Source organism: Centropristis striata, chromosome 3, assembly GCF_030273125.1.
Source record: "Centropristis striata isolate RG_2023a ecotype Rhode Island chromosome 3, C.striata_1.0, whole genome shotgun sequence".
Lineage (NCBI taxonomy): Eukaryota > Metazoa > Chordata > Actinopteri > Perciformes > Serranidae > Centropristis > Centropristis striata.
This window is the reverse complement of record NC_081519.1, coordinates 19,805,251-19,877,339: the sequence shown is the minus strand read 5'-3', so window position 1 is coordinate 19,877,339 and position 72,089 is coordinate 19,805,251. Positions and strand designations below refer to the sequence as shown.

General features: G+C 39.9%; 2 protein-coding genes across 2 annotated transcripts in view; one reads left to right on the top strand and one right to left on the bottom strand.

Annotated features, from left to right (window-relative positions):
* Positions 1 to 31,370: 31,370 nt before the first annotated feature.
* frmd4ba (FERM domain containing 4Ba) lies at positions 31,371 to 65,088 on the top strand. Its single transcript, XM_059329031.1, has 25 exons — positions 31,371 to 31,605; positions 37,337 to 37,402; positions 38,038 to 38,132; positions 38,353 to 38,445; positions 38,770 to 38,854; positions 40,464 to 40,520; positions 41,422 to 41,444; positions 45,938 to 46,021; positions 47,382 to 47,447; positions 47,964 to 48,021; positions 48,658 to 48,744; positions 54,723 to 54,799; positions 55,331 to 55,469; positions 57,668 to 57,809; positions 57,918 to 58,051; positions 58,131 to 58,247; positions 58,608 to 58,836; positions 59,016 to 59,072; positions 59,174 to 59,309; positions 59,904 to 60,068; positions 60,573 to 61,333; positions 61,441 to 61,579; positions 61,931 to 62,163; positions 63,370 to 63,517; positions 63,994 to 65,088. The coding sequence occupies exons 1-24, from the start codon at positions 31,444 to 31,446 to the stop codon at positions 63,429 to 63,431; spliced, it is 3,267 nt and encodes a 1,088-aa protein (XP_059185014.1). The 5' UTR covers positions 31,371 to 31,443; the 3' UTR covers positions 63,432 to 63,517; positions 63,994 to 65,088.
* A 6,655-nt stretch (positions 65,089 to 71,743) lies between these two features.
* The window catches only part of arl6ip5a (ADP-ribosylation factor-like 6 interacting protein 5a), a 7,722-nt gene continuing 7,376 nt past the window's right edge, over positions 71,744 to 72,089 (bottom strand). The window contains exon 3 of the mRNA XM_059327547.1: positions 71,744 to 72,089. This exon is cut by the window's right edge and continues 2,456 nt beyond it. The gene's annotated coding sequence lies outside the window, so the exon portion shown is untranslated.

Genomic DNA, 72,089 nt, shown 5'->3' with positions numbered 1-72,089 from the left:
CAGAAGGTTGTGGTGTGGAACACATTGGGGGCCAATATTGGGGTATGGGTATGAATTTGGGCTCTAACTTCTTCAAATGAAAAAGTTCAAGAGAACAAGAACTAACAAGTAATTTGTTCCAAATAATTCAAACAAACCCACAAGGCCTTTTTGTATATATAACTAAGAGAACAATAATAGCCTTGTGTACTGATGAGCCTTGTAATAGGTTAGAATGCATTTTTCAGAACATCCCCTGCTGGAGTATGAAGCACATTACTCAAGTCTGTTGCACTTACAGATGAATTTGAAAATAATTACAGAAAATATAAATACACAGGGTTTTTCCCCCTCTAAAATTACACAGCTGTTTAAATTATGTCATATATCAGTAATAGAGGCCAACAGCAAGTTTCAAAATTTGAAATAATAATATTTTAACCATCCAATGTAGACTGACCATGAGCTATGTACAATTGTATATGCTCCTTTGGAAGTCTGCATGAAATAAACATGTTTTAAAGAAAAAGTTTGAATTGGTTATGTATGTTATATGGTAGGAGCTCACTTATAGATGAAGAGTTTTACAATGAAGTGTATGAAAAAATATTTAGATAAAAGCTATGTACAAACAGTGCAAGGTAGAAATACTATACAACAATAATGAAAGAGAATACTACACAGAGTTAAGTGACAGTGCTGTAATGTATCGTGAGTACAAAGTGAGCAATGTTGATAGTATGTAATGAGTAAGTTAGAACATGAAAAAAACATTGTTGCACATGAAGATGAGTAGTGTGGAAAACTATTGCACACATGGATAAATATAGTCTGGGATAACATGTTAGTGTGGCCCCACAGTGCAAGTCACACTAACATGGAGAGTGAATGTGGCTGGGGGCTGTGTGGGGGGGTGGTGAGGGTAGGGATCGCTGCTGCATGTTCAGCAATGTTACAGCATTGGGGTAGAAGCTGTTCTTTAGTCTGAACGTGTGCATACAAAGTTTTGTACCGCTTGCCAGACAGTAGAGGGGTGAAGAAGTTGTGGCCAGGGTGGGTCAGGTCCATAGACTGTATAAATAATGGACATAGTCACCGTGACGTCACCCATTGGTTTGTGGACTGCCCGTTGGAAGCATCGAGTTCAGCGTTACACTCGTCACCATCTTGTTTCCGATACGGGGAGCAGACCATATTTGGGCTGTGGAGGAGCGAGAGGGATCTGACGACACTGACTACAGCCTCTCTACACCTCAACCTGACTGAGCAAAGCTGCTGCTAATTCATATTAACCTTAACTGGAGCATTAACTGGGATGTTCATTTTGGCTAGCAAAAAAACAAAAACAAAATGTACAGTACTTACCTCAGAAAACTGAACAGCGACTCCTTGGAGTGTCTGTTAGTCCAACCAAACTCTGAACAAGACATATTTAATGAACAAAACGTTCAAATAAACTGTCATTAAGTGAAAATACAATGTGAAAGGGTCAAAGTTATGAGACCAAATGTCCTTTTTTTATATCTATATGATGTTATATATAACTTTATTGACACGTTGCCGTAGATACGCATTGCTCTGCTTCTCTCCTGATGATGGCTCGCCTTGTCAGTGACCTGTCAATCAAAGGTAGCCATGCACCAAGTCATACGATTCTTTATCTTCTATTTTCTTTTAGATGGGGCCATTATTTGAACTACTAACATGAAATTCTCTTGAATATTTTTTTTACTAGCGATTGAGACCATAGTGTTGTCTTAAAAAAAAATTCAGAGGTAATAAATCAAGTGAGAAGTTTCCTCATTTTGCATTGAAATTAATGGACAGAAATGTTTTTGCTGCCAAACTTAGCACCCCCTACTGGAATTTTTCAGTAGAATGCATCTTAAGGCACTTCCTGGTTTGCCTCCCTGCTCAGACCTGGAGGTTGCCGCCTGGTCGGGTCTTTGGAACAGTTACAATACCCATAATCCTAAAGTGTAAAAGCAGCATCCCTGATTGGCCAAATTTAGAAATGTTTACAGCACCCGCAAAACCTAACAAGGTCTAGTGATTTAACCAACTTCACTGTAACTGTTGCCAAATTGGTGACCTTGCCGCCAGATTTAGCAACTTTTCCTCTTGGCAACTTTATTTACCAAGAGCGACTAGTGACAAATTTAGTGACTTTTTCAGGCCTTTTGGGGAAAAAGCAAGAATGTAATATATACCCATGTGTGAGGCTGACCCCTCTGAGTAATTGCAGTCCACGACTCTTTGGGCTTCGGCAGGCAGGACGATGCTGCTTGCAATCGGAAGCTCCACTGCTAACTCAGAGTGCTGCTAGTGAGCCTGCTACTACTTATTCTATCGAGTTGTCACAGATATAGTGGCCGAATAGTCTCCATCAACGAGAGCTGAGTGAGCTGGGTAGCACGGACTCTAGTAAAGAAATTAGTAAAGAAGTCATGCATGCGCCATGACTTATTGGCAACACTGTTCACTTCTACCATTGAGCTCTATTGTTATCGTTAATGTTACACAGAACAACTACACTTCATTTTCTGATATGCAAAACTATCATTAGCTTTGCATCAACATTTATTGGCTTTGCGATCATGGACAGTAGTAGATGACCAAGGCAGCAACAAAATCCTAGTGTGTCAGAAATGCAGGAATTAACTAACTAACTAACTAACTAACTCAACTGTCCATTTAATACAAAGACTGTGGTTCTTTCTACTTCATTCTTGGTTATCCAATACTTTATATGCCTCCATCTTTATCACTGCAACTCAGTCCAAGTCCATCGAAGCCTTCCACTGCATGTTTCCTATTGGCTATAAAATTGAACTGAAAATCCAGCTGTTCATCTACAACGAATAATGATCATGCCCTTGTTTACAATGGTGTTGTTTTGTTCTGTCCTGAGATCATGCCTTACTTCTTTCCTTTCCATGAATGTCTATGTGCCTTGGGTTAAGGTTTTAAAAGCTACACAAATCAAGTTAATAATGTAATTTAGCGTCAGGTTTATAGTTCACATGTATGACCTCAATGGCACAGTTGTGTTGTGCTGTTTCATCCTTGTTTCATTGGAAAAAAAAGTTATTTTCCTGTCATTGTTTACGGGTTAGTCACATGTTTCCAAATCCATAAATGTCTGCTGTATATGACGGAGCAGAGTTCAATTCATAGTCAAGCATGACTTCAGGGCCTGTGTATAGCTAGACATCAACTGTTGTAACCATGACGGAGGACAAAGATAGCAAGGGAACGTAAATCATAAACAACAAAAGATATTTTAAAAAGTATATGTTCTCTCTCATTCATTGCCCCAGGGACAGTTTTCCCTTTTATATCTGGATGTTTGGGGTTCAGAGTCAGACAGGCTGCATGTCCTTGGAGTTTATAGAGGGTAGACAACCATGCAGCTGGAAGCCATGCCAGTGATCAACTCAAAGGCTGTGTGTGGCTGCTTGGCAGTTCCAGGAATCCCAGAGAAAATGTGGTTCATTGTGGTGAATATCTGCTGCTAAAAAGCACATAAATAGGGTTAAAAATTCAGCCCATATGTGTTTTTCCTGGTGGCTTTTTCCACTATTGCTATAGCTAAAAATGTTCACTAGAGGGTGCCAAATACAAATTATATGCCAACCAATTTCAGTGTCAACTTCACTTTGAACGCTTTTTATTCCAATAAAATATGAAGGAAAATAAAACCTGTTTTTCAAAGCAGGATTCGTCTCCTTTCAGATTATGAAATTAAGCTTTGTTGTGTTGATGTAAAATTATAAGGGAGTTTTTTTTCCTTGGGACCTCTCATAAAAAGTTCTCACTAAAAGTGTAAAATTACAGTTTCATACAAGAAAGAAGGGATAAAATAAAATAATTTAGAAAATAAAAGGGCATTGAGCGTAGACCTCCACCGAGACATGCCATATCTGCCCCATGATTTCAATCCACATTAAAATTGAATGGGTTCTTTCTTGGGCCATGCTACACCCGTAAACCAAGTGTCATGAAAATCAGCCCTGCAATTTTTCAAACAAACGAACATAACAGAGAAGGTAACCTGCCTGGTGGAAGTAAAACAGAGAAGCTGTCTGAACCTCTTCATTCTGCACTCAAAGCTTGCACAACACATTTCCTCCACAAGGTGGTACTCTAACAGCCAGTAAAGGCAGTTTCACACACTGCTGACAAGTGGCCTCAGTACCCTGGTGAGTGAAATAGAGGTAAGGGCATTTATGTGGAGCATTGAAATAGAGTGTCACATGGTATATAAGATATGTTTGTTAAATGTACCTTGTGAAATGCTATTTAAAGAATATCTGAAAAGACTGCAGCTTTTAACGGGGGTGTGCATTTAGAACACTAATTCAGCAGCAATCAGCTATTTATTATGTGAAGATATTGGGGAGCAATAGGGTCCTGACCATAGAATAAAGTCAAACTCCCCACTACATGAGTGTTTCTCATACGGTACTGCTCTAAAATGCTTTAATCCCTGATCCACATCGTTGATGTGGAAGTTGCCCCTTAGTGTTAGTTTTGTCCCCACTGTTGGCATTTTAAGAACTTTGTATTAGCACCGTTAGTTACTAGCCGCAGTCATGTTGAGAGCTGTGTGCAGGTAATCGACATTAATTAATTTCTTAACCAATTATTCGAATGTAGGTCGTGGGGTGCTGGAGCCAATCCCTGCTGACATTGGGCAAGAAGCGGGGTACACCCTCAATAGGTAGCCAGACTATCATAGGGCCGACACAAAGAGACAAACAACCATTCACACTCTCATTTACTCTTACAGGCAATTTAGTGTCACCAATTAAAATTAAGCTGCATGATTTTGGACTGTGAGAGGAAGCCGGAGGACCCAGAGAGAACCCACACTGACACAAGGAGAACATGCCATCTCCCTTGAACATTATGAAATACTTAGAAATAAAAACATAAAAAAGCCAAAAAAATAATAATAATTATTGTACAATTACAAAAAAAAGGAAATGTGTAAACAAGGCTAAGAAAGGTTTAACCACAGAATGTTACTTTGTCAGATCTGTAATGTTTCCTTGTTCTGACTGCCCTCACCCTCAAAAAATAATTGTTTTGTAGCCCAAAAAAACACTTTAAACCTCTAGCAGCCATAGTAATGACAGCAGCAAAGTAGGAAGTCAGGTGACTGGCAAAGTCCACATAGGGAGGACTGTGTAAAACATTACAATCAAAACTATGTCAAGTACTTATTTTAACCCAAACTATTGTCTTTTCCTAAACCTAACCAAGTAGTTTTGGGGCCAAATCTAACAAAGAACGTTAAAAGCATGGTGATTTGATTTTACAGCCGTGTGATGTTTAACACTACCACATGCAACCATTTCAAGACATTAAATAGAATAGTCAATAGAAAACTATGTCGCTGTGAGGATGTGTTGTCTGGTTGGTTTCACTTTTTACAAGTGATGAATCCTTACTCAGCTTCCTGATGATGTTCAGGGTCATTCCAGCTGTGTCCTGATAATTCCGAAACCTAGAAAAGGTTTCAATTCTCTCACAATGTGATCACATTCAATTTGAGATAAGCAGCCAAAGGAAAAGTCAAAGTCACGAGACTTGACTGCCTGGAAACCACACGTCTCAGTACAGTACTCCTACACACCCTGTGCAGTCTGCCCTTTAGTTCTCACTGCATGATGATAACCTAATTACACCAAGACAACGTGAGGAGGAAGGACACTTCAGGACACCAGCTCAAGGTCCTCTCAGCAGCTACCAGGCAAAGTCACTCGGGACAACACACATCACCTTCCACGCATGACCAGTCCTGAAAACACCTTGTTATTCAGAATCTTTTGAATCTGTAGATGAAGGGAAAGGTATCAGGGACTGACACATGCTTACTTGATAAAACAGAATATTATAAGAACGCTGCTTGAATGTCTATTAAAAGAGGATTTTTTTTGAGCTGGTATCCTTGATTTCACATACAGTGTGCCTCAGATTGAGCTGAATATTGGAACAAAGCGCATTGTTTACAGGATAAGCCCCCAGGAAAGTCCTCCAGACAAGACATTAAACCCTTTAATGGTTTTCTCTTGAGCACATTTTGGTATCTCCATATCTAGCTGAGCTGAAGTATACACCCTGCAGTTTTCACAACCAGATGCTTTCAAATGGCTTCAGTCCAAGAAGTCTTGGCATGTGTGTTAATGCTCTTTAGTTTCAAAGGGTTTGCTCATTATAAATGTTAGTTCCTGTGATGAATTGAATGTTACTATGTTTGATATTTTTAAATATTCAACATCATAAAATTGAGGAAAAATAACATGTGGAAACTTTATGTTGATCACTAGAGATGGGGCGACTTCTGCCTTGGAGGTTTATTTTAAAGGGTGGAGAAAACATTATTTTCTTGTGTTTTAATATAAGTCAGTGATGGGCGGTTTGTAGAAAACCACACAAAGAGGATCAAAGATGTGGCTGTAAGAAATGTTGCACCAACACACAGATGAGCCAGTCGGACAGTTCAACAGAAGTTGCACGGGATATTATATGACTTATACTTACGTCTATGGTAGGTCATAAGTAATGTTTCAATGTGTAAAATGTTTTATTAATTTGGTTTTAGATAAGGAAACATTGCAATAGTTAGAATAGCCACAAACATACTGATGACCCATAACTACTAGCTAGCTTGTAGCTCCTGTGGTCCAGGGAGTAAACCTGGAAGCTAGAACACTTTTTTGGCATATACACCAGAAGAGCATTTCTCATTGAACCGATCTTTGGGTCCAGAATCCAGTTCTTATAATACATCCATCTGGACAATCCATTTTAGCATTAACCACTAAGAACACCTACAAAATGGCTTTTTGTCATTGTTAGGCCAGATACTTGCATAATGGTGACAATCATAGCAAGACATTAAAATACAACAATTAGTGTCCCCAGCCCCTCAACACTTACTAAGTGTTGTTAAAGAAAAGCTGATGTAACACAGACATGCCCCTGTCTCAACTTTTTCGGAACATGTTGCAGGCATCAAATTCAGAATGAGTGCATATTTACAATAAACGAAGACGTTTATCTGTTTTAACATTAAATATGTTGTCTTTGATTGCAGTTTTCAATTGAAAATTAGCATTCGGTTTTATTTGCTTTTTACACAACGTCCCAGCTTTTTGGGAATTGCAGTTGTGCATGAATGTATTCTGATTTCATGGGAATTTAACATGTCACTGCACATGGATTTTGGGTTGTATCAAGAATATTTAACATATTATATATTTCTTCACCCAGTTTTCAAGAAAATGATCATGATTTTTTACATTAAGATGCGGGGGAGGGGTAACACATGATGAAGAAGTGCTTCATTCACTCACCATGACCTGGAAAATACTAAAGACACTGAAATGGCCAAGCTATCAAGAAGAATGAAGACTGGTGGTAGAGGGACAACAGCACAACAGCTGACCTGCTTAGAGGTCTGATGAGAGGATGAGATGTGATGGATGGGTCAGTGCTCACTTATTGTTGATGGCACTTATTGTCATCCATCTTTTGTTTATGTCAAGCTATTCATGAAGGCATAAAGTTTGCTTTAAATGGAAGCATGAAAGTTGGTAAGAGTTAATGTCTGTCAAAACACAAAAGGAAGATGACATTACCAGTCCATCAAGGTCAAGGCTGATGGGAGAGGGTGCAGAGTTAATCTGTCCTGGAGGGGGTGGGGGCAAACTGCAACTAAAGACTCACAAGACAGGATGCACATTGACAATGGGCCAATGACTGTGAGACAGTGTGTCAGTCAGGGGCCGCTCTCAGGAGGGTAGACCTCTCCATGTTAACATCTGTTCCAAAGCACAACATAATCCCCTTGTACTTAAAATTCATCGTTTCCTCCATCTGCACAAACAAAGACCCCCACTTAGACTGTTTGCATTCTATGTTAGTTTGAGTTGTTTAACTAGAGCAAAAAAATTGTGATTGGTATTTTTTTTTTCCATTAAATAAACAACAAACATTTCTTATAATTTTCTTAGATATAAAAAATCTCAACTAAGGCACATTTGGATAAAACTGGATTATTTTCTGTGCATATCTTTCTGTACTTAAAATGTTTGTTTACACTGTGTAAGACAATTCCCAGAGAATACTATACTATATTTTATTCTTATGCTGTCTTTGCATTATCATAATGAGAGTATATCTTTTATGAAGTGTCATCAGAACAATAGCTAGTGGGCTAATCTCAGTGGGAGCTGAGGCCAGGCAGAGATTTGGTGTGCATGAGGGGGAGTGGGGGTACTTGGTGCACACATGGCACCGGGGTGAGCCTAATCACAGGCTCGCAGAAATCCTCACAAATGGGGAGGGGGATGGGGGCCGTCCCTGGGGTGACTCATTTAGACTTCGAAGAAAGCATTTTGTTCCAGTAACACAACTGGCGCTTGCCTAGACATGAAGATTCATTTACTTTTTTTGTTGCACAGCTGAGATAGCCGAGGAGACGTCACCTTGTAGCCACCCTGACGCTTTGTTCAACTGGTTTATAATAAACTGGACAGTTTCATTCCTCCCATTTCCTTGCTGCTGCAGTTTCTGTGGATTACTGAGCTTTTCCATTGTTCAGCCTGTCATGAACCCACAACAGTGTGGCACTCCTTTCCTTCCCCTCACAGTGTAGTCACTGGAAAATCTACAATGTGTCTAAATGTTACATATAGTGTTTCAACAAACCTGTGAAGCCATTCTTGTATCTCACAATCAACTTCAAAGTTGACACTTTTCTTGGTACCTTTTATATATATATATATATATATATATATATATATATATATATAGATAGATAGATAGATAGATAGATAGATAGATAGATAGATAGATAGATAGATAGATAGATAGATAGATAGATAGTTTATTATGATTATGTTTGTTAGTTATGTTAGTTAACGTATTAACTTTCTCTTCAAATAAGCCAGTATTGACTTGGTTTCACACAGGGACACAAGCAGCAGTCATCTTCAAGATTCAAGAGATTTATTGTCACATGCAAGTAAAAACACATGGTTTATACAGGAATAAAATACTTACTTTGCCCAACTCCCTTTGCAACAGTACAACAATAAGAAAAACTAATATAAATGTCAAGTTCAGTTGAAAACTTGAAATTACAACAAAACAGAAACTTGAGTTGAGTAATAAGCTGCTCTGTGCCTCACAGTTACCGTTAAAGTGACTGTACAGTGGTAGCTACTGATTGAGTGTGGGGGAGAGTGGTGAAAGTTGTATTGTTCAAGAGCCTAATGGTTATCTGCCTAATAGTTTATTTGACTCATCCATCCATCCTGACCTCCTCCCTACATCACCTGGCTTCCTTCTTTGCCCTCGTCACAATTACCACGGCTAGTAGAGTTTGCGGCTAACAATCAATGTAAATATGAGTCCTAATAAGCTTCATGTACAAACAACCTCTGGGGTTTGTTTGGGGGGAAGACAGTCTCCTCTGTAGAGCTGTAGTCTGGTTATTAATTCTCTGTGGGTTTGTCATTAAGAGAGACCCTTTTACATTACACATAGTCATTTGAGCCATTGCTAACACACAAATATTGATTGATAGAATACTTTAAGCTATGCAAATCAGAGGTTGTAAGGCCTTTCCACTACCCTAAACTCCTTCTCAAACTGATTTTAAATAAATTTGCCCTTAACTGAACGATAAATGAATAAAGTAATTACGTTGAGAAAGTGTATCCCACAGCCTCTGCTTCCATTGTGTATATTTCCTCCAAAGAACACAAATCAGAAAAAAACATAATTACATTTTTAATTAATTTATATTGTCAGTGTTGACGCAGCAGAGAGCGCTCCTCTGCTGGCCAGCAGCCGCGCACTGAAGCAGCATCAGAGGGAAATGCATGTGTCCCATCCTGACTGTGTGGACGGCAGCGGAGCGCAGGAGGCGGGGAGAGAGTGGATGGATGGGACTGTCTGTGTGGAGTGAGTGCGGGAGACAAGGTTATTATGCCGAACAGGCAGCCGCTTCCCTCCTGGACTTTTCAGCCGATTAACTCTGCAGAACCAACTCTTCATCCAACGTTATATTCTTATAATTTCATTACAAAGTCGATTTCTTTTTCCTTTTTTTTTTTTTAAAGAGAGAGGTGGATTTATTTGACTGACCGGTGCCGGCTCTGACGCTCCGCGCACAGACAATAAGTGAGCGATCTGATCACAACAAAAGGTGAGACACATTTCATTTCCATACAAACAGAACCATGTGGAGTTTATTTTTCATTTTTTTATTTTTTGTTTGAAAACAATTTCCGGTTTGGTGGTCACCTGTACTATCTGGCAGCCACACGGTTGATTTTTTATCTTGCATTTTTAATAACTTGCACACTTATTGCGCTTATTTTGCACTTTAAAATGCATATTTGCGTCATTTGTAGCCTTTAAATGCCCTTTCTATGCAGTATTTATATGTAGAAACATATTTTGTGGTTATTTCTCACTCCATCCATCCAAAACACCCTCATTTGCTTTTAGTTTGATGGATCCACACCTCCTCCTGTAAGGTGACATACAGCTTAAATATCTTTAACATGACTTCTGCTGTCTGAATATCAGCTGTGGTGAACTGTTGACATGTCAACATGAGTGCTTTGCTGGTCAGAAACTTGACTTCACCTGAGTTGCTCGTGGTTATTTGGACAGATGAAGCACATCAAAGGGTGATTCTGGGCCACATTATGGCACTTATAACTGAAAGGATTTTAGAAAAAATTGTATTTCTGCACTGTTTTTATGGTAAAATCTTTGTGTTTTGGCTCTGTGGTCAGCTGGCCTGCTCTCCTCTGTGTGAATATCCTGTTTCCTGGACTAAACAAACAATGGGGAGGCAGGCATGGCAGGGATATGATATCCTGTGTGTGTGTGTGTGTAGTGCTGGGGTTGGCAAAACAGGGTGAATACTTTCATATATAGCTCTTAAAATATATTTCATACATAAAAAGTAATGTGGACTGACAAATGAGGAAACCCAGTGACACGAGTCGTGTGCAGCACAAAAGCACAGGTCTAGTTTGTATAGGTGACATATTGAATTTGTGCCTCATGAGAGCAACATGTGCTCTTTCTCTCTTTCTGACACACACACACACACACACACAGACAAACTGCACAGGCAGCGCTGCTTTGTGTTGACTTTAGTCTGGGATGTTCAGCTGCTTTAAATGGGGTCAGCGCTTCCGATTCAATAAAGCTATTAACCCTCACAGAATATTCCAACGCCTCAGCTTGGCACGGATACGAGTTATTTGCCAATCAGGGTCCATTAACGAATTTATCTGTACAAGGCGGTCTTTGAAAGAGTAAACAAGACTAAACACCACATCCATTCAACCTGAGCAGTGTGACCTGAGCCAGAGATGTGTTCCCACCTCTACTTAACGCCCCTGTTTTGTGTAAAAAGTTGTTCATCAGCATTTTTCTTGTCCTTTCCCACACATCTTCATTATTACACTCTTCACAGAGCTTTGAATGAGAGCACTTGCCAGTTAGGCTATGTGATACTGTTGTCATACAGGTTTGTACAATTCAACACTTCTGCTAGAAAACAAGTTCCTGTCCGACTGGTTCTGACAGCAGATCACCTCAGCTCAGAAAGATCAAACTCTTGATCAAAGTCTGGTATGTGACAGGTGTACATAGGAGTCCTAGAGAGTTTAATCAACCCACTTTACACATGCTTTATTTACATTCAGGTAACAGTATGAGTCGTATCAAAATCATGAAAGCTTTTTCAACGGGAGTTTGACAGGAATTTAATGGGACAAAGTCCTCTGCATGCAGTTTGTTCGGAATAAAACAAAAGAGACACAGACACTAAAAAACATTACATAAAAACATAAAAGGGTATTTCATTGATTATTATTGCACTTACATAAAGTCACAAGGGACAGATTAAAAAGAATTAATAAAAAGTGAAACAGCAAAGGGCAGGAAATCCTGACTTTAAGCCTTGCTACGAGTTAAGCTGCAAAACCCAGTCTCCTAAATATTATGCTGCCATACAAAGAAACTGTATTGTCAATTACATTTCTAGGAAAACACATTTTCTCCACGATTACAGTCCCATTTCTATGGTAACGCTGTGATTTGAAACAAAATTACTTGGTTAGGTTTAGGTAAAGACCGTGGTTTGGGTTAAAATAAGTATGTTTGTTACATAACTTCAGTCTGACATAAGCATGGATGAATTATTGAATGCACCTGAATGGACCAAAGTGTCAGGGGCCCCACCTGCAAAAAGTCACTCAAAGGGCACCTAACAACCACATACTGATGCAAAATGAAAACAAAGAAACACAAAACAACTACAAAAAGATGCAAAACAGCTGTGAAGAGACACATGTAGACCACAAAGAGACTCACAATGACTATGAAAAGGGGGAAAACAACTACAAATACTCAAATATACTACAAAAAGAGGCAAAAACAACTACAGACAAAAAATTCAAAAAGGATACAAAACCACAGAGAGACACATAATGACTACAAAAGACATTAAACAACAAAAAAAGGGCTAAACAAATATAAAGTCTGTGTGTCTTTTTCCTATGTGGGACAGATGGTGGGGCCTTTTGCACGTCTGTACCATGCCTGGGGTACAGACATGCATTACGTAAGCAAGTAAAAATAAGTCAACGTTAACTTTTGGTTTAACACATGAACAGTGGTCTCCTGAATAACAGTCCTGTGTTTGTTTGACCCATCTGTCCATCCCGACCACATCCCTACACAGACCTAAGCAGGCTTTGATTAGAAACGTATTTGTCATATGTCAAAAACAAATGGAATATGTGAGAAATGTAGTTGAATGAAATTTTGTGGTGTGGGAACAGAATTTTTAGGAGACCAGACAAAAAAAAGCTGTTATGACATCATCAGGGTAAGATTTTGCCCCCGTCCAGAGCCCCAAAGGACAACTCTCTGTAAAATTGGTGGAGCGCCCCTTTAAAGCAGGACTGCATAACTTTTGCTGAAGAGCAGCCACTGCTAATGCTAAAGTCCCATTAGCCAAACAGTAGTTCAGTACTAAGCTATTGCAAGAGTAGGCCAAGTGGAAAATAAAAGTTAGACAATTGCTTTCACTGACAGAAAATCCAAGCAAAAACACATCACATTACTTGTGCAAGGCAAAAAACAATAGATCAACGAGTTCATAGCTGTTGTCAGAAGTGTGAAACATGGAGGTTGTGGATTGGCCCTTTAATGTATGTAAACAGGTTCGCTGCTTGAGGACTAATACGGTGTGAGGCACTGGAGTGTTTTCTGGATAACGTGTTTGTGGGTCAACAGTGATCAATAGGTTTAGCAGTGGAAATCGATGATCCAGTCCAGAGGGGACATCTAAATGAAGAGGCTGGGGCCTCGCTTGTTGAATATGTTTAGCGAAATGATTTAGTCTGAGAAGTTTCATCAGAAATGTCTCAGTGTTTGCTGTAAATGTCCCCAATGTTTCCACTTCACTTCTGTAACATAATCACTGCAAACATGGTTCACACTGAAAGTTGTGTCAACAGGAATCTGTTCCTCATTGGCTGTGAACCAACTCAGCAGAGTACAGGCACTACATCTCTTTTCCTTGTTTCATGTCTGCTTTGTCCCCTCAGACAGGACATCCTGAGTCAAACAAAGAGTCTAGCCCTTAGTTTCACGTGTTAAACACAGACATTGTGAAACATCCCGCGTTCATTGTGTGTTGCAGAATTTTACGATTCTTGTTTACAAGAAATACCGCGTGCAGAGAGTTTTATGAGACTGTTGACTTTTGTTTGATTTTGAGGGATTTGGCTCTTTAATGTGGCGCTGTAGTGGATAATATTGTTAAGGGTTGGTTTGTGTGTTTATTCCCCTTCAGAATACAGCAGAAAACACAAGCATCAGCCCTGGAGAGTGGCTCTCAGCTGGTTTCTAATTCCTCTGGGAGCTGGTTTCCATATCATTTAGATGAAAGAGCATTAAAACAAGCTCCATTCTGTTTAACGACAGACACTTGCCAGTTTGTGGACAAATTCAACTCAAAATGCAGCACTCAAACCCACCTCCTTATGAATTATTTAAAGAAAGGACATAAGGATGGATTTATAGGTTAGCCATGTGTGTCAGTGGCTATTGACCCGAGCACTTCAGAGTAAAAGCCATCCCCGGGGATGTTGGTGGGAAATTAATCACAATTCCAACAGTGTGTGCTTTATGCCAGTACAACAACCATTACCAATTAGGTTGGTTATAAATCATCATTTACACATCATGGGGACAACTGTTTTATTGAAAATTATGGACAGAAAGCAAATAATAACTTAACCATTCGCTCAACAGTATGTCATGTAGTTTGCTTAATTTGTCTTGACAGGAATGGTACATTTATAAAAAAGAAATGACAACAATGTAATGTTACAAGACAACACTAGAAACTTATAACAGATATAAGCATGTCCTTGAGGTTAAAAAATATACAACAAACTTTCAACAACAAATACGTTTTAAAAGAAATATATAACGACTACGAGATCTGTATCTTCTAACTAAATAAGGAGTAAATGTTAAATAACATGTATGGCAAGCTGCAAAATTTCATTAGTTTTCCGCCAAAATATCGGATCTTGCAACACAATATTTTCTTTAATGCTTTAAAGCTTTATTATACTTTTCATGATTGTGTTTAGGCATTTGCAGCACTTGATTAAGGTTAGGGAAAGGAAAATGTCTAACTTCAGGCACAAGACATTGCCTGTCAGTTACCATTTAACCAAAAGCACAATCTTTCCCACACCAATAAAAGAGCTTTCATTCCACCTCCTGATCCGTTCTGAACATGCACGGGTTGCATGAAACAAATATGGCGACGGACATAAAATAAGATGGTGAGTTAGTTGTCCATTAGACCATTAGATGTCATGCTGGTGGTGACGGAATATTGGGTTGAGGGCACAAAGTGCTGAGGAAACAAAGTGCTTAGGAAACATATGGCCAAAGGAATATTGGGCTGAGGGAATATAGGACTGAAGGAATATAGGACTGAGGGAATACTGGGTTTAGGGAATATAGGGCTGAAGGAATAAAGGGCTGAGGGAATATAGGGCTGAAGGAATATTTGGCTGAGGGAATATAGGGCTGAAGGAATATAGGGCTGGAGGAATAAAGGGCTGAGGGAACATTGGGCTGAGGGAATATAGGACTGAGGTAATACTGGGTTTAGGGAATATAGGGTTGAGGGAATATAGGGCTGAAGGAATATTTGGCTGAGGGAATATAGGGCTGAAGGAATGTAGGATTGAGGGAATATAGGGCAGAGGGAATGAAGGGATGATGAGACATTGGTCTGAGGGAATATAGGATTGAGGGAATATAGGATTGAGGGAATATAGGGTTGAGGGATTAATTGGGCTGAAGGAATATAGGGCAGAGGGAACAAAGGGCTGACACCATCCTAAGTGTGCCTTAAAGTGCTTGTTGTATCAACCCCCTCACTTCTCTGACATCAGTAACTCTCATTTGTACGTCGCTTTGGATAAAAGCGTCTGCTAAATGACATTGTGGAATTGTAGTAACTGGTCTGCATACATGTGTCCAGAAATTAAAAAATAATAATAACAAGAATTGAACTTCTCTCTCAAGATTTTATTTTTTAAATCTTCACACAACTATGATTCCAACACCATGTTTATCTTTGAGAAGAGACTTTCTGAAAGAACGTATCATTTTATCTATACATTTATTTGATTAGTCGTGTCCCAGCATCTGCTGTGATTGCAGGCTTTTTGTCTCAAGATGCAGGTTGCACAACCAAGTACTGAATCTTTAAATATGTATTTTCACTTGCAAAGTTCACCTGCTTTTTTTTGTCAAAAAAATTAAACATTCCAATTCGGTATTATTGTTGTGTCCCTCCTGATGATCATAATATTTCTAGTTAACCCGACTATTCAGTATTTAAAATCTAAATATGGTGTGTGTGCTGCTTCACAGGTAAGCAGGTGGGATATAGATCCTAGCAAGGGGAGCACAGTCTGCTACCTTGTGGATTCATCCACAACCTGAGGCAGTGAAGGCCGCCTTGAACCCGGCAGATCTGTGCAGCGTTACATTCTGGAGCAGAATATACCTCTTTTTGTTTGTGTTTCCTCCTCCTTCTTCTCATGTGTCTCTCAGGCTGCGATGTAATTGCTGTGAGGCTGAGAAAATGAAAATCACAACAAAGCAGAGCCCTCTACCACCTTTTTCTCTGTCTGTGCTGCTATTGGCTTGCCTGCGAGCTTTTGGAAAGAGGAAGAGAGGGTGGAGGGAGGGGTCTTCCCTGTAATTATGCTGCTTGTGTGCCTCTCCCAATCTATCCATCCATCCCTCTCTGGTGATCACTCTCCATTCTTCCTATTTTTTCCTCTTAAACACACACTACACAGATAGCACACACACGTACACACACTAGATTAGCTGTGTGGTGGTGATGTAGAGGGGGTGTTAGAAAACCTGAATTGTAATGACCAGAATGAGACTCCCTGCACCGTGAGTGTGTGTACGGTAAAGGAGTAGGGGGTGGACGGAAAGGGCCTGAGCTGCTATTATTACCCTCTGAGGCACAAACAGAGAGGTACATGGTGTCGAGTGTGGAAAAAATCAAGCAGACGTACCCCACAGCCTCGGATCCACTGTGATCGATAGGGCTCAACGATGTTTCACATGTTTAGTGCCAGAAGGGATAGCAGGGAGAAACACGTCTGTGGATGTGTGATGCTCGGAGTCTCACAAACCTCCACAAAGTCATTTCCTGTTGAGTTGTTGTGCTTGTTTTTCTTTTTTCAAACCTTGCCTCACGAGTTAACATAGACCCATGGTATTTCAGCCATCATGGTATTCCAGACACCAGATCTTTTAAAATATCTTTAAAAGTACATTTAGGTCACAAATCTACAGAAGATGACAACAGAATGTATTTTTATTACTACTGTTAATGAAAATAATAATGAAAATGAGATAACATTTCTTAACAAAAATAAATATTTACAAAAATACATATATGGAGATAAAAAATAAATGGATTATATTCATAATAAATTTAAAACATGCTACCTGTGTCCTTTTTTATCTCGAGATAACGAGTTAATTAACTCGTTATCTCGAGATGGCATTAAAACAATAATTGCATGGCAATTCCCAGCTTCCGTTCCAATCAAATATATCTCATATGTTATAATTTTCCACTCCTTTTCATTTTCTGACCACCCACCTACTGCATTCATTCATGACAACCAGAGTGTGTTTCCGACATGCAGTGTGGACGATTTTGAGGCAGGACACTCCGAGGTCGGGAATAGCATGTTTAAACAAAAAACGTTTTTCTGGATGTTTTTAATTATGATTAAAGTCAATAAATACCAAAACAACAAAAAAAAGTAGATGTCAATTTCATAAAGTAATAAAACATGCAGTTTTAGAAGTAATGTTAATGTCTGGACTACAGTAAGTGCTCAGCGTAGTCACAGTCTAGTGTGTTCTAATATCCATACTACCATGCTATTTAGTAGGCTAGAAAAAGATTTAGTATGTCCCAAAACATTATGTCAAATGCAGTATGCTAAAAGCACCAGGATGTCCGCAAGCCAACATGCTTTTCTGGCTATTCTTACCCACAAACCCCTGCACAGCATATGTATAGGCCAGAGGGTCAAAGTCCAATTGTATGCATACTGCATGCAACAGCACATACTTTCAGGTCAGTTGGAGTACATGCTAAAGGTAAAAGAAAAACTATGCGATTAGGAATGCAGCTACAGTATCTCTTGGTATTTTCTTTCTGATTTCTCACAGATGATTGGTTCAAAAGGTGTCAATCAAACATGTTTTGACTCATTAAACCCTCCCCCAAAGACTAGATGAGCAATCAGGCTTGTGCGTGCCCTATATTAAGGCAACAAAGCAAATTTACTGCAGCAAGTGTCAGAAATACAGTGAGCCCACCTTTTTTTCTTTAGATTGTATTGTCAGTATAGTTTAACGGTGTTGGTGTCATTAGGGTGTGGTGTGGTCAACAGGAGAAATGGAGGCCGTTGTGTGTTCACCCGCCAGCATTCATCATTAATTGAGTGTCATGTGAGCCTCCTCTTTTACAGGGTTAAAGCTGAAAACTAACCCCACGTAGGCAGACACTCACACACACATACAGACTGGACCCCAGACACCCTCCAACTCAAATCCCCTGCAGTTAAGAAAGAAAGAAATCATCCAGCTGCAGTCACCTTCACCACTGCAGCTCAGGATGAGGAGGAGAAGCAGGGAGGGGAGGGAAGTCATTATCACCTGCCCTGTGGACCGAAACCGAGCGCCCAGCTGGTCCACTCAGACAGGCCGCTCTGAGCTCTGTGACAGGGACAGAGGGCTGTGGGGAAAGACTGCATGTTAGCAGTAACACAGAAGACAGATGGAGGTGTGTGGTGACACAATGATGAGGAAACATGTCAGAGGAAAGCCTGTAATTCAATAGAAAATGCTGGGTTTGATCTTGAGGTCTTTTCAATGTTGCATTGTGTTCCTAAGAGGCTTGGCTACTTCCCTTTGGTCACCTATATGAGTGTGCGTATACCCTTTCACCTACTGTACTGTACTCTATTGTAACATCAGCACAGCGGTCTCATAGAGCCGTCTTGGTTACGTTTACAAAAGTGTGCTCTCTCAACACAACAGCTTCACATATCCATCAGCAACAGTATCCTCTCTAGTTAAAGTCAATGTGCAGAAATGTGGAGAGTGTTAGCTGATACTGTGGACTGGACTGATAGAAAGCTGATATGGAGATGGTGTGTAGGGAGCAGTTTTAACAGGTGTCAAGCACACTGGAAGGAAAGATAATACTGTGTCCCCAGGGGAATGTAGTGGTTAGTCAGGCTGTGGGGAAATTAATGGTGGTGTTAGCATGTGCAGATACATTAATGTCTTCCTGACCAAACTGGGCTTGGAAATGTCAGTAGAGCTGAAACAAGTCAGGCTCTTCTTGCTTACTGTTTGTAGTTATACCTATGAAAGGATATGCACTGTTATTTGTAGATATCCTTGTAACTGCAAGCAAGCTTATAGAGTCTATAGACATTTGTTGATATACAGCAACCGTTAATGCCTGTATAAATTCTGCAGACCCCAAATTAAGACACCATTTAGGGTGGGTGGGAGTGGTGCTGATAGGTCAAACAAACACAGGACTTCACCCAGGTGACCCCTGTGAAACCAAAAGTCAAGGTCAGGTTAATAAATATGGAGAAATATCTATTAGTTGCGATCAGGCCAGCCATTATGAATTATGAACAGGGACAACATTTTCCACAACCGCTTTAGTACTGTAACCCTTATTTCTTGTGTTCTCCAGTCTTTCGGAATGATGAGTGATGAGCGGGCTAAAATATAATTTGTTACTATTTCTTTAACCTTCTTTAATCAAAACCAACATCGGCAAGACAGCGTACAACAACTAATTTAACTCTTCACAGCTAAAAAAGAACCCGATTAGCCCTCACATACAACTGTTCCCAAAACAAGGACAGGTAGGAACTAAATAATTTTTGGCCAAGGGGACACATAATATCAACTTTAATATTACACATGAAAATAAATAAATAAATAATAATGAAAGTGCCATAAATAATGATGAAATCATTATTGTATATAATAGTAACTTAAATCATTTAAACAACCCAAAGCATATTATATACATTAAGAAAGGTTACAGTACCATTAGCTCTGATATCAACACCACCCAATTTTTGTGATTCAAAGACATAAAATAAAACATACAGTTTGAATGACATGGTGGGTGGTACCTTATGGATGCCTTGGGCTGTGTATTTGTTTTATAGTATCTTCACTGTAGCTTTTGAGCTGAATCCACAGTGGGTTTTATTTGCTACTTTACCTGTCATATCACCGTTGCCACATTCAGAAGAAGTTTGTCAATTGTCTCTAAGCTCCTGACTGCTCTCTGTACTATGGCTTTTTTTTTTTTTGAGTCCCTGATTTTGGTGAGGCATTTTGACTCAGTCAGTCAAGCTTCAGTATGATTTACATGTTTACATTAGTGACACAAGTGCTCAGAATCATTGATAGAATAAAAGAGTCAAGTCAAGTCTAGTTTATTTATAAAGCACATTTCATACGACAGGTGTAGACTCAATGTGCTTCAATAAATGAAAAACAAAAGAAAATAGATAAATATCAATGGCAAAAGAAGCAAAAATACAAATATAAAAGCATACAGTATAAGGTTAGATAACAAGTAAGTAGGTTATTACAGATATAAAACATTAAAATGAACAAACATGTGTGATGCAAACGTATTACAATTAAAAGGATATGCAATTTATATAAAAGGGAAATTAAAAACCTAATTAAAAGCTAATGAAAACAGATATGTTTTTAGTCTGCTTTTAAAAGAAGACACAAATGTAGCAGACCTTATTTCATCTGGTAGCAAGTTCCAGAGTTTACTAAACACCTGTTTTTCAATCCAGCAAAAAGAGCATTAGAGTAATCTAATCTACTGGATATGAATACATAAATGTTTTTCAGAATCTGATTGTGATTAAAAAAAAACACACATCTGATTTTAGATATATTCCTAAGGTGATAAAATGTAGTCTTGGATATATTAGATGCATGTTTCTGGGAACCAAGGTCAGCATCCAAAATGGCACCCAAGTTTGCTGCATGCTCACAAGGTTTCACAGACAGGGGAGCTAATAAAGGGCAAATCTGTTGCCTCAGCGTGCCTCAGATGACAACTTGAATTGTCTTTAATGAAAAAAATACATGTATTTATCATGTAAATACATTTAGCGTGTCTTGTCAATGATATCAGTCAGTATCATACATGCAAAATGGTAGTGATGTAGAAGTCATGAGACCATCATGTAGTTCACTATAGCATAACGTTGGCTTTTTATTTCTGTCTACTGCATTAATGCTCCAAACATAATAAAGGGGTGTTCATTTATGAAGATTATCTTACTGAACAAAATATGTAAACATCAGAAAAACGTGTGTTTGCCACAGAGCTTATTTTCTGCAATGATCCACACTCCAATGCAAAGATTTTAATTCTCAGTAGACGCCATGACGATGCTTCTTCCAGGTTGGCCACAAAAATACATAATTTCGTTTGCTCTCTATAGACGGGGGCATCGGCACCATCTGACCCCCCTTGACAACTTGGTTGCAATGCAAACATCTAGTTTAATAAAAGTCCGATATGAAGCTAGCTGAAGTGATGAGGCTTCTTTTGTGCTTACATTATGAGGCTCATCCCTTGATTAGCATGGAGCTCCTGTAATTTGTTTAACTGTCCAGGTGACTGATGATCTGTGAGAATGGTTAAAATCATATTACTGGCATCCCCTGGTAATACTTATTCAGCTCAGATTCTTTCACAGTGCATGTGAGTAACAATGATAGCTGCCACTTTTATCAAAGAACATCAGTAATTAGACAACACAAAATACAGTATTCAATACATTTTTCATATTGAGTAGATAATAAAAGGTTCTTTTCTGACTCCCTTATACTATCTTGAAAATGTGCTTCTGTATGTAGTGATTAAAGCCTACAGAGGCAAGTTAGAAATGGCAGACATTTTAACATTTTAATATTCACTATGTTCTATATGCAGCCAGATTTGGTAATATTTTTCCAGCTGCTGCCAGATCTTGCCTCCTCTATTGGATCTTTGTCTCCTTAAACTGTTTAAGTTTTTTTGTTTTGGGATTTGTGGTCAGCCAGTAAGTTTTTTTTCTGCCTTTACAGCAACTCTTCCTCTGAGAATATTTGTGCAGTTAAAAACTTAATTTGTTCACATGTGGTGTCTTTTCTATCTAATAAAATATTGAAAAGCAATGAGACATGTTTTCCATCTGCAGTGTAGCAGCTGTTTCAGAATATGTGATGGTAAAAGTACTGAATTAGACGTTCTCGCAACAGTAAAGCAGGAACAGATGCTTCTACAGGCTTTATAAATCCCCATTTGACTCCCAGTGAACCCACCCTCCTTTCGAAATCATGGCACCTCTTGAAATCACTTTGACAGAGCTGGAGTCTTTGAGAGCTTTCAGCCCACCGAGAGCTTTTGTGTTCATACAGCAGGACAAAAATAGAGGTTTCCTGCCATATTGGTAGCTCAATACTGACATGACATCAGCAAGGGACAAGGGGCTTTTACACTTTTTGTTTCAAAGTGATGTGATACACAAGTTCTACAGTGTGTCTATGCAGCACATTGGCTAGCTGAGTTTTGAGTTTTCAACATTAAGTATCTGCTTCAGTTATGATTTCCCACATGTGTTGTCTGACCAGTAACTGATCTGATTATCAAGTTAGCAAATTGGATTTAGATTGATAAGCCAGAGGGTGTCATTATTGTACATCATCAAAATGCAGATAGCTACCAGAACTTGCTAATTGCAGATTGCATGCAAAACAGATTTGGATACTTCATTGTGTCTACACAGTACGTAAATTGGTTTAACTTGCAGAGGGATTTAGTGTTCAACATGATACTTAACATGTGTTTAGGGCAGTTTTCTAAAATCAGATTAAACTGTTTCCTCTGTTCTAAAACCAGATTAAAAAGACCCAATGTGCATGCAAGATATCAGAAATCAAAATGGATATCACTAAAAGGATTTTTATACCTTTATGCTAAAGCAATGGCTCCTGGGAAGGCAATGTCATTTTGTTAGTTAATCGGTCCAACACATTGGTTTAGGCTAAAATATCCTAACACCTATTAGACAGAACCTGGTCTCACAGGAATCCGTGAAATAGCCACGGATTCGCTTAACTCAAAATCCGTGGAATAGCCACGGAATCACTCAAATTTCTGTGAAACTGACACGGATTTCGCTACAATGCAAGTTAATGACAGTCATATCCCGTGGCTATTCCATGGCTATTTTTTCCTATTGGTTTGTTCCAAGTCACGTGACTGTCAAGGTCCCGGCGGTCAGAACAAAAAACATAGCGGACAGTTCTCTCATTTTTAGTGAAAAAATCAATATTTTGACTTAGTTTCTGCATAAAAATGGATTTTGATCACATTTCTAGCAAGAAATATGTGTTTTGTTTTCTAAATATTCACTCAGGGAATGTACATAATCACTTTGTATGTTGGAATAGCCACGGGATATGACTGTCATTAACTTGCATTGTAGCGAAATCCGTGTCAGTTTCACGGAAATTTGAGTGATTCCGTGGCTATTCCACAGATTTTGAGTTAAGCAAATCCGTGACTATTTCACAGATTCCTGTGAGACCATGTTGATTAGACAGATTACCATGAAATCTGTTTAGACAACCTTGTCCCCAGTTAGGTTGAATTGTAAGTCAGTGTATTCTCATGAAGGGTTTCTTACGAGATCTTATGAAAACTTTCTTGACACGTGATGACCACTGTTGTAGACTCGACACAATCACTTTTTTAAACTACACAACAGGTTTAGCCACCAAAATCACTGTGTCCTGGCTAAAAGATCCCTCCGACCCACTCAAGAAGTCATCTACATTTGCATCTGGTTTTGTGGGGTACCTACAAATTCCAGCCTGAACATGATTTGTCAACCTATCCTCATAAAATGGTTAAAATGCACCAATCTTTGTGCGTTATCCTACAAATTCCAACAACACTCAGGAGCAATCACTGCTTGTGTACACAACTGCAAAGACGGCAGTTTTGGTTAATATGTGTATGTTTGAAATAGTTGGTTACGTTAAGGCAACAAAGGTACTTGGTTAGGTTTTGGAACAGGTGGTTTAGGTTAAGATAATTTGTTACACAACTTAGGTCAGTTAAGTTCGTAAGTAACGTATCACAGGACACAAACAGTGGAGTCCTGTCTGTGTTTTTCTGTCACTCAGGATAACATGTCTGTGCAAATTATAGTACATTACTTTTCAGTAATGTCCGATCAGTGAATGAAAACAGCCTGGTTTGTTGATGCCTTGGCTTTCACCTTGTTCCACCATCAGGTTGTTGAGCCTTGGGTTCATGGACAAATATCGATAAACCTATCAGCATATTCTCATCAGCAAATGTTAGCATGCTGACACACTAAATTAAAATGATGAATTTCCTATACAATATACCTGCTAAACATTAGTTAAATTGTTACTGTGAGCAAGTCTGCATGCTGATGTTAGCATGGCTTTTGTTTTGACTTTATGGCTTTTGAAGAAGCAAATTAAAAAGCCTATTGTGAACTCTAAGGAACACTCTCCCTTATGCATCATTTAATATTGTGGATGAACTTAAACAAATTGTGGTTTTAATTCACTTTACATTTTTCTAAGGGTTGTAACTCATGTGCTTTTACTAATTCCCAGCAAAGCTCTGAATGAAAACAGCTTTGTTTTGTTATTCACATTGAACTATAAGTCTATAAGTGAACTAATATGGTTTGTCACAAGACAAATCATTAGTAAAAGTCATAAAACATAAACATAATGTTTGTTATTTTTTAATCTTCTCCATTTAAGACCTTTAACCCTCTTCATATTTATTCTTTCTTCCACACAAAATATCCCTTGTATACTCTTCTGAAGCCAAACAATTTAAGATAATTCTCCTTTTTTTTTTCTTGTTGCAATAATTTCCCCCATCCGTTGCCTCCAGGCTCATTATAGCCCCCTCACTGGTGGTGTCTCCTCCCCTCCCCTCCCCCCTCTTCATCTTGCCTTCTCTTTGTTTCATTTGAACGCCTGTGGAGATGTCCACAGTGGCCATTCATATTTTCCATCACTTGGCTATGATATTGAAAACTAATGACACAGGCTCTTTATGCTCCTTCTAAGAAATGTCTGGGCAAATCTATGCACCCGCAGTCACTCGGGGCAAAATTTTCTCGCAGCAGACAGTGCGGGGCTGCCGGCTGACACCGTGGCCTCTGCCCCTAACACGCTTCCCCCGCTTTGACCTCCTCCTCCTCATAGCATCTGGTTTATCCACACACACATGGTTTGTCATGGCCTGTGGCCTCCAGCGAGCCCCTCAGCGTCATCCCGTACAGAAAGAGGAGCTGGCTACAAATCCCCAGACGCAACCGACAAGCCAATAGGTGCATGGGTGCAGCCTGAAGCTTATTTCCCTGCCTTCTTTTCTTTTTCTACCCCCTGCCTAGCCACACAAAGCTGAGCTTGACTGTGCCGCCTAAACACACAAAAAGCTTTTCTGTCTCTCCATTCATTTGCCAAATGGAGCTTTATCACATGGTGTTAATTGGCTGTAATTAGGATGTCTTGTGTTTTTTTTTTTTTTTAAACAGATGCAGTGACAATTTATGTCAAGATGTATAATGGCAACCTCTCACTTACTGGCACGGTTGTCAGAAAAGATCTAAAGACCTTAGGGTAGACATATTTATAATATGTAATTCCTTTTGTGTAGATTTAATACTGTCAAACCATGTATTTGGAAGAGAATGAGCAGTCGAGGAAACAGACAGAAGCCATGATATTTTATTTTCCGGATACTCATACATGAGGTTTGCAGCAGCAAAGCCCATTAAAAGGTGGGACATGCTGTATATGCGTGACCAGAGATAGCCCTCTTTCATGTTTTATGAACTTAATGTATTCATCTATGATGTATGACTACAAATCATCTTCCTATTGAGTTTCATGATTTCTGACAGCTGTGTCCACCTGCTCCATTTCTACCCACAACGAGTGACAGTCAGGAAGCTCAACAAGCGAGCAGGCAGGGTCCTGTGAGGCAACACATTATAATCCTGGGTGTGCGTGTGTTAAGGAGTGTGTCAGGCATACTGCACAAAAAGACTTCCATTCAGCGTGTCAGCTGCAGTCTCAGTATGTGGCATAGCTCGTCAGCTGTAGGCCCGTGTGGGTGACAGCTGTTTCCCTGCCCCGCTCAGGCTCTGTTACGATCACTCGGAGGCTTTCCCCTTTTAGACAATTAATCTACCACTAACAGTACATGGTAATTGCCATCCCATGTTGAAATGAGCCCAGGGACAGGGAAGTGTGATGATCTTGGCAGTGAGGCTGCCCCTGTCATGCCCTGCCTTGTATTCTCAACAGATTCAGGCCTATTAATGCTGAAGTTCTGGGACTGAACAAAGCTAAATTATAACAGCCTGCCTGTCTGTATTCCTATTAAACTTTCAATCCAGGCGTCACAAGTAAAACGAGGCACTTATATGAGGAGAAAAGGGCATGACATTGGCATAAAGATAATAGGAAAACCCTCCAGATAGCTTATTTCACCCAACAATCTCCAGCACTAAATGTATAGTCCCTGAGGGTTGTGTGAGACACTCGATTTCCCCATCTGCTGGCTTTAAAGGGGCATTGCAGCGTGACAACTAAGTATGTCAGCCACCGCTGCACTTTCACAACAATTGATTGTACTCCGCCTGAGGGGGGACGTATAACAACAGCTTTCAGAAGAATGAGCCTTTAAGTGAGCACAGTCTTGTGTGCAGCACATGACTTGTGTAGAGAAATGGAGTGACACTATAGTGACATCAGAGGGGGTGATGGACCGTGGTGTGAGGTCATGGTGTTTACAGCCGTGGTGCCAGGCTGGAGACAGGGAAAGGTCAGGGGACAACAGTCATTTATACACACACGGACATGTACTTATATAAGCAAAGGATGCTGTCTGTTAAAATTATATTATTTATAAGAGCCCCCAAAATAGCTGACATAAACTACTGAGAGGACAACTCTATATTTTTGGTCCATGCTTTCAGGTTGTAGAAAGTCTTCTTTAAAAATAGATGTTATTGTATGAAGGTTGTGTTTTTCATATGAAGAACAAAACGCTGTACAATGGATCAACTAGGCCGACAATTGAAAAGGGTAGAAGAAGACAATGATCCGTCTGAGAAAACTGCTCAATAAGAATAGAAGAGATCAGCAGTCATTGGAAGAAGAAACTGGAAGCTTAACATCAAAATGTGTGCAGCTGTATTGAGAATGGGTTCCTGTTTCAGTGTCACAATAATGATATAACAAGCTATATTAACAGGTGTGTCACTTTAGCAAAGCAAATCTCAGAACTTCACAATAAAAAATAGAAGGTTAGCCCAAAAAAGTATAAAGGCCTGATTGCACCATTGCTCCTATTATGTTCAAGGTTCACATACACCTTTTTGGACTGGAAAATAAAAACTAGAACTGGAGAATATTTTGTGGGTTCCAGCAGTATTCCCCCCTTTTATGCAACACTGTGTGGACATCGACGAAATGGATTATTGTTTTGGGCTAAAACGATTTAAAAACAAAATAAAACCTTTGGTATTTGAGATGTACTGCTTTCATCTCTGTTGAAATAGCTATTATTGAAAGGAAAAAGAGAAAAACAACAATAAAACAGCAGATTCCCAACCATTCACATACTCCAAAATGTTAGGCTATAATACAGCTTCTTTTGGCTTCAGTATATTTCATTGGGAAAATGTCAATGTGAAATCAAAGAACCGTATGTGATCATTTTGAGGATATACTGATTATTTTTATCAACAAAGTTTAAAGCTGTTATGTTTTAAAAATAACAATGACTCAAATGACAATGTCTAAGACAAAAGAGGTTGTTCATAGTTTACCACCTGACTGTTCAGTTCTTCAATAAACTGTATAAAAGACTTAGCCATGGTGATGTCACCCATTTGTTTGTGGTATTCAATTAGGATGCCTTGAATTTGGCATTTTGGCTGTAACCATCTTGGTTTTTGTGGAGCCAGAAGTGACCATAATTGGACTAGAGGGTGGAGCTGAAATATCAACTAGTGCTATCACTAGTAAGCTAGCTTGGTTAACAAGATGCTAAAACGTAACAGCTAGGGGGTCATTTAATAAAGCTGAATGCTGAACAAGACAACTATCCAGAATGTAAAGCCTATCAACATGGGTGGGATACACAAACCGCAGAGGGCTAGGAGGCTAGTATGCAATGTTCTTCCCGCTTGTGTTTTCCTTTCCGATCGCTAGTTATGTGATTGGCCACAGCAGTGCGGTTTCTCCAACAGTTAATTGTCTTTCAACTAGCCGCTGCAGGGTCCCTGTTTTTTTTTTTTTTTAATTTAAAGGATACCCACGTTCAACTGAATTTGCCTTAGTGCCTGATTTGGTGTGAATGCAGCCTTAGGGTGAATATAATGTATCAGATGTTCCATTGCCCCCAAGTGGCAAAAAATTATTAATGAGGCTTTAATGAAAAGATCTGAAATAATGATACAAACATACATTATTAATAAAAGATGCAAAAAAGAATTCTGAAACAAGCAACTTTAGACATCAAATAGACTGCTCATTGTACTCCAACAGACAGTTAATTCCCACTTTCCCCTGGGATGCCCTCTCTAAGCGTAGACTCCCACAGATTGATTGTAGCTCAGGTCGTTGCCTCTTCCTACATCTTCACCTCAGTGAAACCCCAGTATAGAGCGTGGAAATCATCTGGGATTATCAGCAGCCTGCAGGCATTTGGCATACGTGTATATGTGTATGTGTTCACAAGTAGTCTGCGTGGCCCTAGAAACAAATCCTGCATGCCCTTACATTTAAATGTAACCTCTTTATATCTTTTTGTTTCACTACACTGCACAGACTATATATTTCTTCAAATCATACTTTTAATGAAATGTTATGCATATTTCTAAAAGTCTTGATTCTATCAGAATTATCATCGTGGAACCTCTGCAGATATTGGAATCATTTTTCAATGATCACATCTGAGCTCAACTCAGAAGTATTGTACTGCCAGATGCATCAGAAACTCTGTGTTTATTAACATTATGTGGACCAGAAAACGTGGCGTTCATGTGTATGATCCACAGCAGCTTGTGTCCACCATATGCTTGGCTGTCTCGTCCACTGTTGCTCCAGGCAGCTGAGGCCTCGCACATCTGTCCGTGTTTATCATGGTTAGCTGGTTATGGTGCGTCTATACCTTATAGAACTGGGTCTCTGGTGATGAATCCTGTTCTCCAAAAATAGACCCATCCTGTTCTCCCCGTGGTGGATTACAGCATCAATGTTGTTTAATCCTGTTTGGATATTTTTTACACTTCAAAAGGGCTTTGAATGACAGGAGAGGAATTAACTTATTTCTGTAGGATGAGAGACGAACATTTGCTGTGTCATTATAATTTCTGGTTTAACTCTTTACATTATCATTCCCATGTTTATTTGTATTTTTTTTACAAACTGCTACCAGTATATCAGGATCATAGACAACTGCCTAACAGTGCACATTGTATTACAAAGTTTAGGGTCAGGGTGCTGACAAGACAAGACGTGGCCGGGTTAGTCTAAAAGAAAACTAAAATTGTGCCTGTATGTCACCAGTTTGGATTTGAAGTTGATGAAAGAAGTGAGCTGATAAACATACTTACTAACTTACTTATTAGACTAAAGTGCTATAAGTGTTTACTTACCTAGAGGTGCATTACTGCCATCAACTGATAAGACTGCTGCAATCTTGTGTTGGTGACGTCATTTAGAGCTAAAGTATTGAGTTCCCACCTTCAACACTGGCTGACTCAGTCATCACTCAATCACACCTGTCAATCACGACGTTACAGCCCATTTTATAGCATCAAATAACTAATAAAAACCAAACCTATCAGAAAAATGACACTTGAACATACATCTACCTGATAAGAACTACCTAAATGCCAGAAACAATCTTTATTTAATGTGTATGTTTTAGTTTGGTGAGTTTAAGATTGATGTTTTAGTTTGACCCATGTCCCATCTTCTAACACGGGAGGGGTTATGACCTATACTGCAGCCAGCCAGAAGAGGGTAATCAAGATGTTTTGGCTTCACTTTTGGGGAGCTGTCAGGCCTTCCATCTGCATATACAGTTTGTGGTTTCATTATGTTCCAAACAGAAGCAGCCTCTGAGTCAAGTTTGACACCTAGGGGCGAAAGTTGGTATACCGGCCTGGCCCGGTGTTCGCTTCAGATCAAACTGGTTGGAAAAATTAGACGCTAGTTGAACCCTAAAGTACATGGATCCTTTTGTGCCTTGATGAATAGAAGCATTGCTCATAATCCCATTTTATAAATAAAAGCCCAATGTCACAGCTGCCTGACACTGCTGAGAATAGCCAGTTACTGCACCCGCATGGTAGTTGATATGCTCATTTCCAACACATGTTCTTTGGAGCGGATTTACACTCACATGCATTACTGCATGCACTAAAGCAATTAGATGCACGACTGATCATGGTGGGCGCTAAGCTTCTGTTTATTATTTGTTTGTGTACTGTGTGTGCTAACTGAGCACAAATGGAAAGTTGTGTAACTGGGAACTGGCTGTAACTCTTTTAATAGTTGATGAGCCAGAAAGCATTGCTTATTTACTGTATTTGCCATGTTTTTGGGAATTCTTCATAAAAAATATTACAAGTCAGCTTTTCTAACCTTTAGTCTACAACCTCTTAGACAGTTATGCTTATTATGTGCAGTAAAACAAGCATTTTTGCTGTGGACATTTCAGCATTCTTGGGAACACACAACAGGATAGAGCTGTCCCATCTCTTTTTCTTCTGACTTGTTTTTCTGAGTCAGGTGTACAGCTTGTGTGCTTATTAATCGCCACTGTACAAAAGAAGACATCTGGTCATGAATCTCTACATTCTTACATCAAAGCCTTTCTAAATGATTTCCCCTGCAGTTTCACTTTTTGTTTTGCCCCGTCAGTTCTACCATTCCTGCTGATCCAAACAGGACCAATTATTTTTAGTGTTCCTGCAGAATATACTGGGTGGAGATGTCTGGTCTCCTCAGGAAATTGCTCCCACATCCCAGACAACGTGACAGACCATTCCCACACCCGCTTTCAGACAATAAAATGCTGAAATTAAAAATAACATAAAAGATGAAGTCATTTGCCTTAGCTTTGCAAAACTAAAGGAGCAAATTGTAAAAAAAAATCACCAACAAAACAAAACATTTTCACTTTTGTGCTTCTGTGAACACACACGGTGGAAAGTAATTCTGACTTTAGAGGTTGAGTGGCCAGCCAGAGTTTGTTTCCATGTACCTTGTGTTTGTATACAAGTGTGTTTATGTGGAGGGGAGACGGAGCCTCTGCAGCAGGGGCCTCGTGGTTCTGTCCTGCCCTCCCCTGCACTCTATGAGGCAGTGTTTTGGACCGGGGCCCAGGACCAAGCCTGAGGCACGCTGCTCCACTCCAGCCTCTCCAGAGCGCCGACTCTCACTGACATTACATCAGCTGGGAGAAATAGTAGACCGTGTGTGTGTGTTTGCTGGAGCGTAGATGCTCCTTTCAGCTTGTTGCTCTGAAGCAAAACAAAGTCCTCTTCAGATCATCTTTTCTCCTGATGCTGAAACTGTGAGGTGTCATCAGTAGAGGCAGAAGCCGGCCCTTTAGGGAGAAAAAGGCAGCTAACCATGGCTGTGCGCATCATACGTGGAATGGAAGACCTGATGGCATCGGGCAGCCAGCTCGTCTGGAGCATGGCACATCAGACCCTGAGGAGTTGGTACAACCGTGGGCTGATGCCATGCAGACGCTTCCTAGAAGCCTGGCTCAGGATTGGAAAATGCTACCAGGTATGACAGCACCGCGAGCTTTGGCAGCAGAAATAATCTCTGTGCAAAAGTAAGAATAGTTTAAATATAGCAGGTTTTATTGGCTTCTTCATTGACACCATATGGGATGCATTACTGAGTCCTAGATGGATTTCTTTGATTATCCATTGCATTTTCATGGCTCCGATTACTTTTTCTCGTCTGGCTCATTAGTGTATGCATGTGTTTATTTGTGTGGATGTGAAGAGACACGGGCTGCCTCTTGGTGAGTCACAAAGCCTGTTTTTTAACAAGGGCTCTCCCTCATGCTGCACATATGGCAGTGATTAGAAAGCAGCATGACCAGCCGTTTGATCTCACTGTCTGGGAGGATGATGAGGAGAACTTTCAAAGTTGTCTTTGAAATGCATTGTTGCTGGAACACCTGAACACTGTCTGTGTGGTTGACACATGCTACTTCAATGTGTAAACGTGTTCTATTCTTACTTTTACCCAGTGTATAGCAGTGTGAAAATGTACTTGGGACTGTCTTTTTTTGTTTGTTCGCTTATTTTAGTAACTAATATAATTAAAACGCATGAAGGTACGTAAAGCACAAAAAAGGGGGGAAAAGGACAAGATAACAAATGAGAAATAAATACAATATTTTGGTTATTAGTCTCAGATTTGACATGATACTTTGTAAAAGCACATAGAACCACTTAAAACCCTTGAAACAGACTTCTTGAAAAGAGTTCTAAGAAGAACCCAAAAATGTGGTACACGGTGGTAGACAAAGTATTCATAACATTTAGTGAAGTGAATGTAGAAATATTACTCTGTAAAACTGATTGAAGTGGATTTTTTGAGTCAGATACCAATTTCTTAAAGGAAAATTCACCAATTACTAATATGGTTAATCTCTATGCTGGAATGAAAATAGACTCAATTTTATGTGGCTCTGTCTTTATACAGTATGTATTACATTGTCAACAATTCTCAAAGGAACACTGACAAAATCAAGAAAAAAAAAAGAAAAAAATACATGGCTAAATAGTCCTGTATGTTCATCATGCTAATTACTGACTATCTAAATCAAGAGTAATAAAATATGATAAATAGCTGAATAGTTCTGTATGCTCAGTATCAGTCAATTGCTGACCATTTAAGTAAAAAATAAAAAAATACAATGAATAACTACAGGATACACTTCAGACATTGTTTGCTGTATTACATGTTCTGTTTAAATGGTTTTCGTATCAGAAAATAAACCGATATGATAGATAGTGATATGTCTTTGATACGCCAATATCAGCCAATCCATAACTCAGTAGGGCTCAAAACACACTCTTACGTGTTATGTTCTTGTGTTCAAGTATCAAAAACTAAAGCAGGCTACTCATTATGCAGAATGGCCCCTGTCTGTGTTATATTATTACTTCGAAATGAGTATTATAACACTCAATTCCAACAAATTAACCAATCAAATGAATGTGTTATTTACAATGTAAAAGCTGTAACTATAGCTTTTAAATAAATACAGTGGAATAAAATCTACAAAATGTTAATTTAAATTGTAGCAAAGTGGGAGTATAGAGTAGTATAAATTGCAGGATGGGCCTATCTCAGCCTGATCAGGTCAGTGTGGCTGGGGGTCGTGTGAAAAGAACACCATCGGGGCCCATAATGACAGAGCTTAAGGGGGATGACCTCCCTGACACAGTGGTGACCTTTCTTTTTAACATCTGGGACCTGCCTGTGAAGCTCAGCTCCTCTCTTCAGCAGGACTGAGGGCAGTGATCTGTCTGCTTCTGGGGAAAAAAAGGATAAAATTGTCTTTGAAAAGCAGTAGCTTTGCAAGACCTTTTTTTTTTACTCTTTTGTGTTCAATGCAGAAAATTTTTATTCAGCAAAACTGGTTTAAAAGTGACCTTTCTTACCAAACTATATCTATTCTTTAGGCATATAAGAATACAAAGACTAAAGACTAAATATGTATCCATAATTTCATAATATTTAGTATGCCAGAACAAGATTTAGTATGTCCCAATACATATTATTTCAAATTCAGTATGCAAAAAATACCAGGATGTCCTACTATATCTGGTGTTATGCCGTCGGCAAGTCAGGATGCTTTTCTGACTACTCTAACCTACAGCATGCACAGCATATATATGAGCCAGAGGGTCAAATTGTGATTTGGATCACAGCTATAGTATGATACAAAAAGGTCTGTGATTTATAAACTACAAAGGCAAAATCAAGTATCTGGTATCTATGAACTCACGTTCAAACTTTTTTTCCATAAAACTATTTCATATGGAGGTATTTTAAACCAAATGTGGGTGTTTTTCCTGCTTTTTCAAAAATCATTTTTCAAAAAGTGTGATTTTTAATGTGATCCAAAGTACAACAATTCCAAGAAAGCTGGGACGTTGTATAAAATCTACATAAAAACAGAATGCATGAAATTGAGAGTGTATATTTAAAAAAAAAAATTAATGTATTGTCTGGTAGATTTTTATTTAACAAAAATGATTGCAAAAATATTGCAATCTGTTTAATTTATGTTTTAGACAATGTCCCAATTTTGGGGGGAATATGGGGTTTATGTTGATACCAAACCAATCAGAAGAAATCTAGCATTTTTTCCTGGCATACTTAATAAAGTATGTGGTCTTTGGGCACAAGTAGTTTGCTCTTGTGAATACTCTACAGTAGATCTACATCAAAAGATACACTAAACCCTCATATCAAAGGATTGATTTAATGTGCTGGGAATTCTTTGGAGAGACTTGGATTAGGAGTAGCATGCACAGATTTTGAAGGTGATTCCAAGATTCAATGGCTGGCTGTGTGCTTGAAATCTGACTGTTAACTAAAGGCCTTTGTCCATTTATGTTTTGATGTCACTGCCCTGCAACAATGCAGCATTGATAGATGGAACAGGATTGTGCTCTGGACAGGCAGAACAACTAATGAAAGGGTTACTTTAGTGATTAATGGCATATTAAACTATAAGATTATGTAGCCATGATTATTTTCCTTATCAAGACACATCAAATGAAGGTGTGGTTTTAGCTTCAGTAGCTGTTTATTTTTCCCTTTTTTCTGTTAGTGACAAAGATTCTTGCCTCTTCTGGACCACTGAGATATGAAGCTTAACACAACCCCGCTGTGCAGCCCACACCACACAGTATGCAGTCGGTATGCTGCTGAAATCTGGGACTTTAGAGCAAAAAGTTAGCGTAAAGTCCTAGCAAGTTAGCGTGACTGCATATGAAACCCTTTGTTGAAGTAGTACAGCTACCCACAGAACTGTAAATCTCTCTGACTGAGGTTTAGGGCGTTGAAAAACAACAAAGTGGAAAAGTAGCTTGTGCAGTATAAAAGTGAAATGACAGCTCTGTTGTGGTGCAGAGAACAATATGTCCTAGTAGAGTGGAGTTTAACACCACGCCAGAAGTCGTGTTCCCACCCTGCGGTCACGCTGGACGTTAACGTGACCCTCACTTTCCGACACAGAAGCCAAGCAGTTGGATGCCACATGTTTTTTACTGAATAAAAGGCGTGCTGGACACATTCCTGGGCAGCAAACAGCATCCAGTCAACAGGAATGCATAGTACGAGTTGAGACTGTATTGGAATACTGCTGATTCTGCAAACATAACTTAAAATGTTCACACAATGATGGAAAGGACACAGTGGCTGTTTGCCACTGTGTCCTTTTTGATACTGCCACTGGGGGCGCCAAAGTCAGGCATTTGCAAACTCATATTGTGGCTTTATTTTTGTATATTAGACATGATCCACTAGACTTTGCCTTTGCCCATGTGGTGAGTTGATGGATCACAACCACTGATGTTGTATTTAACAAAAGATGTGGTCAATGACCTCAAGCTTCAGATAAACCCCTTTTCGACTAATACACACCTAGCTGTTTTGCTTTGCTGGGGCTGGTGCTGGTCCGCAGTCTGTTAAACCTGCTTGGGAGCCACGTATTTAAATCACTATATACGTCTGCATAAGTCTTCAGTCTCTCAGCAAATGTAACAACAACAATGGCGGACAACATCGTCTCTTTAGAAATGTTGCTCCTGGCTTTGCGAGACTACATTGGCATCCAAACACGACTGGTGCAACACATTTGTGCTGCTTGCCTTGAGTGCTATGGACAGCGATTACGTTCTTACACTGAACGTAAGATGTCAATGTTAGACTTTAGCATCTAAGCTAACCTTCATCCGCTAATGCTAGCCCGTATCAATCACATTGCAGTTAAACAAATAAAATCAAATTAACGATAGATGTTTTTTATTTGGTCTTGCTGGTCACGATAACCCCCGCCCCCAGCCCCTTATCTAAGTGGTTCGTGATTCAAGACCAGCAAAGAGTTGGTGCTGCTCTAGAAACAGTTTTTCTGTCCGAGAGCCGGTTCTTTGGCTGTCAAAAAGTGAGGAACTGGTTTAAGATTTGGCACTGACCCTGGGACTTCCTTGCTCAAAAAGGGGTAATACTGTGACTTTTGAGTGGTGCTTGAAATAGGCCACTACTCAACGTTATGCAGTACCAGTACTTCTCATAATTTGCAGGTACTCTTTTCTGCTCCCTCTTTGTGCCTGCTTGGCATAAATATGTTTCTATTTACATCTTTGCATTGACTTTGTGCTGTGACAGCGTTGCTTCATGTTTGGTGTGAACACACCATAACTTTGTCTTGTATGACCAGTAGCTTATGGTAGCTAATGTCAGCCAACATTAGCAAAGTTTTTATACTGTTATATTGCTGAGTAACTGTTATTATTGAGTCAGTTTGATTATTTTTGCTATCCTATCAGTCTCCTCGTATCTTCTTGGTAATAAAGCAAATATGTTAAGATTATATAAATACAAAGGTGGTTAAGTACAGTGGGTTTCACCTGTGCTTTCAAAACGTGTGGTTCAATTTATATAATGCATAGACACAGGAATTCCACAATGCTACGTGAAGTTTCTTTAAAGATTTATGATAACTGGTACTTTCACCAACAGCACTCAAAAAAATGATAAACACCATGTCATCAGAATGTGTACAATTAAAAGTATAACAGAATATGAACCTGACAGCTGTTTAACACAGTGAAATACAACTTGGCTAATATTCACCACACAGTGATATTTCTCCCTTGTCCTGCATTGAAAGACAGTTCTGCTGACTGCACCAGAAGCCATTCAGCTTTAACAATACAGCAAGAATTCAATTAAACTATGCAGCAGGACTTCATTGTCTTTCGGTTTTGTTTCTTAACGGCAGAGGAAAACGTGGGATGTTGACATTTCAGGGATTTTCATTAGACCAGTGTTGTTGCAGAGGAAGGATATGTGGGTGAGAAGACAATAGCATGTGTGGAGCCTTAATGGCAAAAGAACCCACAGTTTTGGTTTATGATTCATAGTGCACCTATAAAATCAGATTTATGGGCGAAATATCACAGCTGCACTTTTTTTGTTACATTTAATACTTATAAGGATGACCATGTTGCAATGACTGTGATGTTTGGAGTGTGGGACCCAGTGGCTCCTCTTACCCATTCATTCAGCACAAAGACAAACATGACATTGAGGTGAGTCACTGTTAAGCTCCAGAAAGAGAAGCAGCCATTTCATCCCCTGGGCTGAAATATTGGAAGCACAGCTTTGAGTGGAGCTGTTCAGGTGGAGGAGGAGTCACGGTGATTTTGCAGTGACTGTGCTGTCTTGCAGGAATTGACTCATGTTATCTGTCCTCCTGTAGATGACAGAGGGCCGTCTGTGTCAGGTTCACCTCCTTGATGGCAGGAAGCTGGAGCTGCTGGTTCAGGTACAGGACAATCTCTTATGTTAATGTTCTGAAATTGTGTTATTTACAGATTGGTGTACCTAATTATTGTAACAAAGTCCCATGGCTTCCAGTTTGCTTTTGGTGTCACTTGTTTTCCACCTTTTGTCATTTTTTGTATTTGTCTAGCATAGAGCCGATATGAAAAGATTTTTGATACTGATACTGATTTTAAATGGGGAAAAATTACCAATATTTTCCCCATTGTTGCAGATATAGTGAATTTTTGAGCTGGAATTATACATTTGACATAAAATGCATTAAATTGTAAAGCATTCCCAGAAATTAACACCAAAATAAAGAATAAATAGAATAAAAAGCTATGTAAACATCAGAATTGTGTATTCAGTCATAGTCAATTTCTGACCATTTAAATCAACAATAAATATCAAATAAAATAGATAGCTAGACATTTCTAAATCAACCTAAGAACACTGTTTTTGCATTCAATATTTTGTAAAAAAAAAAAAAAAAAAAAGCTTTTCATATCGGACAACATATGGACTGAAACCGATACAATACATCAGTGATAGGCCAACATGTAGGACATGATGATTTTTGAGTGCTCATACAAACTATTTGAACTGAACTCCAGTGCTTTCATGTAAATTTTACAGCCCAAGTTGCTGTCCCGTGACCTGTTAGATTTGGTCGCCTCACATTTTAACCTGAAGGAGAAAGAATACTTTGGGTTGTGCTTCATAGATGACACGTAAGTACGTTCACTAAAATAATAGGCATTTTAAAGACAAAAAGTGCAATGTCCTTGTTGCATATGTGTGTGTATTTTATTGTATTACATGTTTTTTTAATTAAAGGGATTAGTTGATTTAGAACCATTCCTTGTTTACAGAAGAGAGGACAGAAAAGGAGAGAGAAAAGTTATGATAGCAATATTCCAACACATGATTTGTGTTTCTATCCCTGATCAGTGGCCAGAATAACTGGCTCCAGCTGGATCGTAAAGTCCTTGATCATGACTTCTCCAAGTCTTCGGGGCCTTTGGAACTCAAGTTCCTGGTGAGGTGAGTGCTCTCACTGTAAAAGCTTGCCAAATGTGGAATACTGCTGTTCCTTATTAGGAACATCAGCATTTACTAAGGAATGAAACACTCTTTATATATCTGAATGAGTTGTGAATAGTAGATGCTAAGGTATGAAGCAAGCTGGTATCTTGACAATGTCATGGCCTCCAGAGCTCATCCTGACCAGCAGGTGGCAGTGATGGAACACAAATACAATCTTGCTGTGTGGTTAATCAAGTCTGTGAATAATAAATTTCATGCATGCTGGTAAAATGCATTGACATGCTATTTCAATTAACCTTGCTGACCCCAAACTCTCCACAGGTTTTATATTGAGAAGATCACCTACTTGAAAGACAACACAACAGTGGAGCTGTTCTTCCTGAACGCTAAATCTTTAGTGTTTAATGTAAGTGTTTGTAAGCATTTATTTACTAAAAACATGTCTCATATATCACTTTTTATATCCTAGTTATTTATTATTTGGCATGTCCGTTAGTTCCAGGTAATTAAACACAATAGGTGATTGCCTTTTGAGGAGATGTCTAATCCAAATATTGATCTACCATCATTCTTATTTTACAACAGACCCATACGAACATATTAAATTCAGCTGGGGGTTGATGGTGATTTGTTCATATTATATGTCTGATACACATTACTTATAAATATCCATTTTTATCCTGAAGCCTATGCCAGTGATTCACAAAGTGGGGTCTTTGAGGCTCTTCCAGGTTTTTAGTTCAGTTAATTTAAATTATTATGATGGAAATGTCTTTATTAATTATAAATAAGGATTCATATATCGAAGACTAATATGAAATCTATAAAAGAAAAATCATTGTAGACTAAGACATGTATAACAAGTTTACAGTTTTCTTATGTTCTTTCACATGACTAAGACTATTGAAAAATAAAAAAATAGGCTGTGCAAAATTATTCCAAGGGACATACATGAGGACGTCCTCGGTACAGCCTATTTTCTATCTTGTGAGGAGTCCTTAGCTACAAAAAGATTGAGAACCTCGTACAGTCCTTTATTTGCATAACTTCATATCCTGTCCTCTTTTATCTCTTTCCAGAATTATTGTTCATACAAAACTTATTTTTTGATTCGTAGCATGGTATTTGTTGAGGAAATACGTCAGTCATATCACCATATTTACATTTTTTTTAACTTTTAGGTATCACACTGGCACTGAAATCTCATTCAGAATCTATTCCGAATGCTGCATTCAAGTGCTGTAGGGGATTTAGCTGCAAAGTTATTGATTCAATCTCATGGAAGCAATATGTTATTGTTTGATGCAAATATTTAGGATTTCATTCATTACAATCATTATAATAAACTGCAAAAGCTTATTCAGTCATTCACATGTTGTAGTAAGATCAGGGATTCCATGTGTTTACTGTAAACAATTTAAAAACTAAATGTAAATGTAATTCTATTTGTGTACGACAATAAATACGGAACTAAATCGGATTGTAATCAAATGAATGTATTACGATCTCATGTGTGAAGTGGACAATAAAAATAAATGCTTAGATGTCAGTACTAGTCAGGTAGTTGTTAGTATTTTGGGAGTACGAGGAGTACGTGAATGCAGCATGTGATCAAACGTTGCAGTGCAGTTTTTTTTCGCGGGGAGAGCAGACTGGTCACCATGGGAGACGGAGACTGTTGAACCTGCTTTCGGACTGTACCAATTTACCAAAGGGGGCTGCGGATTCAGGCACTACCTTCAACTAGCCTTTCTGTGCACCAGTGTGTGTGTTTTTCCGCTAAGAGAAAATGTCCTGCTAACTAGGTGCCGAAAAACAGAAGTGAACACACTTCACGGGTAGTTTAAAACACCGTATTGTCTCTGCGGCAGTGGTTCAGTCGGTAACGGTGGGACCGAGGTACGGGACGGGAAGATTTTCTCTCAAGTCAAGTGTCTCGGACAGGCTGCACTTTGTGTGTGCGTGTTTTTGAAAAACACCCCGTTTACTTTACCCTCTTTTTTTTTTTGCAACAGGAGACCATCGAAGTGGAAAGTGAAAATGTTTTCAAGTTAGCCGCATTCGCATTGCAGGTAAGAAAGAGTTTGTCGCAGTTTATCGCTTTCTAGGCTGAGATTTTGTCACTTAGCCCAAACGTGAATGAAGACGGCCGGGGCACGCAACATTTGAAAACATTTGTCTGTTGAAGTTGCTTTGGTCGATGCTATTGCTAAAGAAACTAGTCCCTTTATATTGATATTCGCATGTGAAATGTTCTTGTTCTTTGAGGCAGTGTTAACATCATTTATACGATACATTAAAATGTAGTAAAATGAATGTTGATGTTTTATCTAATGATGCACGATATTGGATTTTTTTGCCGATATCCGATATGCCGATTTTATTTTTTACCCACAATCAGGGCAATTTCCCAATTGACATAATAAGTAAACATAACCTCTGTTCACTGGGAACATGTGAAAAGTGCAACTGTACAGCAATTAAACCCAAATTGAATAAAATTACATTTACCTTACAGACTGCTCCTTAAATTAAAATTTAACTTATAACAGGAGCCCAATATGTGACGACTCAACCTGCACTGTGGAAACAAAATCACAAAAAGTACAAAAAAGATAAGCAGCTTCAGTCCCTAATCAAAACGTAAATAAATAGGTGGGTTCAGACTACACTGCACAATTCTATGAGCTACAAACAAGGTGCAACAGAGAGTTGATGTGCACCCCATTATTTAATCAGTTTATTAAATCGGCGTGTTGGCAAATGTCCGATTCATTTTCAAGCCAATATCGGCCGATACCGATAACATGCTGATAATATCCTGCATCCCTTGTTTTATCATGTTAGGTTACCTTTGTTACAGATTGTTCAGGTAGCTAAAATTAGAATAACAGTTAACTTGCTGTGCAATTTACTAAGTCTTGCATTTTGTTATAATGCGTTTATTAACTGCGTTGTTTCCCCTTTTTTAAGGAGGCCAAAGGAGAATACACCAGGTAAGAAGTTATCCAAATTAAAACCTCTTTCACATCAATGTAAAAAGGTCACAAAAAGTTGTGTTTTCATTAAAAACACGTTTTTGGGTGAGCAATTCAGGATATATTAGCTACCAAAAAGAGTATCAATGAATTGTGAAGTTTTTTTGTTTTGTGTTTTTGCTGTATCGTTATACACAGACATCCATAATCCTTTTTGGAAACTTGTGCAGTTGGATACAAACTCTGCACAATGTATTAAGTGTTTGTTTCTGTAAAAGGTCAAGTTTGTCAAATTGTTTGGTCAGTGCTCAGTATACAAACGATGGCTGTGTATAGCCAGTTAATGTTCAACTTGACTCAGTCAGAATTTATTTAATGCTATACTTACCTTAGTTAATAATTTCCATAATTTGTTCTTGTGGCATTGACCGTAACCCCTGCTGGCTTGTTGCCATCCACATGGTCCAAACATTGCCTTTAAAATCTGAACACTATTAGCTGATGCTTCATGTTTGCACTTTCAACAAAGCCCCACAAAGGCACTTCTTTTCTGACATGTTGCGATTGCATCACCTCTCCATAAATGTCACATATCCTACTACAAATACATGGACATTGTGTGCACATTTGGTCGATGACACTGGTGGGAGACTCTGTTCAAAACCTTGATAATCTGTTCACTAGTGGAGATAATGTTTTCATAGTGGGCCGTGCTCTCAGAGGCTTGACCTGCTGATAAGGTATGTTGTTTTTTTGCCAGCCGTAGGAGTGAAGGGCATTGGCTGTGATTAGTCAACACTGCTCGGTCTGAGTGAGTGACTGAGCAGGTTGAAGCAGCACAACCTGTGTGTTGCCCCAGCGCTTTGCCTCTAAAGGCCTCCCTGTCCATTATGTTAACACAAAGATTTGTGCTCTGTAAGGAATTGTGAGTGTATATGGTTAGAATAGTGATACTTGCAGTGCTGAAATTGCAGTTTGATCCCTGTCAAAACATTGCTTTTGTTCTTTAGCAAAAAAAGAATACAAAACTTGGCTGCATCTGCTTGCGCTCATTAACCACCCCATTATTTAGAGGCATGATTGACCTGATAAATGTTAATTATTATTCATTACAGCTTGATTTATGCCTCAGTGTTTTGATTCAAAACTTCACTGTGAAGTGTAGTGTGAAGTCTGAACTTTGAGCTCATGTGGGTGTGGGGTTGGGCTGTACTTTGTCCTGACTCTGAAAGCACAATAAAAGACAATCTGCCAACAAATCTGGTAGAATCAGCAAGCATGGGAGTATGTCCAAATCATGCTGTCTTTTTCTTTATTTGCACAGAAACTACTTTCCCCCTGCTAATTCTGATTGTTGTTTCTAGATATTAAGTTGTTAGACACTTACAAACGTACAGTAAAGTTTAGAGCTCTCAAATCATCTGTAATTATGGTCATAGGAGATTTATTTAGTTGATTAGTCATTTTTTATGTTTTTTTAATGATAATGTTTGAGTGCATCTCTTGGTAAAAAAAAATTGGTGCTTTTGCATGATTCTTTGTGTAGATTTCTGTTGTTAAGGACAGCCCTAATAAAGTTGTTTTCCTCAAACATTTCTAATTTGAATATGACCCCAAAAGCTAACACTATTATTATAGTAGCGCTTCCCCCGCTGTCCTGTAGCAGTATTTCTCATTGCTGTCTGTAATGTCTTTTATTTCTTCTTCGTTGAGAGAACAAACGCAGTAAATCCCCTCATAAAGCATATAATATAAATGTGTCTCCTCCACACTGTATCAGCAAAGGGCCCTGGAGCAGTGAGATTAGCTGTGGAGGAGTTAGGGAGACCTCCTCCTCCTTCAGTCAGCTGCCTTAAGAGGGATGAGCCAGACCCACTGTCCAATGGCAGACAACTTGGCGTCAGGAGGACTCACTGTTATTGTGCTGGTGTGGGCCAACCCCCTGCTGTGCATTGAATGAATGCACCATCAGGTTTCACATTGTACTTGTATCAGAATCCCCTTCGCTTTGTCAGTATCGCATGGCATTGTTTTTATATCCAGAGTTACTTAAAAATGGATCTTTAAAGAGTCTTAAAAGGAATTTAATTAATTAATCTAAAACAAGGCCTTAATTGGTTGAATGTCTAGAATTAACCTTTCAAATGCCTAATAATGCTAAGACATGGGAAGAAGGAATTTATTAACCTTTAGCTGTCACTGTAACTTGGATAACATATGGCTCTGTGTATTTTATGCAGAAATCAGCATGCTGGGAATCAAGTCAGTGTAATTCCACATGCAAAGAGACAAGATTTCCAAGAAAAATTGCAATGCCATGTATTTTGGTTCTGCCCTTATACAAAAAGTTTTGCTTTATTTTATGATAATCACTTGGATAAAATTGTCCCAAATTCTAAGTAATTGATGTCAGTCCATGTTTTTTCCCTTCAGTTTTGGCTATAGTAAAATTGTTCTTTAATTTTATTCCAATTGGCATGAAAAAAGTCTTTAAAGTTTTAAATCTAACTTGTCTGAAGCGTTAGGAACCCTGTTATCATGCTTCTTCACACCACCTGCAGGTATTATCCACAGCTAAGTGCAACAAGTTGCAACTCCTCTCTGAAGGTTGATTAAAGGGATTGTGGGAAACGTAGGAAATCACTAAATTGATTGATGTCTTTAATTATGCTTAACAGTTTAAAAGTAATCCAGTGGGGATTTTTTTACTCGTCCACAGACATTGTTTATAGCACTATATATTAACTACTGTAATTTTAAATCAACTTTGATTAACACAATGGCAGTTCAAATTCTATCCATGTGAACCAGCATTCCACCCAGACAGTTTGAGTCCTTAGTTCTATTTGCAGGTGTAGCCTGTAGTTAGTGGTTCATTCACAGCAACAGGCTCTCTCATTGTGCTCCCTCCACAGTCACCATGTCTCAGCCCAGTGGAATAGCTGACACATGAGTATTATCTCTCCCCACGCTGGGTAGGCTGCGCTAGGCTGGGCTGGTCTGTACTGGGTGTAGGAATTGCCCCCGCGCTGCAGGCTGCAGGCTGCAGGGAGATAACACACGTAGTAATGAATTCCAGATTGCTGACAGAGCAGCGTGGCTGTGGAGTAGATCACCCCGACAACGCCAGCCCCAGCTCCCTATAAAATGTATGCCATCAAACACGCAGCAAAGTGCCATGGCAGCAAAACCCAGTCAACCTAGGAGAGGTAGCTACAGGGAAGAGTGATTCAAGTGCCTCTGCCCTTGCAGCGGCTCAGCCTTGTTTTTGTTTAGTAAGCCGGTTCACATAACTGGATCATTATGGTTCTGTCTTACCATGTCAGCGGCTGTTAAATTCCATTAATCTTTCAAGAAGAGGACCTAAATTGATGTTCAAGGTCAAATGGCCATTGACCTGAAATCTAATACTTATCCATCTACTACTTATTTTGTTGTTTTGATGAGGTTGTACTGGACCTACACTCGATGATGTTCTAATAGATTATATCATATTATGGTCTGACCTGCACATTTAAGTTCTGTCTTAGAGGCCACAGACTGTTTTGTAACAGTGATGGGGTTTGTACAGTACTTTTCAACAAAGGGAGACGCTGCCAAAGGCTTGTGAATGGCTTTTGTTCAAGTCTCCAGTGGACCGGCCCGCCAAGCCAGAGCCCTTTTTGTCCAGCAGAACTCACTCCTACATGATGTTGGAGTGACTCATAGCTCACTATCATAGACCTTGACAGTGACAAACACCACAATTTGTCTGTACAGATAACATCGTTTCTGTGTTTAGTACTTGATGCCTCTGCTTAACTTTTTTGGCAGAATTTGTGGGTGAGACAGACTGTACCTGTTGAATCTGTCATGGTGTCATCATTAGCTAATCCTTGAAAGTGAATCAGTATGAAGCATTTTACCAACGGTACATAGAATAACTGTGAAGTGCATTACTGTTGGGAACCTGCATGAAATGGCTTTGATATTTTTGAAAAGATTTCTTGCCAGGCCCCTTAAAAGGCTCCCTGTGAGTTAAAGGCCCTGCATGTGCTTTTATAAATTAAGTCTGGCAAGACATGAGTGAAGCTCAAGTTAAGTCTTGGCAAGCAGTACTACTCTTTATAGATAAGAAAGATGAAAACAATATCCTGACACTGCACCTTTGCTAAAGGTTTCCAAACATGAGTTATTGCTGCCATGCCTTAAGATAGAAATACAAACCACACTGTGAAAGTACAAATGTGGAGAAATATTCCCTACGACTTTGATATTTTTGTGTAAACATCTACCTTTACTTTCTTCATGGTTCACATGCTGGTCTGGGGAACTCAGTTCAGGTCATGATATATGTCTGAGTGTAGAGATTCTCATGGATAGTGAAGTTCGTGCTTGGACCAGGATGACATGCCACTCATCAATCTGTGTTTCTTTCAGCAGCTCTAAGGTACTGATGAGTACTGACTTAAAAGGACTCTTGTGAATGAATACATTTGCTGTTCTTAAAGTTTATTTATAATCTTTTTCAGTGCTGAGACTGCCAGATCAGACTTGAAGCAGCTCCCAGTTCTGCCCACCAGAGTATTAAGGGAGCATCCATCTCTTAATTACTGGTAAGTAAACCATATTTATGGTTCAACCACTATCACAGCCCTTTCTCCACAAGTTACAATTCAACTGTCCAATCATCTCAGTGGTCAATACCATCTGGTTGTACAATGCAGTGGGGCTTTACTGAATAGTTTGAAGAGCTTCATTTATTACATTGTCATCTTTTTTTCCAGGTGTATTTTATCCTGTTTAAGCCCAGTATTTCTTTCTGCAGAGGAGGAAACACTAATATTATTAGTATTTTATTAGACTTAAGTGGTGGCTACGTAGGATTGTCTCCAACTCATATTATCCACCTCACCCCACAGTGGCTGTTACACTGAGACTTTGCTGGGAGGAGAGCATAACTTGAGTTGCTGTAGCTGCTAGGTGAAGGTTCGTCTCTGGAACAGCCATATGCTCTCCTCCCATCGAAGTCTCCTAGCCGTTGTGAGTGAGTCAGAGGTAATGCAGGATGCGTGAGCTAATTCTGTTCTGGAAGAAAGAGAGGGAGCAGGGGCGGGGAGATATACAATGAAATAAGATTTACCAATTTTAAATAGTAAATAAATGAAAATCAATATGTGGCTACCAGTTTAGATATTGTGGTGAGCTGACACAAATAAATCCAATGAAGGACTCTAATCAAATCGTGGGCTTTTTTTGTCTGTTTGCTTTTAAGGGTGATAACATCATACATATGATGATATCCAAGCAAAGCCTAATTTGAACATCTCATTGGAAGCTTTGAATGTAAACTAATGACATTTGGTACAGGCCTAAAAAGCAGTATACTCCTCAGAAGAGCAGTTTTGGGTAGTACCTGCCCAGCTGATGGTTTTGCATCTGATGGGGTGACTAATTAGCGCCTGGGTCGTGTTAATTAAGTTTGCCCATTAGCCCTGGATGAGCACAGGGAGGTGCTGACAGCCACTGGCTGTCTAAAGGATTGCTGTCTGTCTCTTCAATCCACACTGCTGCTTTTTCTCCTGTGCTCGCCCCTCCTCTCCTGGCTAAACGGTCATCTGAGGCTGCTGCAGCCTCGAAAGCAGCTACATTCAGTTTAATATTGAAATTAAAATAATGGACTTATGGCGTATGGGTAAGCACATCTCTCTCTCTGTCTCTTTCTGTCTGTTAAGCCGCAGTGAGTTTGCAGACTCGCTATGCTATTAAAAGGGATGATTACAGTGGGAAGTAAATGGGATGCATTTGCAGGGGAGGTAGATGAGAGCCATCAGCAGGCCAGTAGGCCAGACTGCATTTTCTGCATGAGCAGACAGAATGTGTGTCAAAGAAAGAGCCCTCTCCCAATCCCTCTGTGGCTGGAATGTGCAACACTTGATGGATTATTCATTAAATGTTTTATCTTTCCATTTGCAGTGAGGACAAAGTGATTGAACATTACAAGAAACTGAAAGGACTGACCAGAGGACAAGCCATTGTGCAGTAAGTTAAAAGCAACCCTCGTATTTTTATGATTAAATGATCTTAGTTTGGCAAATTAACCTGTGTGCCCCTTATGTATTAGTGCCTCTGACGCCTCAGTGCTCCAGCACCTATACCAGGCCTTCTTCTTTACCCTCATGTGTCGGCATTGTGGTGACTGTTATTGTAGAGAAGGCTGTCACCATGCCAGAATGTGTCATTAATTTGGGGAGGTGCTCTTTAGAGTAGGCAGCGGGCCAGCCTTGGGGAGGATGTCAGTCCTCCACTGTGTTTTTGCTGGGTCTGTAACTCAGAGTGGCCCTGGGTCATTTACACTCGGATGATTTGTGCCCTTGAACTGATCAATAGACTCTCCCTCACTGTGTCACGGCCCTGAAACAAATCAATCAGCTTGCCACTGCGAATGACTGTGGCTTCTCAATGACTGTAGCTTAAATCCCACTTTGTCTGTTGTACAACAGCCACCGGTTGACAGTGATGAAGTGTAACTGTTAACTTGTTCCTCTTTCTCTGAAGGTACCTGGCCCTGGTGGAGTCCCTGCCGACATACGGAGTCCATTATTACCCTGTGAAGGTAACAGTGGCGCCCTGAGTCATAAAGTAGCTTAACCTTTGAACAAGCTTCTGTCAGCATGCTGTCTTCATTTCTTTCTGAATTTAATCAAACACATCAATCCAAATTGTTTTCACTAAAATATTCCATATTTTTCTTTATGCTTAATCATGAGGCCTTTTCCATTAAAAAAATCTGTGCTGCAGCCAAAGCAACAACACATTTGTAACTGTAGGAACACACAGACAGGACAATACTTGGGCAGGATAAGAGAATACAAACTGGTTTAGTACAGAATTGCGTAAATAATTTGAAATAAATAAGTGAGACTCCAGTAGACACCATAGTAGCACGTTTAGTTTTGCAGTTTCTAAGTGATTAGTTCAACTTTCCTTACTTTTACTTGCATCCTGTAACTTTCCCAACCAAACCTTATTAAATCAAGGTGTCTGAGGAGATCAAACAGTGGCGTTAAAAACGACTCAGTCAGGCTTGCAGAGATTTTAAGGCCTTCAATGTATTTGATCTCTTCTTGTGTTGCTATTGCTGTAAGCCTAATAGGGTAATTTCTTTGGTAAGAGGGCTTTTTTTCCCCTAAAACTCCCGGCAATAAAGCTACCTCTAATGAGTGTTGGTGCGATGTGTGCTTTCATGCAGGACAAGCAAGGAATACCGTGGTGGCTGGGAGTGAGCTATAAAGGCATCGGCCAGTACGATTTGCAGGATAAACTAAAGCCAAGAAAGGTAGGTTGACCTCTTTTTCTCAGCTGCTCTGATTTTCCTATCTGTCTTAGTTTTAATTTTAAAAAAGTTATTTTTTCGAAGCAAAACTTGACACTTTTCTTGTTTGTTGTTTACTTTTCTGTAGAATTTCCCTTATCTATGTCAAAAATCCAAGGATACAGGATTTCACATGTTGTACAGTTTTGCTTCATATATAAGCTTGGTTTTCTCACAGCCACATTTAAACACGTTGTGGAAATGTGTACTTTTGAGCATTATAGTATATATACTTAAATTGCTAGTTGAAAAAACAGCTTTCCCTGTGCCTCTTGTTAGCTAGTTAATGATCCATCCACACTGTAAATAGGTGTAATTAAGATGGTGGTTCCCATGTCAGTCAGGAGAATGAGGAAGACAGATGGTGAAAATATTTTGGAGTATCAGTATGTGCTCTGTGCAGTCAAGGCTGTAGGTGTAATAGCAAATACTACTAGTACTAGTACTGTACTAACAACAGTGGAATGAATAGTGTCTTAGTGTTATAGAATAGCTCAACTTGCAAAGTTTAAAGGGGGGGAAATGCAAAAGTACCTTTCACACTTAGTATTAAATAGTGTAGAATTATTGTTTTTTGGGCAGTGTTCTATACAACCAAATTAGAATATCCTTTCTTGGGGGTAGGGTTGAATACATCTGTTATCTACAACTGAAAGTACAAGTATTTACCTCAAGTGTTGAAACTGTACCTTTTAAACAATTAGCATTAATTTCACTGTGACCTTATTTTAGGAATCAAGATAAAAAATATAGGACACACCTTTGTTAACTTTATAATGGACATTAAGCTAGTCCTCTAGTGTGGAAAGGGCCTATTATGGTGCCTTTTTTGTGCATCCGTGAATAAAGTATTTTCAGTACAGTAATCCATTACTACTACTAAAATTCAACCATTTTTGAGTTTGTACTTTTTTTGAGAGGTGTTATATAATAGTGTCCCAGCCAAACATTTCTCCCCAGCCTCTTTCATTAGACTCGTCATAGCTGTTGTTAAATGGCAGGAACCTGTTTACATAGCAGGGTGTGCTGTTACACAGAGGCATTAATGGGCACAGCCACAGTACGCCTCTCCCCGACCCTCCTAGTGGAAGGTGTAATTATGGTTCTCTGTGGGAAGCAGTGGGCCTCTGGGACTGGGGGTTGGCACTCTGCCAGGCGGGTGGGTGGGCGCTTAGAGTTGGGGGACAGTAGTATGGGTGTAGGGGTGCTGAGAGGGTTCAGAACTCATCTCTGGCTTCTCCAACTCCTCCACACAAAGAGTTTCCTGTTGTGGGAAAAAATGTTGCCTTTTTAAAATGACTTTTTTTGTTCTCTTACTCTTACTCTCTCTACGCTCTTACTGATAATTGGAAGTGTACGGCTGCTTTCCGTTTGCCTTGAAGGGAATCCTCTGTATCTGGTGCATATTGATAGTGCTTCCTGTCTTAGTTTAGAGCCCCTGTATTCAACCCAGCCCATCCCTCCTTGCCCTCTGCCCAGCCCCTCTCAGCATGCTGCAATCATTATGGTAATCTATGTGTGTGTGTGTGTGTGTGTGTGTGTGTGTGTGTGTGAGAGAGAGAGCTTTTGTCTTGGTAGAAACACAATTGATCAAACAATACAAAACAAGTATCTGTGTAGGGGGCTGGGGGCTGGATTTAATGGTGCTAATGGTGGGGGGTCAGCAATTGTTTAGTTCTTCAAAAATATACATTTTTAAATTTTATTTTAAGTTTAGTAAATAAAAAAATCATTGAAAGCAGCTACAATAGCTTAACCTCACATTATCTTCTCTGCATGCATGCCAGTTTCATCACTCTGTATTGAATAGCCTGGAACTCAAAAGCCCACTCTCCCTGCTGTGTTTGAGAGAAGTGGCACATTTGGTTCTGTGAATAGCCTGCCATTTCCATTAGGTATAGATGCAGGGTATATAAGAAAGCACTGTCTATATAGCCAAATGCCATAGGTTATGTATTCCAAAGATGGGGATAGAGAATAAATAGAAAATACCAAAAGCAGAAACAATATGTTATTTAGGAAGACTTCATTAAACTATTTAATGTGAGAGACAAATAAAAGGCCATAATGGTGCTTAGACTAGAAAAGTGTGTCTCCAGGACATACAATGGGACAGATGGCAAGTCAAGGCTTAATTCTTCCTGAATTAAACCAGGAGACGTTTCTGTCTCTTCCTCTCTCTCTGTCACTCTCCCAGTGGGTAATGGGACACTCTCTGAGACCACATGCTGGTCCACATGTATGATGAGCCAGCAGAACCAAAATAAATCTTTAGTTTAGTATGGGTGACAGTGTCAGCCTCTGGGTAGTAATGACATGATATGAGAGACCTGAAAGAACTGTGAAGTGCGAAAAAGGAAGTTAAAGGGAAGTATAAATTAAAACTGAGCCGATTCTCTCCTCCGGTCACTTTTATTTTGGTCAAAGCCCTCCCCCCATCATGAATCAAAACAGGATAAATATTCTTTGTGTGTATTCTCCTTGTCAGGTTTTCACATCTTAAAGCAACACGTCTTGTTGTGGAAACATACAGAGTTGCCAGCCGTAGTCGGTATGTGACGTGCTATGTGAAGGGTGGGGCCGATCTTTTTCTGTAGAGGCGTGTGAGTCAGAGCCTTTGACACATTTTCATCCATGTATGATTTTGTGGACTCGTGGCCCTGGGGGTCCTTGGGTTGTGGGTGTGAGCTGGATCTGAACAGCCTGATCCCATCTGAAACCACAGGCATTTCTGGCTCATTTCCACCTGCCTGTAATGAAATGTTTGGCAAAAACAAGGGAGATGGAAATACTAAAGATAGAAGATATCGAAATTTTGTGTAGTCACGTAACTTTGTTCGTTTTTTTCTGTTTAAAAATTGTAAAATTTTGATTTCTCTATCTAGGAATTGAATGAATGAGTCACTGTTTCACATAGATGCAGGGTATGTCATCTTCCTTGTGTGCAAAAAGATTTATCAGATTTCCAAGAGCAACTTACAGGTTGACAACGACAGTGAATCACTGTGTAGGAAAATTATGTAGAGACATACATCTATATACAGTAACATCTGGAGTTGTTTTTTTTAAATGGAGTCGTATGAGAATTGTATGTTATATGACTCAAGCTAGGTCATAAGTTTACCAAAAATAAATACAGATCCCAACGCTATTTTTAACACTGAGGAGGTTGTAAATGTACACAGATAAAATACACAGATGATGGACCACAGCCTTATAATTGTGAGTTTCTCGGCATCTGAGATCTGCAAGTTGCTCTTTAAAAGGACTTCTTGCAGTCTCGTGGTTTTAGAGATTGAGGTGTGTCACATCCTTTAAATACTTTAGCAGTGGCTTCAGCAGTAGTCACAGGTGAGTCCACTATTAGTTTCATCTATGTGCTGGTACACAGGTGTGGAGTTTCTCTAATAGGAGGAATGGTCCAGTGAAATTGTGTCATTATTGTCTAGACCTTTGTTATCTGCTGTTGCAATGTAAATGATGCTATTGATAGAAGCTTGAGGGTGTGAATTACCATGGGGTGGTGGGATGAGCTGTCCTGCCGGGTTCCCATTGTTCATGAGTACCATCCTCTTCATATCACTAGCAGACTGATAGCTGTCTCTTTCACACATGTACTGCTTCTCTGAACTTGTACAGACTTTATCTGGAAGAGCTGTTTGAGAGAACCCAAATGAATGAATCTGTTGGACCAGACATTTAACAGACTTTACTCTGCCAGCTCCTGAGTACAAAGTCTGTGCAACGTCCGATTGAGCCCATGTGTGAATAGAGCAGGTCATCGACGAAGAATTCACAATGAGCGGTTGGGCGTTTTGATGACGTTTATATCACAGCACTGGTTTGAAACCAGAAGAGTACAAACACAGGAGATCGAAGAACAAGGGAAAATGTCTAATTGGCAGGATACGTCATGTACAAGATGACATACATAGACTGCTGTTTGTATAAAGGAATCCTGTTACTAATTCATAGTAACAATTTAGATGTATTGATAAAAGCTTTGAAAGTGCTTAAAAAGTGCACGAATTTTACTATTAATTAGCTATTAGCAAACACTAACTATTTGAATAGACCGATTCCACCTTAAATTTGAAATGCTGAGGTTTCATGATCGTTAGCTCGTGTTAGTAAAAATATACATGCATATTTTTTTCTTCCCTGGTGGAGTGGACAGACAGTGCTTTCTTAGCCACATGAAAGAAAAGAGAGCCTCAGCTATTAATGATTAGACCATAATAACAGATTCCTAACATGTTTGCCTAGTGGGGGAGATGGGTATAGTAGGCTCAGTCACACAGCAGTGCTTTGTGTGTTATTTACAATATGAAAAGCAGAGAACTTCCCAGATGGAAGCGGAGTATTGTCAGTAGTGACGGGAAGTGAAGCAGAGATGAAATGTCTTCAAACAAGGAAAAACCTGGCCGTACACATTCTGGTGTACAACCTGCTCATCTGGTCTGACTAAAAAGGAAGTAAACTGTGTGGGAGAGGGAGAGCAGTGCACAGCAGAGCCTTGAAGGCAGCCGGAGGTATCTGTGATGTATCTGTGATGTCAGAGGAGGGGGGGTGGCTAAAGGGGCGTGGTCTGCTCAGCTGAAACTCTTGCAACACCTATCTAGCTCCCTGAGAACAGACAAGAGGGAGTATTGTTCGAGGAAGCTCTAGCCCTGTGGGAAAGTCAAAAGATTGAATACAAACCCCAGAGAATTCAGCAGGGATTTGATAAATAGCCTTCACGGTAAGCCTTTTTTCATTGTGTCTAACTATTACCTGTCTAGCTGGTTCAGCTTAAGTTTTATTTTCTCCTTGTGCTCCTCTAAATGTTCTCTTTGGTGTGGTGTTGTACCTGCTCTGTTGGATTAGATACAGGCTCTCTGTCACTGTGTGAGCAACACTGCTGTAAAGGAAGACGTGTATCGATTATAGTTAGTTTGTTAAGCATATATTGTGCTAAGCAAATACAACCCTGATCCCAAAAAAGTTGGGATTCTGTGTAACACTGACAGAATGCATCAAATTCAGTGTATGTTTCTAACAGTTAAAGTGTATATGTGAACATAAAATATACTGGATTTGTACAGTTTTCAATTCAATATATGTCACAAATTATCACATTCTGTTTTATTTACATTTTAGACAACTTTCCAACTGTTTCAGAGTCAGGGTTGTATCTTGGTCCCAGTGGAAGTGGAGAAGTTCTATTAACCATGCAAGGCACAGTTTCTCTCAGGTTATGACATATATATAGATAATGTGTTTTGTAATTCAGAGTAACTTGCGATGTTACCTTCTAGGATGTATCAGTGGTTATATATTTTCTGCCACATTAATCTCAGCTCCACTGTTGTGCAGCCTCTTTTCTTTTTGAGAAGTTGTTGTTCACAGGCAAGTGGCTCCAAATGTGTTTAGTGAGCCCAGTTATCAGTGGAGCAGATGTTTCATCCTGACACAGAGAAGTCCTGCCTCTGTTTCCCTCCAGACAAGAATGAAATGAGAAACCGGCCTGCCGCCTGGCACAGACTTGCTCCCTGCAGTTGCAGCAGCATTATAATTGCTCCTGTGTTAGCCTGAACATACACCTGGCTGGCTGGCCTGCTGAGCCTCATACACAGCTTCAGCTGTTTTGTTGTTTCTGCTAATGTTGCAAGTTAACCAGAAAAAAATGGTGCAAGCTGCTGTGGTTTAAACAAAGCGAATTGTTTTAATACCTGCCTCCCGTTGTGTTGCCTTACAGCGAGATTGATCCCCTGTATGGGAAGCTTCTACTTTTTCTGCAGCTGTGTGTTTTACAGCCTTTGTGTATCAAATGACATTTCAGTTTATGTTGTGCAAATGCACATTTTTAATCAATAGTCCCGTGTTGCCTTTTGTACTCAGTGATGTGTAATGCCTCTCTCCCCCTCCCCTCCCCCTTTCTGTCTGTCTCTTTTTCTCTGCAGTTGTATCAGTGGAAGCAGTTAGAGAATTTGTATTTCCGCGAGAAGAAATTTGCTGTGGAAGTGAACGACCCTCACAGGTCAGAGAAGAAAATTGACTTAATCTATCTTAACTGATCTCATCTCATGAGGTCCTTTCACTGTATCTGAAGTGTTCCCATTTTAGCTGCTGTTTGCTTCAAATGTCCTTATCCTACACCTTCCGCACTGTGAAGGGCATCTGCAGCCAGTGGCCCATTTAGGACAACATGTTAAAAACTTTAACTTGTCTGTGAAATGAGTGTTTTCCTGCTGTTTAATTGCCACTTTATTATTCTAAGGTTGTTATAAGAGCTCTACCTCTCACACAGGCTTTGATGTGGCACTGTCAGCCTCCAAAGGTGTCATTAAATCCCACTGTCTGTTTCAAAATGAGTTTGATGTTGCTGCTTGCCACACACAAGATTTTTACAAGAATGATTTTCTAATCTTTGCTTAACACGTCTTTTTTTATCTTAATTAAAGCCTTGTTTATCTATCATCAACTGTTTAGTGTTTATGTGCAGCTGTTGAACAGATTTGCTTCTTGGATCAGCACAAGTACTAAATGTTTGTCTTGTTATCTTCTGCAGAAGAACAGTGACCAAGCGAACTTTTGGACAGACTGGTCTGGTTATACACACATGGTATGCCAGCCACTCTCTGATTAAAACCATCTGGGTGATGGCCATCAGTCAGCACCAGTTCTACCTGGACAGGAAGCAAAGCAAAGTGAGTGTCTGTTTGTTTTCACCTAACAGATTCACTTTGGTTAAATGTAGTTAGAAACCATCTAATCCTCTCTAATGCTCGACCTGTGTAGAGATCTTGCAACATGTCAAGTGACCCGTGTAGGTGACCCACCTATAGATCAGGGTCAGGTGGTGTGTGTGTGTGGGAGGTCACGTGGGATAAAGCATTGATTCTGGGGGAGCAAATGACTTGCTGGCATACACAATGTGTTTGTGTTATTTAGTCATGACCCTATTATGAACATTTATTATCATTTAAACAAGTTCAGTGTTGACCTGTTTTCACTGGGCTGTAAGATGAGCCTTTAGACAGATTAAAGCACACTGATCCTCCCTCAGTGTGAATATGGACTTAAGTTCTGTTTGAAAAGGTTATTGTGCAAGTGGCACAGCATGGTGTAATGGTGACTGTTCATCATGTGATGCCTGATCCGTGTCCCATGCTCATGACTTATGTAAATATCTTGAGAAAGGGATATGACAGGCTGCCAGGTTTCATGTAAATAGATTCCTCTGCTGGTCAGTCTTATGTTGGGAAATAGTCCTTGGTTTAAAAGGAATAAAGCTGCTTTTTGTCTATTGAACCTGTAGTAAAAGGCGGTTAGGTTAAACTGAAAGTGTACAAGAGTTTGTAATTGCTCTGAGCAAAAGATTGCTGATAACAATACTTATAAGATAATAAACTTTATTTATGTGTCATCAATGTTACAAAGTGTTTTTTAATAGGAAATGAAACCAGATAAAATGAAAATAAGCTCGGGACATGACCACAGAGGAAGTAAAAAAAATACAATGAATAAGATCATATACAAACACAATTTTAAGAATAGATTTAAAAGACGCTACAGACTTCAACTGAAATTAAATATTCAGCAAGCTAACCGGTAAATTCGTAAAATTTAACAACTCAAAGCTTCATCCACGGCACCATCGTGTCGCACTATCAAGAAAAATTTGCTACAAGTGGCAGTGTAGTGATCTGGGGAAAACATCCTGCAAGTGGAAAGTAGCATAAACAGAACTGTTATGTGTCCTTGATTTTCACAACTCTCTGCTTTAGAGAATAACCGAGGCAAGGAGTTCTATACTGTGGTGGGTTTTAATAGCAGAAGCCCCAACGCCATCTTACACAAAACGTGACCCAGGAGAAGCCAGCTGATCTTATTGGCCAACAGGGCACACACCGGGTCAGTAATCAGGATATGTATGTAGGAGCAGGCTGTTTAAGGCCTTTAAATGAGTCATAAAAATGTTAAAGTAATTTGAAGTCTAACAGTGAGCCAGTGTAGGGAAGTGGGCTCAGGGGTGATGTGATCATGCCTCTTTGTCTCAGGTAAATGTCCAGCATCTGCAGTTTATACCAATTGGAGACAGGGAAAGAAGCACAAGCTGATAATGTGCGTGCAAATAAACAAGCTGAAAATAGATAATGGCATGTACAACTTTTTCTAGATCTGCAGTTGATAAAAATAACCTATTTTTTGAGGTTATCTTGAGCTGGAAGAAACTTGACCGAACAATGTTTTTAACTTTATCATCAAAACAGAGGTTAGCCGATATAGCAGCCAGAATGATATACTCCGAGTAGGTATGCCTATTATTAAGCCTATTTTAACCTCTGTCTGTGGCTTAAGAGGAAACCTATTTAATTCAAAGTAAACTACAATTTGCCCTATATAATGTGAAGTGTTTAGTTTGGAAGGGATACATGTTTTTTTATAACCACACCAGTGAGAATAAATACAAAAAGGCACAGTGTGTTCACAGCCCAAGTCCTTGTTCGGTGCTAAAAAATGTCCAAAGCCCTGAAGAGACACTCAGTCCATGTGTTGGTGTTTATGATGCATATTTGCTGAGCACTGGAGCTGTTATACAATATGAGTGGCTGTGATGTGCAGTTTGTGGTGGAGATGGATGTGTGTGTGTGGCTGCAGTCAAATGAGGTTATTCAGCCACTGTCTCCTCAAAGGCAGATGGTGTGTCAGTGTTCATCCAGGAATAGAGCCCACACTGATTGATGAGAGAGCAGTGTGCTTGGAGTACCCAGCATGCAAATGGAGCCGCCGCTATCGCAGTGCGCTATCATTAAAATGAAGTACTCACAATCCCTCCCTCACTACTCTTTTCCCTCCTACTCATCCCTGTTTCCTTCTCCTAACTGTGTCCTCTTCCCTCCAGACAAAAATGACCACGACCAGGAGTTCAGGAGACATCGCCGTGGACCTCACAGAGATCTGCGCCCCGCGGATCACTAAACTCTCCAGCATTGAGAGCAGAGACCAGCTTATCATGGCCAGCAACGGAAGCCTCATCTCAGCCGGTAAGCCGAGAGTTAATCAGCTAATGGCTTCTGCTCCACATCAAAATGATGAGTGAGTGATGATTTATTGCCATAATTTGTAGTTAATCAGACGTGCGCTTATTCCAGGTTCTGCTGACTCTGAAGTCAGCGAGGAACAGAAGAAAGAAAAGGTTGCTGAGTTGAAAAAGAAAGAAAAGGACCTTCAAGACAAACTGACAAAGAAACTTGAAGAACTGAAGAAGATCTGCATGAGAGAAGCTGTGAGTGTCTCTCTTATTCTGTTACTTCCAGTGACTTTTAAACCGTCCACTGATTGTTGGTTGTTGTGTTCATTTGCAGGAGCTTACGGGCAAATTGCCTAAAGAGTATCCCTTGGCAACAGGTGAGAAGGCTCCTCACGTACGACGCCGTGTTGGGACAGCTTTCAAGTTGGATGACCTTTTCCCCTATGATGAGGTTAGTGTCGCTATTGTTGTGTTATGTTTCCCTTATGTGAAATACAGTTCTTACTGTTTGTTTACCCCGAATTTGACATTTTGAAATGAGGCTTAAGAGTTTAACATGTGTTTTGAGGCTAACATTGCATAATGATTTGCATAAAACATTTGTTTTGAACTGTAGCTGGATTCCATTAGAATATAAATTTGAATTTGAATGTGTCAGCACACTGCAAATGAATGTTTTCAGATCAATTCCATCTTGTGTCTTGGAGACATTTGCAGTCTGCTTCTTTGTTCAGAGTTCTGCCTCTGACAGGATCTGTCTTTGTTTTTCCGGGAAATTCCCCGTTAACTGAGTTGTGTGTTTTCCCTGCAGGATCCACATCTGAGGAATCTAGAGAGCAGGTTTGCCCTGCAGCAGAAGATCGTGGAAGCAGCCATCAAGTTATCAAACGAGGATGACCTCTGCAAGACGGTGAAGAAGAAGAGGAGGAACAACTGTCTGGATGCGATGAGGAAGCTGGAGGAGATTGAGAGGGAGATCAACGCTTACAGGATCAAGAAGGGAAAGAAACCCACACAGAGAGCCTCTCTGATCTTAGCAGGTAGATGTCAACAACAGTTGCAGTGAAAACTCTACACAGGCTGTGCTTTCAAATCAAAGCTTCACATTCACTTTTAAGGACTGAAAATTGCTATTTGATTGAAAAGTCTGTCACTTTGTATGAAAAGTGCTCTATCAGTGGCGTCTCTGAGGAACAACTTCTCTCTCTTCTGTCACTAGATGATGTCAACCCTTCAGAACTCAGCTCTCTATCTGACAGCCTCACGCTGGATGATGGTAAGTGCCCATTCTCAGTGTGCATATGTCTACTTTCTCCTCCCCATATTTAATGCATTTTAGATCAATTTGAACCAAGCAATCACTTTTTTATCCCCCAGATGATGAGCTCTATTCCCAGAGGCAGCGTTCCAGATCGGTTCAGTATTCCCCAAGACCACACCATGCAGAGACTCTGGACATCCACTACAACAATGACAGACGGTCCTCTACCAATGAGCAGTATGCAGACAGCAGGTAAAAAGCTCAATGAAATGAATGAATATTCAAATTTTAGTGTGTGTGACGGCTGTTTTTGTAGGTGCCCTGAGCACGGAGCTAGTACAGACCTGTAGAGTAGATCCAGAGTTGCATTCCTGCCAGTCACCTCCTCCCTCCTTCTCCTGCCTCTCCAACAATCTCCCTCTTATCAGCCCAACACACCGGCTTTAAAAATAGATGGAAAAAAACATGTCGCTGCCTGTGAAGGAGCAGACAACAATTTGAAAAGGGAAACAGGAAAGCAGCTCTGGAAACTTAGTTTAAATTGCAGCTACTTCAAAACTGTTTACAAAATAATATAGGTGATGTGTTGCCCTCAGCTCCAGAGATGTAATCTCATTTTAAACAGTCATAATGCTTGCTGTTGCATGCAAAGAAAGATCAGTGGACTATGTAATGGCAGTCATTCAGGTGTAAGTGATGACTAAAGTGCTGCATTTGAGCAAACCCAAGGTGTTTTTCTTTTACCTACTTCATTTTTGAGAGTAAAGTGGATGAGTTTATCTCAATAAAAAGCTCTGCTCTAAAGAAGCCAATGCCCTGAAACCATTGTTCTTATCTTTGTTCCAGATTAAATTACGGCCAAGTCCAGGAAGCACTCCACTACAGCCACCGTGATGCCTTATCAAGCCACAGCAGCCCGTTTAAACCAGCTTCCAGACAGCCACGTGATGCCCGCAGCATGCCCCCCACACCCCTCCTCACCCGCAACGCCTACAGCAGCACCCAGCTCAGGTAGAGATCACTTTATTGTTTATCACAGCTACCGATCACACTTCTACAATCCATCTGCTAATAACAGGGTTCGGGTTTGGGAAATGCCTATTTAACCATGATGTTTTCAAAGTTGGAAATATGCTTGAATTAGAATGTATTCCTGGAGGAACCTTTTTAAACCAAAAACCATTTTTATTTGAAATGAAAGAAGCCTGTCATCATATTTGTTTGTTGTCTTTTGGAGTCTCGAACTAAGTTAGCAAATAGCCAGATTAGTCCTGTGCATTTATTGCTGTGGGTATTAAAGAATTATGTTAACTTCACTTTTCACAATTATAATTGTTGTACCAGTTTAAATGTGATGCTAAAGGTTTCATGTGTCTTTAAATGTATGGTTTAGACACCTTGAATAGTATTAAAAGTGCTTGAATTTATACTCTAGTTTATAGTTTATGGATTCTTTACATTTGTATTTTGATGAAAAGCTTTTAAATGCTTTCTTTTCTTTTCTTTTTTTTTTAGATCAGAGGATGCTCCACAACATTTCCGCCAGCGTAGCGGTAGTCTGGAGTCCCAGTCTCAGTTCATGACAGAGGCCGAACCTCCCGTGCCATCGTTCACCTTCACCCCAGCCCGACGCAGCAACAGCACTGAAGTCCTCGATGACGGTTCCTCCTACACCAGCCAGTCCAGCGTCGAGTACAGCGTCCCCGGAAACCACACGCACAGGCGCAGAGCTCGTGGTCGCCACAGAAAAGACATTTACGCCAACACTGGTAGCATGCCGAACCTGGCGCAGCCGGACACCCGCTGCTACGCCTACCAGCCCAGGGCCAGACCCACCACGACAGCCTACTATGTGACGGGTTATCCCAGCTACGCGGAACCAGAGCCTTACTCCAATGGAGTCTACATGTACGACAACGAGATGGAGGGGCACTATAACGTCAACCCTGCATACCACCACACACCAGCAGCTTATCACAGCCACGACATGCACAGTCACTACGGTAACGACGAGATGGACGGCATGTCGCAGAACCCGTACGCTACGCTGCGACCTCCCAGGAACCGACAGGCCCCCCGCGGGAACGAGCAGGTCGGCAAGAATATCCAGAAGGCTTTGGTGGCGGAACACTTGAGAGGCTGGTACCAACGCAACGCTGCGCAAAAGCAGACATCGTACAACTATGACTACGACAGAGGGTCCCAGCAGAGCCTGGGCTACCAGACCATGCCTGCACCCTACAGCCACAACAGCAGGAACACTGCCTATTCCACAGGTTAGATCACTGCACCATGTGATTCACTCTCCAGTGCATTCTGTTTTTGACCCTGGTTTCACATGTAGGTAGGTCATTTACTGACTTGTACCATTTTTTGTCTCCAGTGTCCTCAGTGTCCTCCAGTGGAAACTGGCACAGCCGCATTAGTGCAGGTGGTGCTATGTCGGAATATGACATGTCCATGCATGCGCCACAGTCCTACTCCTACAGCACAGCCCCCTACAGCCACTCCGCCCACAACAGGTGAGAAAAAAAAACTTGGCCTCGCCTCAGCTCCTTATCCAATAAGCCACTCCCTGATCCTCCTTATCCTCAGAGCTAAGCGCTACTGTTTAATTACCTAGAATGGACGGCTGCAGAACATATAAGCTGCTATTTGGATTTGTTGTCCCTCACACACGACAATACAGTGGACTGATGTGTAACCAATGTTACCTTTTACCTTCACCCTCAAGTTAGGGTGTCGGACAGCATCCATGTGCTTAACATGACATTGTGGTTCAGCAGTAGGATTATAGGATCTGTGCAGCCAGCAGTCACTTCTTCCTCAGAGCTTAAGACCTTAACTGTCCACTGGCCCCTGCTTTCTTATAGATATGGCACCTCCCAGCTTTTAAAGGGCTCCTGGCACAGCCCTGATGGTCGGAGGCGCTGTGCCTTTTTCCCCGCTAGTTCTTTCTCCTCAGCTTCCTCTTCCACCTCCTCCCTGCCCTCCTCCTCTTTTCCCTCCTCCTCCCCCGGGTGTCGGGTCAGGCAGGTGGCCTCCAGCCCTGCGCAGCCACAATCCTCCAGAGGGCACAGGCTCAGTAAGGTGTCCTTTGCTAAAGGTAGTTCATAGTAAGTAAACTGCCACGGCCGGAGCGTTTGCTTCTTCCAGTTTGTCTGCAACATGGCTCCATAGTCTGCTTGTTGATGTTTTGAAGTGCATTTTTGAGATGTTTGACTGATTGTCCATTGTCATGTATGATAAGGTAACTGCATGGCTTTTTTTTAAAAACATGCCTGCCCTACTTTCTCTTCCAGCTGCAGTGTTAATGAAAACTATAGCAAAAACACATGTGACGACACCAATGTAATTGTATAATATAAAGTGTTGATTATATCAATATACAATATCATTGACAATAAACAAAAGCCTAAAATATAATTTGTTTTTAAATTTATTTATTTTTTGCGTCACCTTCCATCTTTCTCACAGTGTTTTGCTTTCAAACATAGACACACACACTCTGTTTACACTGGCGGCACTGCAACTCTCAGTCCATCTCTGAGTTCTACCAGTTGGGTTACAACAATGAAACATAATGAATAAAGTCAGCAGGTCAGGTACAGTTCTTGTGCTTGATTAACGCACATTTTGCATGTTGGTCAGTGCGGATTGGCTCTCATAAGGGGCTGGGTGGAAGTGTCTGACCCACGCATCACTAATGAGCACAGTCTGGAGGACTGCAAAGCTTCATCTGTCATTATTTTACCTGTTTTTCTTAATGATAAGATAAAGTCCTATGGGAAATAAATTTAAATAAAATGATTAATTGCCTGAAATGTAAACTGAGGATGAGGTTGGGACTGGGTGCAGTTGTAACACACACACACACACACACATATATCAATCAGAAACAAGATATCTTTATTTTGATTTTTTTTATTAAACTAACAAGGACATTTGCTAATAATATTTTACTTACCTGTTTAAAGGGAAAATGTTTTGACTAAAGCTGACTAAAATTTCATTGCTTATCTTTAATTAAAACCAGACTAAAAAAAAAAGTTTTTGTTCACAAAAACTATGAGGTATCAAAAATGACTAAAACTACTAAGGATTTTCATATAAACTAAGCCTAGGTGTGATACAGCTTCCTAAATTAACACTGTCCAGCTGGTGTTTTGTCATGCAGTGGTCACATTTCTCTGCAGTGTGCCTGACACAGTTTGTTTTCCTCTGCTGTTTGCCTTCCTCCCAGCCCATGCAGAGACTCCCTGCCCATGTGCTGCCACTCACCCTTGACCTTTGCCCCCCCTCTCATGCGCAGATATCCCCCAGAGTTTGAGTGGCCGAGCTGTGATAGGATGGCGTGCCCTGCGGGGCCTTTAGAGAGGCGTGGTGCTGTTGCCTATGCTACTGACCAGGAAAATTACCCCCTCCCCCCCCAATTTATCAGTCACAGCACAGAAGAAAGGGTGAGAGACGAGAATGTAAAACTTCCCCACATGGTTATCATGGTGATGGTGATGTGTTTTTTAATTTATGTGGCAGGGACTAACAGAAATCTCCAAATCATTTTAAATTGCTGATTTTTCTTTGTTTTTTGGGTGTCTTGCGGTGGTGGGAGAGCACTTGTGTGGCAGAGGAAAAAATGTGACCCATAAGTATTGTCGCATTTGAAGGCTATGTGTGTCTGTGTGCATCTGCTGTTTGATTGGGTGAGAATATTTGACCCTGGGTTTAACATTAACATGCCTGAAACACATGAGGTATCTCAGTACACGAACTTTTCTTATATTTCTTTCAGTTTCCTGATGTTGGAAAGACAAAGCTGAAATATGACAGGATGGTTTTGACAGCCCAGGGTTAATTCATTCTAAACTCATAGCTAAAAAGCTACATTCAGTCTGCCATTCATTTAATCTGTTTCAATCTTTTGTGTTTGTTACAGATCCTACGTAGATGTCAGCCAAATCGACTCACACATCAGTAACCAAATACACCCTCACCTGGAGCCCGAGGACAAGATTTACTGGCACGAAGACTCAAAGCCGGGAACAATAGTGTAGCTGCCTGTCTGTCGTCGTGCTGTATAAATCCTCTACCTTGACGAGTCGTCATTGTGCCTTAGACTGCACTTAACCTGTTTGTCTGTACAAGAGGATCCAAAGAATGAAGGAACTTTAGTGGGATTCAGCGTCTAAAGGAAATGAAGTCCTCTCGTTTCTGTTCTCTTGATTGCCAAACTGACCCACAACCTAATCATAACAAAACCCCTCGGGAGCGTCTTCGTGTCTGGATTGCGAGTGTTTTGTGGTGATGGCACTTGTGCACTGAAACTATACCAGGACCTGCTGTGAACTGTGTGGTATAGCCAGTGTTTCTCTGTAGAGATACAGGCTTCACAAAACAAAGGACTAGGACTGTCTATATGATGGATACTGAGCCGCAATGAACAACACACATGTACGAACACAGTAACCATGAAGGATTGGACAAGGATTGATAAAGACATTATCAAAATGAAGGATTGAACTCATTAAAAATGAGTGAAAACGATGTGGCTACTTCCTGGAACCTTCTGCAGTCACCAGATCCAGTTTTATCATAGCACAGCTTGTAACTACCACACTGTACTCCTGTTTGTCATTTACAAAGTATTCAATCTATCTCACTGTCAGTACTTATGATACACTTGAGCCAAATACTTGTGTCACCACTTGAGTATTACCAGAAGTTAACTTTGATATCACTGCCACATCTGATCAGTCACTGCAGGAAGACAGGAAATCCTTTCTTTTTTTCTTTTTTTTTAACATGGTTATTTCATCCATGCTGGAAATCATGGACTGGTGCTCCCAATTTCTCTCAAGAGAATTAAACTGTATGTAAATGTGGTATTGTAAATACACTGGTTCCGTCTTTTTTTTTAGAGCATTTTTATGTATTTGAAAAGCATGTAATATATAGTAAACAATTGTTGTTAAGCTGGTTCTTAGTAATTTGTACAATTGCATTTATTTGAATTAAAAAATCAGCATTTGAATCAGTGGTTCGGTTTGTAGGTCATCATTGTTAAGTAGAATGGTGCTCTGAGAGTGATCCTCTCTTGAGTCAGAAATTGTTCTTCGACTCTGGTGTGTTCATGTAGCCTGTAACGCAGTCAGCTGATCACAACCATTTATTTCACGTTGGAAGAGTGAGAGACTGACTGATATCCAGCTCACAAAACTCATTGTTGATCAAATATAAATCAATATTCTGTTACTGCATTGTCTATTACTCGCCTCAAATGTTTTCAGAAACAGTTAAGTGTTTAACTGTGATATGATAGAGTTTGTAACTATTCCGCCATGTTTGTCCTGCTTCAAAACAAAGCAAGCACCACATCAACATGCATGCCTCATTCAGCGCCATGTCGTTGCTCTGATTGGTCTATGCAGAGGCATGTTCTTTGGTCCCTTGGAAATCAAAAATGAACCGAGATTAATGATGCTATGCTAATGGTCATAAGCTTAAAGTCTTAAAGTGGAAGCAACATGGACACACCAAAGATGTAATTTCCAATATTTGCATAGTTTTTTATAGCCAGACCTGTCTCTGTAGTGTCAGAGCTGGAGAATGGTCTGACTACCCCCATTATCTAAATAAAAAACACCCGGGCTTTCCTCACTAATCACCGATCATAATCGTCTTGTTTAGTCGGTTAGTCTGACTTATTTTAAGTTGATTTGGTTGCAGTAAACAAATTCACAAAAGTTCCCAGCAAGCTGCAATAGTAACTGAGATTGAATTGTTGAATTTGCGTTATGGATTCGAATAAACTGAAAATGAGTCAGACAGAAATAAGCCCTATTTATTTAGTTAAGTCACTTTATGGAAAAGGCCCCAGGCAAGCCATTAAATGTTAACCATCTTTCTGAGTCATTCTGATTTGTTCGTGTGAAGTTTCCCTGTAGGGAGCCCATTTTTCCGACGCCCCATCAATGCAGTACAAATGCCCTATCTCACAAAATTAATCAAAATAAAAAACAAATTTTTTTCATCTATCCTGTGATCCACATCCACTCCAAAATTGAATGTGTTCTTCCCTGGCCCATACTACACCCCCTCCACCTTATTTCTTTAAAATCTGGGCAGTAGTTTTTCAGTATTCCTGCTGACAAACAGACAAAGAGCTGAACACATGACTTCCTTGGCAGAGATAACAGTATACAGACATTGCAACTTCTCAGGGAAACTTGATTGGAAGAAAAACATCTCATCCATCTGCGTGCAGGAAAACAGGATTTAAATCCAAATCCATTAAATTAGATAATTGAACGTCTGTTCAGCCAGTTCAATTAATGAAATGGGATTTGAAGAAAGTACAATGATTGTCACCACTTAGAGAAGAAAAGAACCAAATAACCTAAAGTCTCATTAACACTTTATTGCCCTGAAGAACAGATTTTGTCACAGTGGCTTTGGTTAACTGGAACACATTAAAAACATTCTTCACATATAAATGGTCTGCGGTGCATTCAAGGAGGCAGATTATAGTTGGAAAGATAACTGTAGAGTAACAGTTTTACTCCTTTGACAAGCTTCTAAGAACGAATTCAGAGCTGCAATCAGTCTTGATTAGATCTAATTATGAATAAATGATCTGCTTTCAGAAAAGATCTCCTGCCGCATCGCTCTGTCGCTCTGCTCTAAGTTCCCACCGCCTGCTGTGTTGCCTGGCTGGTTTTTCTGTGCCCTGAAGCCGTAAACCGACCAAACCAGTCTTTAAAAGCTGTCACACCCATTATGGGCTATAACCTGTTCATCTGTCCTCCCTGTGAATGACAAGCTAGTGTTTATAGCACCAAACCCTCCCTGTAGGCCTCCGTGTTAAAGAAGCCTGCTGTACACATGCATCGCCTGTAACCCTTCACCTCCTTTCCCTCCCTTCCTTCCCCAGCCGGGACACAAATTCACTACAGCGGTATCCTTCCTCGGCTTCCCTCCCTATCAAGGCCACAGTTGAGCTGCTTTACTCGCTCAGTGTTTTGCTTCTTGAGCGAACTCAGGGGAGGTCTGAGACACTTCCAGCTCCTCGGCTTTACCCGAGGGCGGTAGAGTGAGAGGGGGAGTGCTTTGTATCCAGCTGTCTCTCTCTGTCTCTGTGGCTCTGCTGCTTCACACCAGCTGCAGTCAGACATCAGGCGAGGCTGCTCCAGCTGACACTCCACTACATAAACAATGGGCTCCTATGTACTTTGCCCTCATCTAACACACTAAAGACAAAAGTCTAATATGAACCTTGGTACCGACCGAAACGTGTCTGTAACTGTGTATGAAAAACAGCCTCCTACTAAAAGCTGTCATCAAACATCTGGCCACATGAGTACGGCAGCGTATTGGTGCCACGCCAGCAAAAGAAAAACAGATCGGTATCATGTTCCAACAAGAAAGTTTATTGCTATAACAAGGAGAGGCAAGGTTATACGGAGATGGTTTTCAGATTATAACAAGATATTTTCATGTTATAAAGACATATTTTCATGTTATTATGAGATACAAACGTATTAAAGTGCAACAAAAAACATTTCCTCATATAAAATCTATTTTTTAACTTCTTATATCTTAGCCTGTATTGTCATAATATAAAAATGGTGTGTGGATAATGTTTTATTGGAGGAATATAGTTCATATACAATTTTAAAAATTCTGCTTCATGCTTGGGTGGATACCAGGTGACATTCTGCCGTTAAAGAGCAATTTGCGTGCATTGTTGTTACTAATGACACCAGTAGCCAGTGTGCATTCAGTCTTCCTCCTGTTGCTCTGGTGGGCGCCATAGTTTTATAAAGAGAATTGAATACAGCATTGGTGACAGGTCCCCATTCATCCTATGAAAGTTGCTCAGTGGGAGGTGAAGCCAAAAGAACCTCCTTGTATAAAATCACCCAGACCTCCTATGGCTCTTTCCCATATATAAGGCCAATAGAGCAAATACAGTCAAGACTTCCTGCGGCCAAGCTGGCTAACTTCCTGTTTAGCACTTAGCTAACTTGAATGGGAATTAAATGATTTACTACCTCTTCGTGACTTTCCAAATGCCATTGGGCCAAATGCAAAAACTGTCCCGAGTCCTTTGCCTATCAGTCCTCAGACTGTTAAAGGCAACTGAGAAGTCGTAGAGGGTCTCAGTTTTTTAATTATGTTATAATCTGTTCAAAGAATGGCAATAGAAAAAGATTCATATTATGAATTGCTTCACATCAAAATCAATCAATCAAATCAAAATTACTTTATTGATCCCCGAGGGGAAATTCAATTAGTCTGGTAACTCTTAAAGAGTGAGACAGCCTGATGGCTGTAGGAGCGAAGGATCTTTTGTATCTCTCCGTCCTGCAACAGAGAGAGAGGAGCCGTCCACTGCCATTTTTTTGGTCCATAAGGGTTTTGTGTAGCGGATGATCCGGGTATTTCAAGATGACCTCGAACATGTTGACAGGTCATCCCTCCACCACCTCCTCCAGTGTGTCCAACCTGGCTCCAACCACAGAACCAGCTCTTTAGACCAGTCTGTCCAACCGCCTTCATCTCTGTGTCTGATGCTGCCTCCCCAGCAGACTGCAGCATAAAACAACACACTACCACCACAGACTGATAAAACATCTGCAGCATCTTACTACAGATACATAGTTCCTATAATGCAGCTTAAAATAAAATAAAAATAATTTAGCCCATGTATATTTAAGAAAACTAATTATACAGCTGCTTGTGTTTAAACATCAGCATTGAGTATTTTATGTTAATTGCTTTTATTGAACCAACATGAGTTTTGCATCTTTTTAAACAATAATCATAGAACACGTAGTATACATGTCATCCCTCCAATGTGGCTGAGCCAAGCTGAGATTAAAGTGACTTTAAATCATGTTGTGCTGTGGGTTCTCCAGGATCAGCACACTTACCTTGATCCTGGGAGTAATGGCTCAGACCAGTTATGAAGGATGAATAGTTGGATTAGCTGACGGGTCACATGGGCTAATATGTGTGACCTTCTATCGAGGAGGCAGTGAAAGCAGCGTGGGTGTTTGGGAAGGTTGAAGAGCTCGCATACTGCAAAGGTCACAGTGGGTCATCATTACGTGTCACATGACCAGCTGTAGTATAGCGCACAGAGCTGCTAACTGACAGGCAGTTTGAGTTATGAAGAGAGCTAACCAGCTTGTCCAGCCAAAAGCCAAAGCCTCCCAGGGTCAACTTAAAGGCAGCATGCTGTCAAAGTGTGCATGACCAACATCAAAAAGTATTGTACTAGATGACTCCTTATCCCACGCCTTTGTGTTGTGGAAACTAAACACAAGGCAGATGTTGCAAGACAAAAGCCTGCATGAGGAGAAGTGTGCTGTTACTTAGCAGCTTGTGCAGAAACAGTACACAGGTTTGTTTTTGTGTCACATGCACTAACTTCTGTTGCTTCACTGATGATTACCTTTGGATGCAATTATTTCAAAATGACTAGTTAGTTAAGTGTTGTTGATTCATGCAAAAACACCAAGAAAGGTTAAGTATTGTTTTGTAACTTCCTCTCCTGGATTACACGCCTGTTGAGGAGAAAACAGCGAAGACAAACACCTGTTGGGTGTGCAGCAGCACACACACGTGTTGGTAGGATATTTACAGCAGCTGCAGCTGAACAAGAGCCTCCACTGTGCCCTGGGAGACATGACTTTACTTGAGTTTATTGCCACCAGTGCTTGTGTTCACTCCTCCAAGTTGCACAATATGGATGGAGATGAGGCACCGCGGGAGAGGACATAAATCACTACTGTAGCACAGAGAGGGGAAAGCCTCGCAGCTCAAGTCAAAGTTTAACTGGAGAGCCACTGGAATACTGTTTCACCTGAGTGTGCAGAGGTCATCAGAAGGGTTCATTTGAAAAATACCCTGCATACCTTATAGAAAAAATGATGCTGACTGAAATGGATTTATCTTTTAGAAAGCAAAGGGTTAACTGTGGAGGACTGAAGCTGCCAAAAAATAAATAAGTAAATACATGACTCACTAAATTAGAAAATATGCCACCAAAAATATTAAAACTAATTATATGCAATAATTATTCGATAAAATGTGACATAAATTAATGTTTTATTTTGCATCTTAATTTATTTACCTTTTTGTTCTTTTTTTAAATTTTCCCTCTATTTACTTATATTTTAAAATAAATGTCATTATTTTCACTTTGCATTTCTTCTCTTCTTATTTTCCTACATTTTCTTAGCATTATTTTTCCTCATACATTTAATTTTTTCTTTATGCATTTCTTCTTCTGCAAATGAGGAGCATGTCATACTAAGTTTGTCGTGAGGTAAACTCTTCAAAACTTTAAATAAATGTAACAAATGAATACATTAAAAAATAATCATTTGATTTAAAAATAAATGAATAAAAATAAATGGAAGAATAAATAAATACATTAAAAATAATAATAAATACAAAGAAAAATAGGATAGTGGAGAAATAGGGGAATTAATACAAAGGTAAATAAAAAATAAGGAAATTAAAACAAATGTCAATTCATTATAATTCAATTCAATCAAATTATAATTTATTTTGAATAATATTTTTGTTATGTTGTTTATTTTTATTTTGGCAGCTTCAGTCCTCCAAACTTACCATGGACACTTTTGAAAAACCAGCCCTGTGAAGTGATTACTTTTTTGAATGCCCATCATTCTTATCTTCATGTTTCCTCCAGTCCTCGCAAGCTGTCCCTTACAACCAAATAACAGAGCATTATGTTCCACATGGATTCTCGTTATCTGCAGCCAATTTCAAATGGAATCCAATAAAAAAGAACCGCTGAAGTAGCTGACACAGCAACTAACTCGGGTTTGGACGTGAATGACTACAGATGAATCCACTCGGCAGCGCTCAGCTCTCCACACTATAATCTACAGCAGCCCATTGATAAACATTGGGGTAAGTGGAGAGGAAAGCTAAGTTAGCCAATCCATCACCCAGGGGGCATTGTCAAGATTAAACAGTCCGAGGTGCAGGAGGAATACTGATGGACGTAGGTTACGACCTTGCAGTCCTTTGAAGTCTTCATTTTAAATATTGACACAGAGATCAGTGTTTGGAGTCACATGTATATTTCGTAGTTCAAGTCAAAGCTTTCTTTTTTTTAATCTTACAAACCAAGCAGCAACCTCCAGGTCTAAAAAGGGAAGAAGCTGTTTCACAATTTCAAGTTCAGTAACAACTAGGACTGCGCGCAGTACTGAACGGGCCCTCGCAGTACACGCGTGTCGGGTCATGCTGCCGTCAGGGTTTGTGCGTTACAGGGGCCAGTCTATACCACCCCTATGAATTTCATTGCCTTAAGTGTTATGGTCTGGGCACAGTGGCATTTTTTAAATTAAACTGCCGCCAGAGCGCCACCTAGTGGCCGATCAATAAAACCTTCAAGGGTTATCCTCAGGAGGGCACTGACAATAAGTATACCAAGTTTGGTGTTAATCCGACCAACCGATTTGGAGATATAAAATACTTCAATTTAAAGAGCGCCACCTAGTGGTCATCGGCCAAAATTTTGCATTGAGCCTAAGGGGCTCATGGGGAAGCAGCAACCTGAGTTTCATGCCATTCAGACACACCAATGTGGAGATATGCAACACTTTGTGTTTTGTGTTGAAAAGAGCGCCACCTGCAGGAAGTTGTTATTTAATAACTTGAGTATTATTTGAGTAATCAAAATTCTTTTAATAACTTTTTGTCATGAGGGTCCATAGATGCAGTGTGCAAAGTTTGGTGCAAAACGATGAAATTGCCTAGGAGGAGTTCGAAAAAGTAGGTTTACGACATTTCGCGAATTTGCGAAAAAAAACTCTAGGCGAAAATGGGAGTGGCCTATATCACGAGATTCAGCACAACTCAGTGAACGCGTGGATATAAGTTTTTTGAATGTGCGATGAAGTATGTGGGAGTTATTAGCTTAAACGCGTTTTCCTTTATTATAGCGCCACCTAGTGGTGGAAATTCAGAATGACAATAGATTATAAAATT

Excerpts from the sequence above, each read along its gene's own strand:
- frmd4ba (XM_059329031.1), top strand. The coding sequence starts at position 31,444 with ATGGCTGTGCGCATCATACGTGGAATGGAAGACCTGATGGCATCGGGC. Across the intron at positions 40,521-41,421 it reads TAGCCGCATTCGCATTGCAG|GAGGCCAAAGGAGAATACAC; the intron begins GTAAGAAAGAGT and ends CCCTTTTTTAAG. Across the intron at positions 59,310-59,903 it reads GAGCAGTATGCAGACAGCAG|ATTAAATTACGGCCAAGTCC; the intron begins GTAAAAAGCTCA and ends TCTTTGTTCCAG.